The sequence below is a fragment of the Amphiprion ocellaris genome, chromosome 20, assembly GCF_022539595.1.
Source record: "Amphiprion ocellaris isolate individual 3 ecotype Okinawa chromosome 20, ASM2253959v1, whole genome shotgun sequence".
In the NCBI taxonomy this organism is placed as follows: Eukaryota; Metazoa; Chordata; class Actinopteri; family Pomacentridae; genus Amphiprion; species Amphiprion ocellaris.
Window position 1 is genome coordinate 2,329,348 of NC_072785.1, and position 72,089 is coordinate 2,401,436.

A 72,089-nucleotide genomic window follows, 5' to 3' on the forward strand; every position below is an offset into this window, starting at 1 on the left:
AGTTCTGTATGTTAGGTAGGGAGAGGCCAGAAGGTCACCATGAAGAATGCCAGTCTGCTTCTCCAAAGGTGAGGTTTTCCTCACAGTTGACCTTTTATGACCGTGATCAGATTCTAATGGAGGCAGGAGGCATCCTGTTGTCTCCAAGAGAACCCTGAGTGGTCCTTTAGTAGTAAACATTCCATCTACAGATGTTCCATTTGGATGTGAGTTTTGGGTTGGGTGTCTTCTGAAATGCTTTCTTACCAAATTTACAGCTTTGAGAAAGGATCTCTATATGCTGCCTTGGACTGTTCTGCTCCTCAATCCACTACAAGTGACTCAACCCTTTAACCGCTTAAGTGTTGATGTACAGTGTGCTGTATAGGCCATTATCTTTAATTGATTTCTCTTGTTACATCCATCTGATTGAAGATATCAATTATAAAACAATCAGTGGGTGTCTGCAGTGTTTCATTTTTCAGATTAAAAAGATGAAGATCACATAAAAGGTATAAATTGGACTTGCAGCTCAATAACAGCTCATATTCTCCTAAGTACGCTGACCGTACTGTAAACACTGCATAAAGCGTTAGGCAGATTGATTCCATAGCAGTTATATTGGTTTTCTCATTGGACTCTTCTTTTCATGATGGAAATATGTGTTTTTTCAAAGCATATATCAAACAACAGCACACTTCACTCCCACGACAACTCTCTCTCACTTTCCGTCTCTGTTTCTGGTTAACACAACAAGGTGGCATGAAAAGTGATGCAGAGACAAAGAAAAATGTTTTCTTTCTGAAGATTAAAGCCTCTCTTTCCGAAAGAGCTAAGATTGCAGGACAGGAAAGAACTAGATGATTGACTCTCACATAGAACGACTGTCTGATGATTTGCTGGAAGACAAAAATCTCTTGTTTGACAGCAGGTTTTCCGCCTGCTATATTTATTATACTCAGAACCACATCCTGCTAATTTAATATTAAGATATTTTCACTTAGAAAGCTGTGAAAACGTGTTTCCAGATATCTTCTATTTTGCATATTTGTCATACTTAAATGTTTCGGATCACCAAACTGATTTTAAAATTAGACACAGATAACACAAGAAAACACAAAATGGAGTTGTAAATGATGATTTGATTTATTGAAGCACAAGTGTTGTCCAATACCACCTTTCCCTATGTGAAAAGTAATTGCCCCCTTAGCTACCAATCTATGAAATGATTAAATTAATTTGACAACTGTTCAATTCATTGGGTTCAACTTCACCAGCCACAACCACATATGATTACTGCCAGACTTGCTGAATCTAAACATCACTAAATAGAACTGGTCTGGCATTGTGAAGTAGATAAAGGATTTCAAAAAGCAGCAAATGATGCCACGTTCCTAACAGATTGAGGAACAGAACTGCAGCAGTTATTCACATTTATCGGTCTGGAAAGTTACAAATCCATTGCTGAAGCTCTGGGACTCCAGAGAACCACAGTGAGAGACTTTCAACACAAATGGAGAAAACATGGAACTGTGGTGAACCTTCCCAGGAGTGACTGACCAACCGACATTTCTCCAAGAGCGCCTCAAAAAGTTATCCAGGAAGTCACACAAGAACCCAGATGGACATTCAAAGAACTGCAGACCTTACTGGCCTCAGTTAAGGTCCGTCTACATGATTCTACAATAAGGAAGACTCTGGGCGGAAATGGCAAACATTGGAGAGTTACCAGACACAAACCACTACTGACCAAAAAGAACATAAAAATTTGTCCGATATTTGCAAACATAAATATCTAGATGGGCCCCAAGACTTTTGGGAGAACATCAACATGTGGACTGATGAGTAAAAGGTGAAACCAGAAGACATGGGTCCATTACATCTGGTGTAAAACTAATACTGCATTCCACAGGAAGAACATGATACCAGCAGTGAAACATGGTGGTGGTAGTGTGATGGTTGGAGGGCCTGGACGACTTGTCATAACTGATGGAGCCATGAATTCTGCTCTCTATCAGAAAATCCTCCTGGAAAAAATCTACCCATCAGTTCATGTTCTAAAGCTCAACACAAATGGTTTATGCAGCATGTTAATGACCCAAAGTACACAATGAAGTTTACCTCTGAGAAAGAACAAAAATAAGGTGGCTGAGTCAAAGTCTGAACTTGAATCTAATTGAGATGCTGTGGCAAGACCTTAAAAGTGCAGTTTATGCTTGAAAACCATCTAGTGTGGCTGAATTAAAACTATTCTGCAGAGAAGAGTGGGTAAAAAGTCCTCACTGACAGTGTAAAAACTGATCACCAGCTATTGCAAATGTTTAACTGCAGTTGTTGCTACAAAGGGACCAACCAGTTATTAAGTTTATTTCACAGGGGTGATACAGGTTTTCAATGAGTCTTCAACAAATCCTCATCAAAAACTGCATTTTGTATTTTGTGAGTTATCTCTGTCTAATATTAAATACACATAAATGTTAGTTTAATGATCTGGAAGATTTAAATGTGAGGAATATGCAAAAATAGAAGACACCATGAAAGGGTCAAATACTTTTTCACAGCGCTGTATGCATTCTATCCTCCAGTGCATAACTGAAAGACACCTTTTAAAGGCAGCTGGCCAGGAAAAAGCTTTTTAACGTCCTTGAAATGAGAGCCCACACGATGAAAGCGTCACTCTGGTCATCACACAAAGTTAGTTGTGTTAAATGCACTCACTGTGCCTGTCCGTCCCTCTCTCCCCAGAGACTCCATTTTTATGTCCCTTATCTTGTTGTCTGAGGCACTCTTCTTGCTTTTAAATCAATTTCTTCCATGGGGATTAATAAAGTTGAATTGAATTGAATTGAACATGAGCTGAAGCAGATATGAAGATGCGAAGGCAGTGTGGCATCTCCTTTCACATATTGAAATGAAATATAATGTGCTTATCCTAAATGCCTCTGACAGGATTAACCGCAACGATTTAAGGTTTTTCCCGCGGGGAGTTCAGCGCAAAAAACAGCCCTCAACACACACGCACACGCACACACACCCCGCGATTGTGCCGTAATTGCCTTGGTTGGGGCGGTGAAAGCTGGAGAACACACAGCAGTAGCTCACTGATTCAGAAGTGTTATTTATGTTTAGTCGAGTCTGCTGCTAGCTGCAGGCGAAAAACGCTACCGTCTCTGTCAGCACGGCGCGTTGGCTCTCAACGAAAATGTAATAACATGCTCTGTGTTGCTGTTGTTTTTTCCAGACGCCTAACAGTATTTGGGCCGAGGACGAATACTTCCTGGGGCAGTGCTGTCACCCACTGGTGGTAAAAATGAAGTCTGCCAGTTACATGGTTTCCTTTCAGCACCATCCCATTCATGTCTGTCAGCAGGGGTCCTGTGAAGAGGTGACAGGGAAAATTCCAGGCAGAAGCAGTTATAATAATATGCGATGACTTCCAAAATTGTGAGAACACTAGTAAAAATACTTGTGTTTTGCACTATTTTCAAATTTTACTCAACATTCATCATTCAAAATGGTAATAGCCTAACGACTAAAAGTGTCCATGAAATTCATAATGTCTTAGTATTTGTTTGCCCCGCTTTTGCTTTAATGACAGCCGCAGCATGAATCCTCCTCCACAAAGATGCAAAACAAAAGGTGGAGGATGTCTTTGAAGAATGGAGTCCTCTTGATCAGGGTGGAGTTTATTCTCTGCAGGCGTCCAACTCCAGAGTAGCAAACCCCTCCAGACTTGAAGGTTCCCTGTGGCATGTTTCACTGTGGGTTTGATCCACTGTGGTATCATCCTGTCTCTCTTGTTGACCTCCTCATATACTGCTACACCCTCCTGTTACCAGTGCTGGAGACAAACAAAAAATATATAATACTGCTGCATATTTAGAACATAACTTTATTTAGTTACAGTCACAATTTTAATAGAGTAGGTGGTAATCAGAATAAAATTACATTCTTAAAATTATTGGAAAACTTTTTTTAAAGGTCTGTATTGTTCATTCTAGAATTTAAAACTAATTACTAATTTGACACGACCCCCTCATTTTGAACAAAGCGCAGAAGCTCCCATAGCAAATCTGCTATGTGTAATGCTATGTAGTATCCCACCTCTCCCCACATGTAACAATAGGAAGATGGATTTCACACACACACAGCCAGGGCAGAAAAACACTTCTGTCCTTGAAATTCAAGGATCTATTCACATTCATAGAGGGCAGAGGAGACTGTGATTTGTTGTGCAGTGCGACTACTACTTGAAAGGAAAAAAAAGCTGCTTTCAGAATTAGAGTCTGAATCAGTTTTATAAGCCAAGTATGTGAACATATACAAGAAATTTTACTCCAGTGTTTTCTTTTCTCCTTCAAAAGATTTCACTTCACACTTTGGGTCACACTGCACCTATTTATCATTGTACTTTGGGTACAAAAAAAAGCTAAAAAAAAAGGCTTGTTTGTATTTCTCCATACCAATCACAATGGTCTTGGGCGGTGCTAAGCCCAGGATGCAGTGATGGTACCCCAGCAAATAAATGTCAGGAATATTTATGTCAGTGGAAAATGTACACACAGCGTGGCAAGCTGTTGTGTTAAAATATCCAAATTAACAAAACAAGAAAGGCACTCAGAGATCACAGTACTCCTCCAAGGCTGCTCAGTCATTGTATCATTTCAGACAGATGAAATCTTGGAAAGAAAAAAAAGCACAGGCGTGTGTTCTGCATGTGTACGTTATGTATGGATACCGAATCGCGTGACCTAAATATGTAGTGAGTGGTGGGAACTGATGGGACTCGGAAACACCCCCACAATTTAATCAACTGTTCCTTTTATCATTTCTGACGGGTAAGTCCTGATAAGTCCGCAACAGTGGATTTGTAGTAGGATCACAATCATGTGATCGTCAGCAGGCAGCTGATGTAGCGTTCACTTGTTGTCATGGTTACAGTAATGCCATGCCACTTTCTCGCAATGATACAGAAATCTTTAACAAATCCGTGGATCCAGACTATAAGCCGCATCACTGCCAAAATCTAATCACTTGGTCCTTGTGACATTTCTGACCTTCCCTGAAAATTTCATCGAAATCTGTTTGTCTGTTTTTGAGTAATGTTGTTAACATACAGACAAACAGACAAATGTATGCCGATTCTCACATAACGCCGCTGTTCCTTGGCGGAGTAAAAACTAAGTAGACCTACCTGGAACCTGTTTGGAGATTGTTTCCTGTAGCTGAGTGGATTTTGAAAATGGTAACAAGCAAATAGCAGAAGGAGAGGAGAAAGCTGCTTGAAATGGCAGGATTATACCTGAAGTCTACTTCTAGCTTAAAGAAACACCTTGAGGCAAGTTTTTTCTTCAGCTAAAACTGACTTCTTGCTGGTCAAATTGCCCACCTAGTGGGATACTTACACTTATGTACCGACCTGTCCAGCTGACTGCAAATCAGCCTGTTGGCATAACAGCTACCTGGCAAAGTATCTTCATCTCACAGATTTTCACTCTAACGTGATGCTGTGGAAAACATGAGGTCAAGGGGAAATTCTTTATCCTTTTTTCCAGGAAAAACTTCATGCTGCTTTTGTGTTTATGCATACGTATAGGTCACATTTCAACAGCAAATGTTAATATACATTCAGAGTGACTCCTGCATTCAGTCTGCTAAAGGTAACTGTGTTGCATGAAAGCCACATATGTGTGTATTGTTGCATGTAACAATAATGTAAGCGAATGCTGATGGAGACCAAAGTATTTAAAATATATCTCTCACTTTGATCAATCTAATGAAATGTGTTGCAAATTACAATTTATTAAAAGTAACTCTCATAAAATTGTCAGTTAGTGAAATAAATCTCCAGCTTTGATTCATCAGTAACTAGGACCTTCATTCACTGTGAAATGATGCCATGTCTTAGCCCACCCAAAGCGTTTGTCCTTGTTTCTCCTTCTTAGAAGTGGTTTCAAGATGCTCCTCATCCTCAGTGAGCACATCTAGACAACCTTATTTTGAGAGGACTCTTGTTTGGATTCTCATGTTCTTGACTTATCAAATACTTTATCTGACATGAAGCTTCATTTTTATCCTTCAGTGAACAAAGCTTGATGTATTGATCTACTGATGGTGTGCACTTTTGGTCTGCCTGGCTGTGTTTTGAATAAAAATAGTCCAGTTTCCACAAAGTGTTTCAGAATTCCAAGCAATACCCCCTTAGATACGTTAAGTCTAACCATGAATTGATGTTGAGAAAGTGCTTTTTATTCTTTTATTCACCTGCAGTGTTTGAAGGAGAGATACAGCAAGTCCTTCCTTCCTGCTGCAGGCAGGCTGTACAATCAAGCTTCCAGTACTTCAGCTCACCCACTAACTGTGCAATAAAAATGTATATAAGAACACTTTGCAATTTCACTGAATTTTTTTTCTGTAAACATTTATATTTCTTCTATCCATCCATCCATCCATCCATTATCTATACACCGCTTAATCCTCACTAGGGTCATGGGGTGCTGGAGTCTATCCCAGCTGACTCAGGTGAAGGCAGGGGACACCCTAGACAGGTCACCAGTCTGTCACAGGGCCACATACAAAGACAAACAAGCACTCACACATTCACACCTACGGGCAATTTAGAATAATCAATTAACCTCAGCATATTTTTGGACTGTGGGAGGAAGCCGGAGTACCCGGAGAAAACCCACGCATGCACAGGGAGAACATGCAAACTCCATGCAGAAAGATCCCGGGAAAGCCGGGACGTGAACCAGGGATCTTCTTGCTGCAAGGCGAAAGTGCTAACCACTACGCCACTGTGCAGCCCTTATATTTCTTCTAGAAGGAGAAAATGTTTATATCATGATTATATGGTTATGATTATATAGTGTGCTGCTCTTTTTCTTTTCTTGGACTATTTCTTGTATTCGCTGCTGTAACATCGAAAATTTCCCCACTACAGGATCAATAAAGGTTTACTCTATCTATCTATCTATCTATCTATCTATCTATCTATCTATCTATCTATCTATCTATCTATCTATCTATCTATCTATCTATCTATCTATCTATCTGTCTATCTATCTATCTACCTATACACACATCCATATTAGGGCTGTTATTTTAATTTCGATTAATTAATTACAGAAAAAAAAACGCACTAAAACAATAACGCATTTAATCGCACTTTTCTCAGTTCCCTTATCTCTGGCACACCAGTAACACTCATGCACACTCTAGCCCAGTAGGTGGCGGTAATGAACCTAAAGTCTGTTTGCCAGTCGTGAAGAAGATGCACAGGAAGCACTGAGTGATGTCAGCACAACAAAGTTTGGTGAACAGTGATGAAGACGAAACCACATTGAGCTTGTTGCGCGGAAAGTTTTCTTTTAAAAATCATGATGGCAGTTTGTATGTATAAAGAGTGAACAATGCCTGCAAATGTATTTGCTTTTTAAGGAAAGCCTCTGATTGGTTGTTCAAACTATGTAAACACTGCTTCAGTGGAAATATATAACTCAAGGAAATTTGAAATCTGTATAAACGGCTAATGTGGTCACTGCCATAAATTTGCCTGAATTTCAGTGCTGACCAAAAAATAGTGCCAGATTTTGACAGGTTTTCAATTCCTCATATGGTCACATACATGCAGTGATCAGACATCTATCCATTTTCTATACACTGCTTTATCCAGTAGATGGCTGGAGGGGGAGCCTATCCCAGCTAACTTAAAGTGAAAGGCAGGTCTCTGCAGTGATCAACCACCACTTTAAATCCACCAACAGATAAAATAAATAACAGTGATTTATTATTATTATGAATTATTGATTATGTTATTACAATGACACTTGTAGAGGAGTATGATATGTGAGACAGCAGGTCAACAGTCGGTTCTTGATGTTTATGTGCTGTGTTTGTGTGTGCTTTCAGCTTAGAAAGGGCCAAAAGCAAGGGCACATGGGCACAGGACTATTAGGACCACGGTGCAATGGAAGAAGGTGGCCAGCTCTTAGGAATCATGTTTTCTTTTAGATCAAGTGGATAGTTGGGTGGATGTACAATGTTTTCCTGGGATTGTTATGACCCAGCTCAAAATGGCCACAACAAAAGAAGAGGTATACAAAGTATAAAGATGAAAGCTTCTTTTTTATTAACTGAAATCAGGTCAAATTAAAGCCCAAATTGCATGGGGTTATGAAATCAGTAGAGTCAGAGGTGTGGGCATGATGTATGTGTGAATCATGTCCGTGCAAGTGTTGTCAGTGCAAATCAAATCCAGAAAGGGTAAGCTAAAACACCATAACCAAACCAGGACATGTGTTACCTGTGGAGGGAAGCAGAGAGAATGATTACAGTTCAGTCAGTAACCTGGGAACACACTGAGGCCCCACAGGTGCTCCTGTTACTATTAAGCAGCCACTCACAGAACCAATAGAAATGAACTACTGGAGCTGCCTTCAAGATGACCTCAGGGGTCATCACAGGACAGAGATGGCAAAAAATGTATTATGGAAAGAAAGCAAGCCATCAGAGGCATTGGTGATGCTCTAGGTAAATATCTGCTGAGAAACCTTTGGTCCTGTGTTCATGTGGATGTTACTTTCATGAGTCCTACTTACCTAAAAAAAACTGTTGCGGTGTGTGACTGATCAGTATGTGTGTGTGTGTGTGTGTTTGTATATATATATATATATATATATATATATATATGTGTGTGTGTGTGTGTATATTAGCCATGTGTATGTTCATATGCAAATGTCTCATTACACCCCCTCAGAGTAATGATACTGGCAGTGAAAATGGTGGTGAGCCTTCAGCATCATCTCAGAGAGCACTGACATTAACTGCTACAGGCTTCACAGCATCAATTCAGCATATGAATTTCCTTTTTCCACAAACATACCATCAAATACATCTTCAGCAAGATTTCCAGCCTTATTGTTCAACAAACAGGCATATTTTCCACCACTGCCTGCTTTCTGCAGGGTATCCCCAAAGGGACAAAATGGCCCCGACCACAAAGGATGGGGCCGCCGTAATCGACAGACGCCTTGGCTCACATCAAAGCACTCGCTAAGCTGAGATTGCATCTCTCTTCACCCACTGTTTCTGTCCCCAGCCGTCATTCTGGGAGAACGTTTGAGCCACAGCCATGTCTTGATCAGAGAGATGCAGTACATAGTGTGATATGGCTAAACTGCTGACACAAGGCTCTCGGGCAGATGGCACCTTTTGATTCTGGGCCAAAATGTTTCCTCCGTTGGCAAGGAGCTCTGTTTTTTTTTTTGTTTTTTTTTGTTGGGTGGGGTGGGGTGGGGTGGGTGCTATTCATGAAATACCATCAAGTGAAAAAAAGAGAAAACACTCTTTCACTAAAATCGGTTTCAAAGGAAACAGTTGTTATAGTAATAGAATATCACAGCCTCCTGCACTGCATTCTGCAGGAGCTCTAGGACTCGTCTTTAACACGCAAACTCATCTTTAATTCATTCCCTACAGCGGAATAACCTCCACTGTGATCCCAATTTACATTTTAAATGACAATTGTTAAAGCTAACAAATTAGACAACTGTATAATAGTAGGGAATCCCCTGACTGCTGCACACAAAAAGGCAAACAATAGCAGCTCACATAAAGAGAAGAGAACAGTTGCACTGTGTTCCTCGTTATTGTTCACCTTAAGTCACAATGAGCCTAGTTAACAAATGAAATATCCATAAAAACAGACAGTTTACCCAATTTTACAAAGAGTTGTCTCAGATAATGTAAAATGGCTCTGCTGCATGATAGTTGGAATGACACAGTGAGGAATTCTGCCAATGAGATTTGTTACAGTAAAGATATAAATGACATTTTGGAAAAGAAGGCCTTGTAATATGCCTCTGGATGTGGAGTCATGTTGTCCTGGTTTGACTTGGGGTGCTGCCCATGCGTCAGCAGATTGGATTTAGCAACACAAACAAGTCTCAGAGGCAGATCTGTTCTGGAGGCACACATGATGTCACTAATTTAGTTCAACCCCAGCATTTCACAGCATTTAGCCAAGTCATAAAGTAAACAGTAATTACATGTTGCCTACTGCCACTTGGTAAAATGAAAGATCCCCTCCAGACATTTTTAAAGATATTTTGAAAATACTCTGCTGTAAATAATATTTTGTATCTAATATGTTTTTTCCATAAAAGGTTCAATTATATGATCATTTTTTTGAACTGTTAATTTATTTCTTCTGTCCTATTAAAAAATCCAGAATGTATGAATGTGTAAATACAGCAGGTCCTCGGTTTACGACGTACTCGATGTTTTGTGGTTACGTCGCCATCTCCTATAAAATTATTAAGAAAGTCTTGTTCCATCATTCCTGCGGACGGCGTTTGCGACGTTAAAACAAATTTTGTGCTGGAACTAGTTGGCGAGCGGAGTGGACGAATACGTCGTCATGCGGTGCTATACGAGGAAGATGGCTTTGTTTACATTCACGGGTTGTACGTCACATACGTTGCAGTATGTCAATTCCTTCTTACGGTGAAAATTGAGTTATGTCACCCTGTAGGAAGGGAATTCCAACGTAAGTCAAGGACAATAACAAGTACAGGAGACTTGTCATTTTAAAAGATTCATTTTTAATAAGATGTCTCCCATTTTGCTCAAAAACTACTCCTAGTGTGTTTGCAGTGCAGACTTTAGGTTTCTACATCATGTAAGCTGCCTAGTTATCATGTTCTTTCTCAGTAGTATTTTAAAAAAAAACCAAAACAAAACAGTAAAATGACTGGTGATAGTACCTAGAATCCATTGGTAACACTAATGCACACTCCAGCCCAGGAGGTGGCGGTAATGCACCTAAAGTCTGTTTACCAGCCGTGAAGGAGATGCACAGGAAGCACTGAGTGACGTCAGCACACAAGAAGGTTTGGTGAACAGCAATGGAAGACGAGACCACATTGAGCTTGTTGGGCAGAAAGTTTCCTTTTAAAAATCTTCCCGATGGCAGCTTGGATAAAAGCCTGGTTGTGTACAAATTGTACAACAAAGAGTTTTCTTGACACCGAAGCACTTCAAGCCGACGGTATCACCTCAGTGTAAAACATGTTGCTGTTAGCACCAGAGCTAATGCTAGCTACAACAGTCCTGGTACCAGCAAACAGTGTAGCCATCCCATAATAGACCACTTTCCAAGACATTGAAAGTGCTTTAGTTTACAAAAACTCTTAAAATGTTGAATATAATCACTATAACTGCACTTTGAGTTTGCAGTAATCTGTGAATGTAGCAGATAAATATAAATGAAACAAGCATTGTTGTTAAGTTCACATATAAGTCTATTCTTCGATTCAGTCATCAAGCAAAATTTATTTGAATTGAAATATTTTGCTTATTGTGTCAAATATTCTTATTTGACAAAAATGCAATTAATCACAATGAATTCATTAAAAAAAACCTGTAACTAATGAGATTAATTTTTAAATTGCACCCCACTACTAATTTAAAGCAAATATTCCACTTAGGGCTACACTCTTAAAAAAAGAATGTTTGAGCTCAACAACACCAACAAATATTAATGCAACAGTTTCAATAGTCTTTTTGAGTTAGGACAACTTCTAATAAAGTTCTGTTCAACCACCAAATTATATTGATTTTCTGGGAATTAGCGTGTTCCTCTTCAGTCAAAAGTGTTTTTAATTACAACTTAGTGATTGGTGGCATAAACACATGCCAGGTTTGATTACTCATAATTAATTCCACCTACTTTTTCCATGTATTTTCAAAGGATTTTTTGTGTGGTATTTACCTTACTTTGAAGACAACTTTTCAAAATAAAATAATAATAAAAAAGCTACTTCAGTGTGTTTAGGAGGTAGTGGAGGAGAGTTGAAATCCGGACCTCTAGGTGGAGAAAAATGTCAAGGCAATTCATACAGTTACCTAAACTTGAAGTTAGTTTTAAATGAACTAACACGGAAAGTTGAGTTTAAGTTACAGACAAGATTAGGTCAATGTCATTGCCAACATTATTATGTCAACTCAACCCACCAAATTAAGGTTGGAAACTTAAAAGGCTTATCTAAATCAGTAAACTGGAGTTTTTATCTTGCAGCCAGGCATTTAATTAAGTGATGAGAATAGATCCATTGAACTGCTTTTTAGAGTGTACCATGGCATGTGGATGTTTCATAACCTCCCTCCATGCTTTGACTGTGAAAATTGCTGTCTAACATCTGCGTCCACAGGATGTGTTCAAGCCCACATCTGTTTTGGCAGCACTCACAACGCTATGCAATCATCAAATTTTGTGTGTAAAGGGCAAGAAAGTAGACTTTAAGTGTTGGAAAAAACACACTCATGCAGTTATGTGGCCTGTGGTTTGATTAGCTGATCAAAGTAAAGACCTATTTGTTTTGTCAGACATGTGTGAGATGGTATATTCCCCCTCCTGCTGGTGATGACCTACTACTCTCCTACTAACCAGCGTTTACGTGCCTCCTCCTCAGTATGTGCTTCCCTGATTAGAGAACTAGCCTACATAGAGGGACTCCATGTCTTGTCCTCTTCCTTCTGGCGTTTGCAGCAGCAGCTGAGATGTGACCAGTGTACATCATTCGTTGTATTCTTTAGCTCGGATAACCAATCTGGTATTTGTGGTTTTGAGGGTTTAAGTGGTTTAGCTTCAGCTAATTAAGGACAGAGGAGGTATCCAGGTCCAGCAGGCCACTGTGTGGTTGACCTGGGTAGCTTCTCTTTGTTAAGGCTGGCTGGTCTGTTACTCCATTTAATATCATTGTTATTGATATTTGGAGTCACATATATGAAATAATAAAACATTTAGGTAAAAGGTTGGTGAAGCATTGTCCCTCTATGGCATTCATTTTTATTTTAGGAGGAAAAAAATATTGCACCCTACTTTTTGGGAGCTTGGAAGTCTCTAATAATATATCAATCATAACATATGCCCCCCCAAGTTTCAAGTCAACAACAACAACAATTTCAAGAAGTTTTTTTTTTCAGCAAACATTAGCCACAAATGGATTATCAGTCAGTGGGTTAGAGATTAGCTGCAGTGTGTATTTGTGTTTCTGAATGCCTGTTCTTGAGGGGTACTGATTGAATCAGTGTTTCTCTTTTTTTTACAAAGCACAGTCTGTATTATTCTGTATGGAACCTCAGCAAACAGTTGCTGGTGGATATGAAACAGAGGTTTCTGCCACTTAGCTTTAGTGTACCTTTGGATCCTGGTACCTTGCATCTCCCTAGTAGTGAGCTTAACAGACTTGTTGGGGTCACACTGAATGGTGTATAACTCTGACTGTTCTACAACTACTTCCAGAGTGTCTTCAGAAACAAAACAAAAACATCTGGAAGTATTTGTAAGGGGACATGATATTGTCAGATTTTAGAAGTCCGGCCTGCCATTCTGGGTAGTCAGTGATGTTGATACTGTTCAATGTTCTCCACCAGGTTCAGCATGGAACATCTTCATCTGATCCATCATCATCATCTTCATTTTCCTCTTCACCCACAGACTCATTGTCATCAGACAGACCATCTGTTTAGAAAAGAAAGCAGGAAGCATAAATTAGAATAGGTCATATGCCTCTGTTCCACACTGTCACCCTCCTGAAGCTCACTGTCCTCACTGTCACAAGGAATGAGCCTAACTGCTTTATCATGCTTCTTACACCCATAAAATGTCTGTTCATCCATTTCCTGTGAGTAATAGTTGATAGTACAGCAAAAAAAAAAAAAAGATTATGATGAGACCTGTGTATCCTGCACATCTCCATTCCTGAGCATGTTATTGGTCTAAGTGCACAATGTTGCCCTGAGGCAACAAATGAAAAACTACCATTTAAGTATATAAAGACAAAAGATGTCTTTATTCAATCAAATATGCTTCCTCACATATTCATGCACATCACAGATGTTTTTATTCAAAATTATTTAAATTTAAACATGTTAAAAAGTGAAATTTATCTTACCTTCTGCTAGCAGTGTCCTATGATCCCAAAAAGGACTGATCTACTCCCAGATGAAAAGTCAAACCCACACCCACCTCAAATTTCATTGCTCACAGATTTATCATCAGACTTTTAATGCAATGTTTTACTTTTCAAAATTTAAAGTGGCGGTGTGTGGGCCAGAATTGCCTGAGGGTATCACCACACCATAGAGGATTATTTTGATTGTAACCGATTGAGAGAAAAGAATGGCTGAATCGCCTCCAGTGTAGACACACTGTTACCAGAATTATTTCTGCTGTAAAGCTGAATGTTTTAACATGTAGGTCTGTGAGGATTGATTCACCTCCAAGCCAGCTTCAAGTGGTCATTTGTGGAACTGTAGTTTTTGGTACTTCCACGGTGGCTTCATTTTTCAGTCGAAAATGGTGCTCTGACCTGTTTTTATTCAGGAGAACCTCTTGCTGCCTATCAATCCCCAGTACACAGTCATTGCTACAGTAACACCTACCTGAATCCACACACACAGACACACATACAAACATGCCACTACCCCACCTCCACATCACATTTGTGCAGTCAGATGGGTTGATTTGCTCTGTATCTAATCCAGAATTCCTGACATTTACTTCTTGATACTGTTATTATTCTCAGAACTCTCAAACACCTTCTCCCTCTCTGTCTCTCTCTGCCTCTGTCTCTTTAATAAAATAAAGCCAAAACATGACAGTTCTGCTGCCACTCACTGTTATTTTCAGCCAGGTAAAATCAATGTCTAAGAAGGAGTGGCACTCAAAATGAATCATTGTCCAACTTGTATTTAATGAGGCAAAAAAAGTGAGATTCAACTCATTTTGGGAAGAAAAAAGCTGACAATCAAATACAATTTTTAAAAAAATGTTGAGGTTGTTATCTCATGTATAATGCATTTGAAAATAATACAGGATTTTCCATATCCCACATAGTCACTCTGGGAAATTTCTGATTTATCTTGATGAACTGAGCACTTATTTGAGATCTACATAGTAACTTTCATTCTGACAAGAACATATAAACTTAATAAAGTGAACAGATACCAATCCTCGGACAACATTTATGTCTGCGAGCCTGACTCAAAGTCTCTGTGGAGTAGTGTATTCTGGAAATCTTGGCTCCAGCAGGTTCACATAAGTCCGCTCACTAGAACACAGACTGAGAGAGGCCTCTGTTGTGTTGTAGGCAGGCAGTATTCTGTACTTTATAGAGCTGTAGGTTTTTTCCTCCTGCTGCTGCTGAAACCGGTGCTGAGTGGTGAGGCTGGATTTAAACATTAAAGCTGCAGGGCTGAATAACCAAAAGACTGAGTTAACCCTTTCTACCCTGGAGGCCTCTGTACTGGGACCAAGCTATACCTGTTATTAAAACACAAGCTGACACCATTTTTAGAAGGTTTTCAAGCGTGGCACATTCACTGAAGAGTTCTCCTGATACTGCTGGGCCTAAAATGGATGTAGCATCGTTGGGCTTCATTTCAGTTGCATCAGATTTGGTAGAGTTGCAGTTTATTTAGTCCATGTTGAATAACACCATTGTCACTGACTCATTCTTATACACTTCTGGTTAGGCACAAGTGAAAAGGATGCAATGAGGCTTATTGCATTTTCAAATTCACTTGAGTTTTGAGCTCAGTTTTGTTCATTTTGGCCTTGCAGCTGTGGAGCTGTTAGAATCTGAGGATGTTATTTTCAGATGGAAATGTCAATAAATATCCTAGAGCTTAAGGGATTGATAAAATGTTGTTTAGCTTAGAATGCAAACCTTGTACAACCACAATTTCTTTTTTTACATGTTCGAATGGATTACAGACTAGATACAGTTTAGAGAAGCTGGTAGGTGGATTTTTTTTGTAGTTACTGAGCAGAGCCAGGTGAGCCATTTCACCTTGTCTCTAGTCTTTGTACTAAGCTAACTGGCTGCTGGCTACAGTTCTATATTTACTGTAGGGACATGAAAGTTGAATTTCTCGTGAAATCCCCTAATGAGAAACTTTCTTTAAAAAGAGCTGAAATACCTAGATTTTTAACAAACCAAATAATTTTGTACTACTTTTTGGTATGTATGTCTAGTGGCTCTTATAACAACAAACAACAGAGATGAAGATGGAAAAATATATTCCAAATGTGTAATTTCCCAATGATGTGCATCAGATGGCAAAAAAATACAGAGGCTGTGATAGCACCTAGAATCCATTTCTGGTAAAGGCTTTCCATTATCTTATTTCAGAGAGATGGGAAAAAGCATTAGTGCATTCTGCACAGAGACTGAAGTTTTGGCCCTCTTTCTTTTTTTCCACGTCTTCCTGGCACCTATGACAAACAAGCACAGACCGCCCAAAGGCACAAGAGGGCATTAAGACTTTCATTATGCGATTGATTAACCACTGAAAGCAGCATTTGTAGTATATACTTCAGAGTTAATGAGGAGAGTCAGGCAAATTTGGAGGCTTTGAAGTGAGGAACTGAGGCCCAAGTGGTCAGCTTTCACACCCGCTGGCTGATTTAAGCGCATTATCTGCTATGATTGGTCCAACTTGATTCCCCTCATTTCTGCTGTTAGTAAGAGAGTGACAGCTGAAAGCAGAAGCCTGTTGAAGGAGGGGAATCAGAAGAAATGGCACCACAGAAACACAGACGGGATAGAGGATTAATGTAGAATATGTTGCTCTTCTCATGCACTGCATGATCAGCTTGTCTTTAGTCAACGAATGCAGAATTAGGACTGACACTGTGTCAAATCTTGCCAGGGGCGACAGATTGGTGCGCGTCTTATTTCAGCCATTTCTCTAACCAAGGTAGGAACACTCCAGATGAGTATCTTTAAGCTCTACAAATGGTCTTTGTGCTTCTTTTTCTTCTCTTTTCTTTAGGCAAATAAAGGCAAGAATTAACTTTTTCCAATTTGAGTCATCACCATGTTAATATCCTGCCACGACCGCCTTGAGTGTCGTAAAACAACACTTTAGTGATGATTGGAAAATAATTAGGGAGCTAATGGAGGTGACATAACAGTTAATCTTCAGTTAGATTTCATTCATATCTCCCATGGCCACAGAGACAGTAAGCATAAGATAAATAAATGACATTAAGAGCCAACACAGAGGACACGATTACAGAAAGTGGAAGACGTGTAGAAGTGTGTTTGGGCATGCTGACGCCTTCTTGTGCTGAAGATAATTAGATGGGGACCATACGTCACTGTGTTCAGTGCATCACAGGAAATTACACTGCATTTCCAATTTTCCAATGAGTCCTCACCATTATCAGTATTTTGCCCAAGGTTCCGATGAAATACGTATTTCCACTCTAGCAAGGGAATAATTGAGGAAGTCTGGATTTGATGTGGCTGATTGACCCAGTCAGCTCCTGGGTCTTACAGGAACCAAGAACTAATGCCGGTCTCTCTTCATTCAAGCAGCAACCACAGCCACCAGAAGTTTTTAACTCCATGAAATTGCATCAAACTGTGGTTTCCTTTAATGGACAGGGAGTGCTGGATCCAGACTGTTCTGTTCAGGTAAGACCTGATGTTTCTGTGGTAACTGTCCAATGTGTGTCTTAACACAATGGTCTGGTCAAGGAGGTATTAGGCTGATAGATAGACTGAGAGAGAGCTGATTGTTTGATTGCAGATGTATCAGATAATCACACTCAGTTGAGGTGATTGCCACTTTTTATCTTCACACCTTAGCTGCTGAGTAAAACCTTTTTGCTAAAATTAGAATTTCTTGGGTCTGTCGCAATGCCCACTAGCTGCAATATCTGAGAGGGCAGAAGTAGGTATTTCTCAGTGTTCCTTCAGTAAATGCCAATCCAGACTGACCACACACATAAAGAGTTTTATTGTCCTGGTACATTTTGGAACTTAAATTGTTGAAACAAAAATACTCAAGATGCTACACAAGTTATGCTACACAACTGCGAGTTGTAATATCAGAGTAATTCAACCATACCTCCAAGACTACCATTCAAAAGTTTGGGGTCACTTAGAAATGTCCTTATTTTTGAAAGAAAAGCAAATTTTTTCAATGAAGATAACATTAAATGAATGGTAAATCCAGTCTAGACATTGTTAATGTGGTAAATGACTATTCTAGCTGGAAACGGCTGATTTTTAATGGAATATCTCCATAGGGGTACAGAGGAACATTTCCAGCAACCATCACTCCTGTGTTCTAATGCTACATTGTGTTAGCTAATGGTGTTGAAAGGCTCATTGATGATTAGAAAACCCTTGTGCAGTTTTGTTAGCACATGGATAAAAGTGGGAGTTTTCGTGGAGAACATGAAAACTGGGTGACCCCAAACCTTTGAATGGTAGTGTAAGTTCAAACCAGTTCTGAAGAAGAATACTGATACTGAAAACTCCAGCCTGCAAAGTAACAGGGTTGGGTTTTTAGATTTGTGACGTATGAAAGCCAGACTGTTTTTGAGACATTAGCACACTGCATCTTCAAGGTGAATATATTCTGTCATGGAATTTACTGCTGATTTCACTCATGATGTCTGTTCTAACATATAAAAACAACCCTATATAAAGTTGTTTTCAAGGCAAAAAGCTTAATTTTCACCGCAGTGGGTGTTTAAACTTAAAAACCTGAGCCATAAATTATGCTCAACAATATTATTGATCTATCTTTATCTGAGAATGTGTTCAAAAATAGTGTCGTTGTGTTCTTGAACCATGTTCTTGGTACATTCCACTGCTTTTAAAAGAGCACCGGTATCCTCTCACACAGTTTTCTAGAAATGTCCTAACTAATTTCAAAGACCAGGTTTAAGGCATTTTTCATCTGATGGCACCAGTATTACTGGTATCTTTTGGGGCTACAGTACAACCGACTCTCTCTACATTTCAGCCATAAAAGAGTTTTATAACTAAGCTTCATAACCACATATATAACATTAAGGAACAACTTTAATGCAGAAATGCTTTTTTCTTATTTTTAATGAATTGCAGAGCTATTTAGTTGTCAAGTATATACACTGAATTTGATTTAAATATCTTCAATCTACTTAAAGTGTGTTTTGTCTCGGAAAATAGTATTAGATTGGAACTCTTTTAAATAATTCAGCAAAAACCCTTGAGATGAATGTGAGGTTGCTCATTCCAAGCATTGTGCAGGACTTGTTGCAGTTCTTCTGTGATTTTAGGATTTCTCAGTTGTGCTGTGTCTGCATGTAATCCCACACTGACACACATTTCTGGCTAAATGAGTATTGGGAAGGACCCAGTAAGTTACAAGGATGTAGCCAATGGTAAACCCAAATCCCTTGTCCCATTCAAAGCTAAGCACAATGACATGCACAAAGGAAATGAAGGAACCACTCACAGATGCAAAATATGAGAAGAAAGTGCAGATGGTGGGAAGACAGAAGGGAATGTTCATGAGAAAACAGACACCAACAGGTTTTACAACCTTTGGAGGGAAAAAAAAACCTTTTTGTTTTATTGGCAGTGTCATCATGGTAGAGCAGGTGACTCAGTAATTGTTGATCCCTAGCTCATTCTGTATTCTATATGTATTTTGAAGACAGCTCTTCATCCTGGCAGCATTAAGGTTTAACTTTAAAGTGCTTGGTTCTAAACACATTGTACATGTAAGTAAAACAGCCAAAAACACATTAAAACTAGTAATACTGCAGTACTGTGTTCAACTGTTTGTCATCATATTTGTGTTCAGGATTTTTTTTTGGGTGGGTCAGAAACATGGCTCAATGGCACATGGAACCTTACTTTTAATGACCCTTCACCTGACACTATAACATTGTTAAAGCTGGAGTACATTGCAATTTTTGGTTCTCGCCTTTGACAGTGAGTTACTACACATTCTACAGCCTACAGTTTGCTGGATACCAAGAAAAAAAAAATGCAGAAAATATCGAAAAACTAAAAAAGACAAAACTTACTTTCATATACATTACATCCATCCATCCATTCAGCCATCCATCCATTATTTATACACCATTTGTTTTGGTGATTAGAAGGACTATGTAATTTTTCACCAGTTTATAGAGTTGTGGCCACCAGGGGGGCATTGGTTAGAATGCACTCCAAGACAAGGTGTTCCCTGTTGCTCTTTATTGTAACAAAGGTTGCACATATGCTAGGATCTGTATGTGTGGTTCTGAAACAAGAAATAAATACAAAAAAGTAAATTGTGTGCCGTATCACAAGGCTGCCCAATACTCTCTGAATCTACATAATTTTAAACTAAACAAAGGGCATATTCACGTACCTGTAAAGTAGAACAACCAACACACAATTATACACTGCCCAGCCAAAAAAAAAGCTAAAAAACTGCACACTCTATTGTTTCGTTGGATCACGTTTAGCTTTGCGTACGGCACTCATTCACTGTGGCATCATTTTGATAAGCTTCTGCAATGTCACAGCATTTATTTCTGTCCAGAGATGCATTCACTTTCTACCAAGATCTTATATTGATGATGGGAGAGTCGAACTGCTATGCAAAGTCTTCTCCAGAACATCCCAAAGATTCTCAGTGGGGCTGAGGTCTGGACTCTGTGGAGGACAATCCATCTCCTGCTCCCTGATCCACTCATTCTCAATGTGACCCCATGAATCCTGGCATCGTCATCTTGGAACATGTCCATGCCATCAGGGAAGAAAAACTCCATGGATGGAAAGACCTGATCATTCAGTATCTTCAGGTATCAGCTGACCTCATTCTTTGGGAACATAACGTTGCTGAACCTGACCAACCCCAGATCATAACTCTAACCCCCACAGGCTGGTAGGTACTAGCCATGATGAGGGCATCACTTCATCTGCCTCTCTTCTTACCCTGATGCCCCCATCACTTTGGAACAGGGTAAATCTGGACTCATCAGACCACATGACCGACCACAATTGTTCCTCAAAGATTATGGTTCACCACTATCCTTCCAGCTTTTAATAATGTGTTTGTTGCTTGATTCAGGCCAATAATTTGACTTTTCTGAGACAGATTAACATCCTTTTCATGACCACAGGATATGTCTTCCAACATGGTTGTTTAAGAAATGAGAAGCTCCTTCCTGCATCAGCTAGAGTTAAATAAGTTGTTGCAGCTGAAACGTATTGATCACTGCAGTAATTATCCAATGCAAGGCTCTTACCTGTTTGCTTCGTTAAATCCAGGTGGTTACCTTTTCTTGGCCAGGCAGTGTATATATGAACAGTCTTAACAAACACTTTCTTCTGAACCTTCCACAAATATGGAATGAGAGTGCTCCTCTGCAGAGCTGCAGTGCATAGTATGGCCTCTGATTGGATAATGGCTTAATTGTCTATTCAGCTTGCCTGGTCCTGTCGTCCTTCGCCACACCACTTAATCCTCATTAGGGTCGCAGGGTGCTGGAGCCTATCCCAGATGACTTAGGGTAAAGACAAGGGACACCCTAGACAGGTCACCAGTCTGTCACAGGGCTACATACAGAGACAAACAATCACTCTCACATTCACACCTACGGGCAATTTAGAATGATCAGTTAACCTCAGCATGTTTTTGGACTGTGGGAGGAAGCTGTAAAGTATCCGCAGAAAACCCACACATGCACAGGGAGAACATGCAAACTCCATGCACAAAGATCCCGGGCTGGTACACAAACCAGGGATCTTCTAGCTACTAGGTATCATTACTAACCACCAAGCAACTGTGCAGCCCTATACATGGCAATTTTCAAATTATTATTATTTTTTAGAAATCATTTAAAATTAGCTGGGTTATAAATGACATATTTTTTTCCCATTATCTGAAAAAGTCAGAACCTAAGCTTATTAATGCTTTACCCAGATTTCAAGTTGCTTTGGAAACAGTCAAGGTACCACATCCTCACCTGCTAGTACCACAAACTGATCTCTTACTTTCTTTCTGCAAAAACATGTGCAGTCTAACAGTACTTTGTGAATATAGTTTTCAGACACTGAAACTCAAGTTCAAAAACCTCCTCAGAAATCTTGAGACCGTGGCACACACGTCACTCCTAAGCTTTTCTGAATAGAGGACTGGCAGTGTGATCTTCACTGAAAATATACAGAAATCTCTTCAATATACAGTCAGCACTCCAATATAAACACTTGATGTGACATTTCAAATTCCTTTTTCCATCAGTAGTAGTTGTTTTTTTACTACCGTGCTCGCTACAGCTGAGACTGGAGGCATTATACTAACAGGTTTTCCATTTGTCCATCCATCCCACTTTAGTGAATGTGCTACCGCTAGCCTGGAAGGAATATTTCATATTTGGCACAAAGGTTCACATAGATTTGAGGATGAACTGATTTGAATTTGGTGCTCAGAAAGTCACAGATGCTTTAAACATTTCTTTGGCCATAACCCAAACTTTCACACAATTGTCTAACAGGATACAATGATTATGTGATGACAGTTTATACCCAAAAGGTCAAAGGTGAAGTCTGACTGACTGGATGGAGACTTTGGGTTCCTGTCATATATTCCATTTCACGCAGATTTCCTCTTCTCTTCTACCTTTACTGTTTTTAAATCTCACTACAGGAAACAACAACAACTTTCAAGCACCAAATTACACACTGAAAACTTTACATGCTGCTGAATGTTTGGACCATGTAGTAAGGTAGGCCTACTTGGTGCTTACATCAGTGCTTGCACCCAGCAAATGTTTCACCAAAACAATTCCCCATCACTTACATCCATGTAAATGCACATGGATGTAAGCTGCAACTTGACTGACTGATGGAGGCATACGATCATAAAGCTGCAATTCTAGTTTAGCATGGCATTGCCTTCTTTCTATATGAGAGTCAAGCATGTTGACTTGGTTTACAGGTGCATTTACTGCACAAAATCATCGTTCTGGATTAGCGTGTCAGCGAAGAGCCCAACTTCTAAACCATGAAACATTAATGCTGCTAAATTCTGTACAAAGGAAGAGAGTCTTGCCAGCATGAGCACTCACTCACAGGCTCTGGCTTTCCATACACCCACAGCTACACACAGAGAGGCTCTGAACACCCTGAGAAACATTTGGATGTTTAATGTGCAATTGTAGTGAAAATGAAAACCCCCACAAGTGGCTCTCGTCAAACATTTGCCTTTTCGAGAGACAGAGAGATAGTGTCCTCCCTGACACTGCAGCAGGGCAACTTTAATTGAACACACCAATTCAGTCTTTGTCATTACATGATTATATCTTGATGAAGAAAGTTTTCAGAGAAATAACGCCACCTATTCATGTTCTCTGACATTTACATTTATTACAGTGAGCTTGAAGAAGCGCTGAGAGAAGATTATACTGCAGCAGTGATGATTTAGCACACAGTCTTGGCCAGCATTGTCGAGGATGGAAAAGAGATCAGTTTTAAAGGCATGAAGGTCAGTAGATTCACCTCTGTGGAAAATGTTACAATTGTCCTTCGCTAACATTCACACTGACCCATGAAGGGCACAGTGAAAAAAAGGATGTAGGATATTTGCATATAGATTATAGACTGCACTATGTCACAGCTGTACTGCGTAATGTGATCGTCTATCTAATGCTTGATTCATCTGAAAAATTCTCTGATCTGGTGCCATAGCTGTTAATCTGCCAGACTTTCCAAATGTATCAAATTGGCTGCACATTTCTGAATATTGTTTCTATTTTAACACCTCTCTCTGCCTGTCTCTCTCCTCTGATTTCACTCTTGTGCAATAATTGCTGTATTTGGGTCATGCTGTCAGTAAAATGCATCCCTCTGTCATGTAAGGATTTCCTGGGGAACATTACTAGCAAAGAATAAAAGATGATCAGCATACATCAAGGTCTTTATTGATTTGTCCATATAGAGAAGTACTCAGTGTGACAAATGAAGAAATATTACTCTGCAAACTGCAATACTGCCTGAGCAACAGCTGTTTTAGAAGCATGATATAACCATTCAGAGTTTTTATTTTTGACTAAACCGCGTCATAAAAAAAATCCCAGCAGTAACCGCTCAGTAAATCACACAATACAAAGATGTATCCATCATCTTTTGAGCGTTTATGTCACCGGAGAGCCAGATGAGGACCGGAAAACACAAAGTAGCATCCACTTCCACATTCATCACTGAGTCTTCTGGCTGGGATCTGCAGGTGTCATCATGGAGGTCCACTGGAGATTTGCAAATAAAATCTAAATATATAGCAACTGGGCCACAGGAAGAGACCCGAATAACGAATATTGTTGTGTGGCTCCCGGCCCATTCAGGAAAAAGGGAGAGAGCTAATGAGGTAGACTGGTTTCCATTTTAAGGTTGCAGACACAGGAAAGTGTGTTATCTTTACACCCCCTGGTCTTGTCCTCACTCTAAAGCACTACAAGTTGCAGTCAGTGAAGACACAGAGGCACCACCTGTTAAATTTGTCCATGTTCATCTTGCCTTCGATGTCAAATCTCTCAGCTGTGTGTTGTCTTCTTTACTGAGCCTCAGCTCCCGTGGTGCTCTGAAACACACTGCTGCAGCCCACAGGGACAACCTGCCATCCAGTCGGATGATACGCCATTTACAGCACCCAGCTTTATTGGTGATTATCCCTCTGATGTTGGTATTCTTTTATCATCTGCAATAAGTTTTAATAATGCAAAGGATGCCTGCAGAGTGATACTCAGGAAAAGGGCAGAGCTGGTGTGAAAAATCCATAGGCTCCCTCGTATCTCGCGCAGCTATTGTACCGTTTCTCGGCATTAAGAGCGAGAGTTAATAAATCTTTTGCAAAAAGACAATAGACAGTGCTTGCATACTTTATCAGCACACAGGGCTTGTATAGAATGTACTGCTACACAATAAAGTAGTTCACGCTGGCTTCGGATTTTATCATAACACGTGTAGATGTGCTGCTCTGGTTCTGTTAGACTACTTAAAATCCATCAGGGCTGAGAGATTACAAGAGAAGAGTATTTTTTTTCCCCTCCTCATTCATTATAAGAGAGCAGACTCCTCCTCACACTAATGCGGGGGTGTTTAAATAGAGCATTGGTTTACAAAGTAGCATTTTTTAAAGCATTAATCAGGGGGTGTCTCATTATCTTCTGACTAAACTGTCTCCACAGATGATAACCTCATTTAGCTTAAAAAGAAATGACTCCCATGTATATTACTAGTTCATCATTCAGGAGCAATGTTCAGGGGCAAAAGCATGGGTCTGCATTGGTGTGCATAGTGCCACTATTAACTTTAATTTAGCAGTAAAAACGCATTTTAAAGACCTATTGTAACTACATTAGAAAGGGATTTGCATATATGCATAAAACTTATGAGATTATTTAAGAATCCACTGAATACTGATACATTAAGCTGTGTAATCTTACACTACCTAACTATCACTTAATGAGGTCACAGATAAATTGATATGTTGAACTTGGTAGTAATTCAGGCAGCCTCAGCCTTTTCATTAGTTTAGCTATGTGCAACGCTGGTTGGACTGGTGCTCCTCCTCATATCCTTCTCCATCGAACTTCAAGTAGCAGTTTTTTCTTATTCCTGAGAGAACAGGTCTGAAAGTCTACACTTCTGGTAGTGACTCTCAGAGAGGTGGTGTGATGTTTGTGAACATGAAGCTTGCGGGGAACGTGTCCCTACCAGGAACTACACACTCACATTCGCTTCTCTCTTGGTGCAAATTTGTTCTTTCAGTTCTTCTACTTTCATTCTGACTAGAAAGCTGCTTCCCTCGTCAATTATGGGGATTGAAAGCCAGTGAGGCATGTAAGGATGTGCTGTAACCGCAGTTTCCAAAAAACTAACTGGGACTGAATGTATGCGCCCACAATGAATGAAGAATGAGAGCTTAATGAGAAAACCAGAGATGAAGGAGTGAACGTGAGACTGAAATAGGCCACCTCTCCATCATGACTAAACAAGAGACCCATACCTCAGTCACTGGACTTAGATGTGATATAGAGGCCCAAACCAATCTTCACAGTAAGGTGCTAACTAAACCTTTACAAACTCAATGATATCACAGCTGCACTGCTTGAATTTCACTGGAAAGAAGAAAAGCAGAGAGTGCAGTACTCCACCAAACCTGTTCATTCTGCCATATGGCATTGTCAGAAATGCAGCATTCTTTTTATTAATAATCAGAAATCACAGTAACATAGAATGTGGCCATTTAATATATATGTACCCACAAACAAAATGACCTACCTTGCTCTGAGCACAGGTGTGTGTTATGCATGTGTACATTTTATATATATATATATATATATATATATATATATATATATATATATATATATATATATATATATATATATATAATATATATATATATATATATATATATATACACTATATTGCCAAAAGTATTCGCTCACCTGCCTTGACTCGCATATGAACATAAGTGACCTCCCATTCCTAATCCATAGGGTTCAATATGACGTTGGTCCACCCTTTGCAGCTAGAACAGCTTCAACTCTTCTGGGAAGGCTGTCCACAAGGTTTAGGAGTGTGTTTATGGGAATTTTTGACCATTCTTCTAGAAGTGCATTTGTGAGGTCACACACTGATGTTGGACCAGAAGGTCTGGCTCTCAGTCTCTGCTCTAATTCATCCCAAAGGTGTTCTATCACGTTGAGGTCAGGACTCTGTGCAGGCCAGTCAAGTTCATCCACACCAGACTCTGTCATCCATGTCTTTATGGACCTTGCTTTGTGCACTGGTGCACAGTCATGTTGGAAGAGGAAGGGACCAGCTCCAAACTGTTCCCACAAAGTTGGGAGCATGGAATTGTCCAAAATGTCTTGGTATGCTGAAGCATTCAGAGTTCCTTTCACTGGAACTAAGGGTCCAAGCCCAGCTCTTGAAAAACAATCCCACACCATAATCCCCCCTCCACCAAACTTTACACTTGGCACAATGCAGTCCAACAAGTATCGTTCTCCTGGCAACTGCCAAACCCAGACTGGTCCATCAGATTGCCAGATGGAGAAGCGTGATTGGTCACTCCAGAGAAGGTGTCTCCACTGCTCTAGAGTCCAGTGGTGGCTGCTTTACACCACTGCATCCCACGCTTTGCATTGCACTTGGTGATGTATGGCTTGGATGCAGCTGCTGGGCCATGGAAACCCATTCCATGAAGCTCTCTGCTGAAGCACTGTTCTTGAGCTAATCTGAAGGCCACATGAAGTTTGAAGGTCTGTAGCGATTGACTCTGCAGAAAATTGGCCACCTCTTGGCACTATGCTCCTCAGCATCCACTGACCCCGCTCCGTCAGTTTACGTGTCCTACCACTTGGTGGCTGAGTTGCTGTCGTTCCCACACACTTCCACTTTCTTATAATACAGCTGACAGTTGACTGTGGAATATTTAGGAGCCAGGAAATGTCACAACTGGATTTGTTGCACAGGTGGCATCCTATCACAGTTCCATGCTGGAATTCACTGAGCTCCTGAGAGCGACTCATTCTTTCACAAATGTTTGTAAAAGCAGTCTGCAGTCTAGGTGCTTGATTTTATACACCTGTGGCCATGGAAGTGATTGGAACACCTGATTCTGATTATTTGGATGGGTGGGCGAATACTTTTGGCAATATAGTGTGTATATATATATATATATATATATATATATATATATATATATATATTGAATTGCATGACCTAAATATGTAGCAGGCGGCAGGAATTGATGGGCCTCGGAAACACCCCCACAATTTAATCAACTGTTCCTTGTATCATTTCTGATGGATAAGTCCCGATAAGTCTGCAACAGTCAATTTGTAGTAGGATCACAATCATGTGATCATCAGCAGGCAGCTGATGTAGTGTTCACTTGTTGTCATAGTTACAGTGACACCCTGCTGCTATCTCGCAGTGATACAGAAATCTTGAAAAAATCCGTGGATCCAAGCCGCATCACTGCCAAAATCTAATCACTTGGTCCTTGTGTCATTTCTGACCTTCCCTGAAAATTTCACCTGAATCTGTTTTTGAGTAATGGTGCTAACAGACAGACAAACAGACAGACGAACCAGCGCCGATCATCACAAAACTCCGCCGCATTCCTTGGTGGAGAAATAACATAATCTTTGCTATTCAGCAGTTCAAATGGTTACCTTTCAAAACAGCTAAGAACCAAAGAACAATGATTAAAATACCAGCTACAGTTAACAAATTGTAGCATCATGTTAAATTAGGTCTGGCAAAATGAGCAGTATAGCCATGCAGCTGCTAAGTATGACAGCAATTACCTGCAACAAGAGCAAGGAGCATTAAGTGTGAAGAAGAGTTGTACAAGTACAGCAGAATAAAATGTATCCTTATTCAAGAGGAAAGATGAGGTCAGGGCTCCCTCTCTTACTCTTTTCAATGCCACATTGAGCAAACCTCCCTCAGCTCTAAACTACCAGCAATCACCAATTTATGTCAAGCATGTTTGTGTTCAAGCCTATATGATACATACATGTCAACAAATTCAGAATCCGAAGATTCAGTCATTGGCAAGAATTTTTCACCGTGTGCAGTTCAATCAGATCTAATAAATCAAACTTTGGTTTGTTATCATCCTCTTGGTTCTCATTGGGGGAGTTTGCTTGTTTTTTTACGGACCTCCTCCAGCTGGAAATGAAGTCGTATCTGTGAGAAATCACTTTCTAACCAATTGTTCTGCTTGAATTTTTCACACCTCTGTATATTAGACATCGGTGGCAACTTAACAGATATTATTTTCTCTAGCATGTCATTACAAACAATTTTTGAAGGCCTTTAAAAAGTTAATGAAGTCCGGGATTGCAAGGAATATGAATCATAACAAAATGTAGCCACAAAAAAAAAAACAAAAAAACATTGACAATGAGTAAAAGCAACCAGGCAGAAAAATTCTAGCTGGACACGATTTCCCAGCCTCATCTTCTTAAATAGGACAGATGGGACTTTGACCAGTGCCAGCTTCTCTGAATGTAACTGTCAGGACGAGGCGCTGTGCTGGAGATGGGATTCACCACATACAAAATCACAGGCAGCATTCATATCAACTAAGTAGGAGGCAGCACCCACACATACAGCTGATTGGAAGCAGCGGCGCCCCAAGTCTGGGCCGAGGAGAGGCAGTTGGACACGTAACTGTGCAAATCATGACTCACATACTCGCACTGACACAGATAGGCTAGCAGATGTTGGATTAGTGTGATCTCACAGCAAACAGAGAATGACTTCCCACCATGGTCCCAACTGCACATTTTGACATCAGTGTTGTATGAGCTTGGAGAACAGACCAGAATGTTCCCATGCTGGAAGATGCTTCAGTTGAGAAGCTTCGAGCGTTAATTTGCTTCACTGATTGCAAAGCAGAGATGATTTCAAAAACAAAGAAAAAACTAACACATGCTGATTTCTTTCTTTAGACTGGAGACAAATATATAGCACCTTATAATATGAAAGAATGGAGAGGAATACTGTGAATGACGAGGTGAGATAAATAATGTAGATCAGTGATGAAATAAGACAATGTGACTTGATGAAAAATAGCTACTGTGGCCACAAGTGAGAATTAAACCATATTGAATTTGCTTTAAATATGCTCTAATCAATGTTTTTTGCAATTGATCAAGGTACAGCGTGTCTCAGAGGTGATTATAGTGATGAGGCCTCAGAAATGATGAACCTACTCTGCAGTTCTTCTCAGCTCTACAGAACATTGTTTATAACGCTCATCAAATCAGTTTGCAGCCACAGTGGGCTGCTTTCATCTGACAAGTTATGATAAATGAACTTTGTACAAACAAGATTTTTATGGTTTTGGTCAACATACTGAATTTAGTATCAGTCAAAAGGTTGGACACACCTACACAGTCAGAGAATTTGATTTATTCTTTCAGAAAACAATGAAGACTTTAAAACACATTGAGTAGCAGATGCTGAGCACATTTTCCTTCACCCTGTAGTCCAACTCATCCAAAACTCTCTAGGCTGATTTCATCTGATGCAGCACTCCATCACTCTGCTTCTTGGTCAAGCAGCCCTAACACTGCTAAATTGTAAATTTTTTTTTCTAACTAAATTGCACTTTCAATTCCATTTTTTGGTGAAATGGATTTTCTGTCTGATTACATTTGTGATGTATCATGAATACGTTTCTAATTACCCCATCATTCCCATTTGTTTTATTGCTTTATTGTTGCTGCTGTTCAGCTAACTGATCAAATATTTGGTAGGGTTGGACTCACCACCCTGGTAACCAAGAAAATAAACCAAAGCAGGTCATTTTGGTGAATAAACTTAACTAAACTTCTAAGAAGCAATTGTCATTGTGAGAGTCTTGACCAAAGTTAGATATTTTCCTAAGCCTAATAATATAGTTTTAACCAGCCTGTGAAGCCAGTGAAAACCCAAAGTAAACAATGAGTAAAAACTAAAGTCTAAGAATAATGGTCCAACATGAGATGTGACTCCCAGTTTCCTGAAAAGGGTCCTGTTGCTGTCCTTTGCTGCCAACCTCCTCTCCTACATATTTTTGTGACCTTTATGTCACAATCTTACTTTCAGAGAATGTTTCTTTCTAAACAAGAAATGTTGTTTACATGTACAGGAATGCATTTGTGGGAGAGAATTTCACATGTAGATGCATCTGTTCTGTTCAGCTTCTCCAAGTCTCACAAAGACATGACAGCTGGAAGCGAACTATCTCACATTTACACTCAAAGACCAGACTTTCACTGTTTTAATGCCCATTCTTTGTACTTGTTAGTCCAAGAAGTTCTTTCCTTCTTCTTTCTTTGTAGCTGTTGAACCATAAAGGTCTTGTTCACAGAGTCTCCTCCCAGGAGCTGATGCTGAGAAATGTCTGCTGCTTGATCTCTGGGAAGTATTGATGTCAGCTTTAATCTGAGGTGCTGGTAAATGTCTGATAACTCTAATGAACTTCTCCTCCACAGCAGAGGAAACTCCTGGTCTTCCTCTCCTGTTTCGGTTCTCTTGACAGCCAGTTGCATCACAGCGTTTGATGTTTTTTGCAACCAAACTTTTCGAAGTTCTTGAAATTTATTGTACTGACTGACCTGTATGACTTAAAATAATGATTATACGGTTGTTTCTCTTTACTTTGTTGAGTTCTTGTCTTATTATGGATTAGTACAGCAGTTTAATAGGGCCATGTATCAACAGTACCTCCACACAATGGTCTGAAACATGTTAAGAATACAAGAAGTTCCACCAGTTAACTTTTGACAAGGCTCATCTGTGTACTGGAACAATTCCAGGTGATGATCTCATGAAGCTGCTTAAGACACTCAGTAGTCTGCAAAGCTGTCATCTAAGAAAACAGAGCCAGGTTTGAGGAATCTACAATATAGAACAGATTTGGCTTGTTTGCACGTTATTTCCTTGCTTAAATATCCTAGGTTTAGTTCTACAGTTTTAAAAATAATACCCTACTACAAGTTCCTATAGCATGTCCCCTGGATAGTGTTTTCTAGTAAGCATCTATGATGTTAGCACAGTGAGTTCGTAACACGAGTCACACAACATTTCTTATCTAATACAGCCTGCTAACAATGGGTACTGCTAGCCACCACGAGTGTTTAGACATCCTCAAGGCTGAGTTTTATTGCCTATGAATTGTGTTTTTTTCAGCCAAGGTTGTTAAGTCCGTTTTGTTATTCCATTCAAAGCATGACAGGAAATGAGAGTAATCTGTTGTCCGACGTTACCCCTGACCCTGAAACCTCTAAACTTACCACACTGTGCGAAAAATACACTTCTTGAAAACATCAAGTAGGTTTGATAGCCTTGAAAAGACAGCAATATTGCAAGTCTTAGTCATAAGTGTATGGTTAAAATAAATGAATAAAAATGAATAATAATGCCCCTACAGAGGTGCCATTGAAAACACGTGGCCATCATACCAACGGTGCAGGAGATGAGTTCACTTGTAGCTCACATGACTGCATGCCATGCACAAAGGATGTTTTCAGAGAGCACTTAGTCTGGTTGACCTGCTACATAAAAGGTTGTTCATGCTAAATGATGTTCGTGCTAGAGATCACACTCATTGCATCAGAAGAATAGCTCTTGAAAGGACGGATGATATGCTGTTGTTACAATTTCTGTTTCAGGGCTATACGTCTCATCCACTCATGGCACAACATCTTAAGTAAAAGCTCTGAAGAGGCTTTCTACAGAGGCCGGGCCAAATAAATAAAATGATGTTATGTATGTATGCAGTTGTGAACAAATATTTCCATATGCTTGTAAAGACCACGAGTATCATGGCAATCTTGCTAATATTTGGAGAAACGTCCTTTGACCATTTTCACCTTGGCTGCTGTCTACAAACTTTGAGCAAGCTTCTGGTTATATCTTTGCCCACTCCTCTGGAAAGATTTATAGCAGTTCAACTTAATTTATTGACTTTCTGACATATACTTGTTTCTTCATCACAATCCTTAGGTTCTTGATTAAGTTTAAATCAGGATCTTATGGAAGCCAGTCTAAAGCCTTAATTTTAGCCATTGTTTTACCATTTCAGATGTGTGTTTGGGTGTAACTGTCTTGCTAAAACACCCAACTGCATCTAAGGTCTAAACTTCTGGCTGATGATTTTAGGTTTTCCTGTGGAATGCAGAGATAAACCTCCTTCTTAATTATTCCATTTACTTTGTGTAAAGCGATAGTTCCACTCGCATGAAACAGTCGCAGAGCACAATACTACCACCTCCATGCCTGATGATAGGTTTGGGGTTCTTGGGGTTCAAGGCCTCATTTTCTCTCCTCCAAACATATTTCTTGTCATTGTGGCCAATCAGCCAATTTTTTGTTTCATTTGACCACAGAACTTTCCTTCAGAAGGCCTTTTCTTTGTCCATGCGATCAGCAGCAAAATTCAATCAAGCCTGAAGGTGCTGTTTCTGAAGGAAGGACATCCTTCCTGCACAGCAGTCTCTCGGCCCATGGTGATGTGAAACACACTCGACTGTGGACACTGACAGATTTGGTCCCGTAGCTTCTAATTCACTGGAGAAACTGCCTTTTGGTGATTCTTGATTGACTCTTGATTATCTTGACCTATTGTGCAGCAGATGATAGTCTGTGTTTCCTTCCTGACCATAGCAGTGACACAACTGTACTATGTGTTTATACTTAGAAATCTTCAAATTTTGAGATTTGTAGCTGCTTTGAAATGGGACTATGTGACTTTCCTGACTTGTTGAAATCAATGATTTGCATTTTTGAGATCTGTGCTGAGCTCGTCTGACTTTCCCATTAAAGCGTTTATGGCTGAGTCTAATGAGTCGACCAAATGGGCCCTATTTAAATTGGCTCAGAGAATTCAGCAGCTGTAGTCAATCATAATCACTCACGAGAAGTAAAGATGTCATGCCACCAAGAAGTGTTGATTCATGACGCTGTCTACATTATATACATATCTCTCAGATCTGAATACAATAGAGAAACTTTGGGATGTGGTTGAATGGGAGATTGGTGTCGTAGATGTGTAGCTGACATATTGACATCAATAGCGTGATGCTATCATGTCAATATGGACCAAAATCTGTGAGAAATGTTTTCCACACTTTGTTGAAAGTATGAAGAATTAAGGTAGTTCTGAAGGCAAAAAGGGGGTCCAATCTTTTACTTGCAAGGTGTACCTAATAAAGTGGCCAGTGAGTGCGCACACACACATATACACGCATATATATATATATATATATATATACATATATATATATATATATATATATATATATATATATATATATATATATATATATATATATATATATATATATATATATATATATATGTACATGCACTACCAGTCAAAAATTTGGACATACCTTCCCATTCAAAGCTTTGTACTCATTTGTATTATTTTGTACATTATATATTAATACTGAAGATTAACACTTTTTTGTTTACAACATAATTCCATATGTGTTCTTTTATAGGTTTGATGTCTTCAGTATTAATCTACAATGTATAAAATAATTAAACAAAAAAGCATTGAATGAGAATGGGTGTCCAAACTTTTTACTCGTGGTATATGTATATACATTACCATTCAAAAGTTTGGGGTCACCCAGACGGTTTCATGTTTTCCATGAAAACTCACACTTTTATCCATGTGTATAATTACACAAGGGTTTTCTAATCATCAATGAGCCTTTCAACACCATTAGCTAACACAATGTAGCATTAGAACACAGGAGTGATGGTTGCTGGAAATGTTCCTCTGTACCCCTATGGAGATATTCCATTAAAAATCAGCCATTTCCAGCTAGAATAGTCATTTACCACATGAACAATGTCTAGACTATATTTCTGATTCATTTAATGCAATTTTCATTGAAAAAAAAATGTGTTTCTTTCAAAAAGGACATTTCTAAGTGACCCCAAACTTTTCAGTGGTAGTGTATATATATTTTTGGTGGACATTTTGCGTCTTAGTTGACATTTTGTGTCTTTATGATAATTTTGTGAGTGTTTTTTTTTTGTTGTTTTTGTCGCTTTTATTTTGGCTACACTAAAGTCACAACATGAGTACAACTAATGTAACCTACAGAATAATGCATAAACACAGATTTTAGCATTGTGATAAGGATTTTAGAGTGATCAGTTTTCTGCCAAAGTAAATATTTCATTTGGGACAAATCCATCTATCCATCCATTTATCCACCATCTATACGCTGCTTAATCCTCATTAGTCTGCAAACTTAGAGTGAAGGCAGGGGACACCCTGGACAGGTCACCAGTCTATCACAGGGATACATATACAGACAAACAATCACACTAACATTCACACCTACAGACAATTTAGAATCACCAATTAACCTCAGCATGTTTTTGGACTGTGGGAGGAAACTGGAGAACCTGGAGAAAACCCATTCATGCACATGGAGAACATGGAAACTCCATGCAGAAAGATCCCAGGAAGGCCGGGATGCAAACTGGGGATCTTCTAAATGCAAGGTGAAGTCTATCTATTAAACGTTCTCTTGTTGCCATACCAACCGTGGTCTTTATTGTGAACAATCCTTTTTGCTGATTTACTTTGCTGATATACAGCTAGTTCAGGAAAACCCTCATCTGATGTGACTCAAGAGTTATAAAATATAGTATATATATTTTCTTGATGATAAATATGATATTCTGCTAAATAATTCCATGTTGAATTTAATTGGTAGTCTATGGATTAATTTCTCAGATGGAAAGAGGATATAATGAATAATAGATACCCCTTTATTTGCTTTGTGTATTTGTGCAGTTGTTTTGTGTTTGTTTTTGGTAGTTTTGTCTGTTTGTAGTTGTTCTGTGTCTCATTTAATTGCGTTTGTTGTTTTGTGTCTGTTTTTGGTCAATAAGAAAGTAAGATGAGATAATATGTTAGTGTTTTGTGCAAATTTTTGGTTGTTTATGTCTTGTAGTTTTATGTGTAATTAGGATTCTTATTCATCTTTTTGTGGTTGTTTTCTATTTTTTGTGGATCTGTATGGTAGTTTTTCTCTTTGTGGTGGTATGAGTATATATATATATTTTTTGCTTTAGTGTTTGCTATTTGTAGAGGTTTTGGAATATCCGTCCCCATAGATTTTACTAATCTCGGGGTGGAGTCTGTCTGAAGATGTATTTAGACACACTAAGAGACGACAGCATTCGGTGTTTGATGAGGCAGACTCCTTTTACCTTTTTTTAATTCATGATTTGCAGACTGTTAAAGAACTTGTTCACTAAAATTTGGAGTGATTGTTAATGAAAACCAGCAAAGAAACATGGTCTGTTTAGTATATCAGTGATGTTTAGTCTGTGTTGTTTTTCTTTTGTTACTCTGCCAAGGAACGCCGTGGAGTTTTGTGACGATTGGAGTATGTTTGTCTGTGCACAAAATTACTCAAAAACAGAATAATGGATTTGGATGAAATTTTCAAGGAAGGTCAGAAATGACACAGGGACCACCTCATTAGATTTTAGTAGTGATGCTTCTTATGCCATGCCATGATGTGCCACGTCTGTTCAGACCCCTCTGCAGACATCCACTGCAGCCCAAAATCTGAGACAGCACAGCATGTGCCCCTACTTCACATGTGCCAGAAAAGTAAACTGAATGCTTGTTTTGTGCAGTGTATGTACGTCATGATGTCTGCATAGGGTTCCACAATCTTGGCCCTATTTACATATTCACATAACACAACAGAAAAAAGCAGTCCATCTTTGGGCTGTCAGAAGGTCATGTTTTACAGTGCTCTTTTGTGGAAATGTAACATGATGTTCATACATGCCAGATGCTTTTAGAAGCTTGTCAGCATGCTACTGTTAGCATTTAGCTCTGCCTGTGTCTCAGCACAGAAGCACACATAGGCTCATGCTCTGTTTGCAGAAATAATTTTAAGCAGCAAGTTATGGTCAAATCCCAATCTCCACACTCATGAACTCATAGACTTTGCCATGCATTTCTGGTCAGTGTGAGAAGACTCATGCTGTCTCACTGTCATACCATTGAGTATATGAAGGGTCTGATGCGTTTGAGAAACTTGCCTATAGTTCATAGAGAAATCTGTCATGTATTCCTTCCCCCCACAAACTGTATAAGTGTCCAGAGAAAGTGTGTCCCATGCCTTCTTTTCATGTAATTACTCCATCAAGGAAAACGGCGGAGTTATGTGACAATCGCCGTTGGTTTGTCTGTCTGTCCATCTGTTTGTCTGTCTCTTAGCACCATTACTCAAAAATGGACTAATGGATTTAGATGACATTTTCATGGAAGGTCAGAAATGACACAGGGACCAAGTTATTATATTTTGGCAGTGATGCGGCTTGTAGTCTGGATCCACAGATTTGTTAAAGATTTCTGTATCATTGTGAAATAGTGGCCCGGCGTCACTGTAACTATGACAACAAGTGAACACTACATCAGCTGCCTGCTGATGATCACATGATTGTGATCCTACCACAAATCCGATGCTGCGGACTTATCAGGACTTATTTGTCGGAAATGATACAAGGAACCATTGATTAAATTGTGGGGGTGTTTCTGAGTCCCATCAATTCCTGCCACCCGTTACATATTTAGGTCATGTGATTCAGTATCCATACATAATGTACACATGCAGAACACACGTCTGTGCTCAGTGCACGGTCATTTTTTTTTAATTAAAGATTTTATTCATCGGAAATGATACAAAGACTGAGCAGCCTTTGCAGAGTACTGTGCTCTCTGAGTACTTTTCTTGTTTATTTATGTAATTTATTGTGCAAACTGCAGTGACCTGCACATTCTTGACTGGGGGCAAATTGTGCAGCTAAGTGGATATTTATTTATTTATTAATATTTTGCATTGTATGTTTCGTTAAATGCTTGTTGTGAAATTATTTTTTCTCTTTTGATGCACTTTGTCAACCAAGGACAAACTCGAAAAAGAAAAAGCGAGCTGCTGCTTTCCAGCATTCATTATACATGTGCAGTGTAGCTTTAACTGGTTCAGTGGTGTATTTTTGCTGTGTCAAGGAGGAGCTCAGTATTGAAAATATCATTACAATTCCATGCTTTGTTCTGTGTTTGATTCATTAAGTTTGGAATGCATTCAAGCTTTTTCTTCATTATTTTTGGTTATATTTAACCGAGGGAGAAGAGTCTCTTTCATCCTCTCAGAAATAGCATCCTAGTTTTGGTTACTACCTGCTGCAGTTTACTCTGAGTGTTGTGTATGTCAGCATCGCATGATGACATTGAAATATCAAGTATTTGCTCTGTAATCTAATCTGTTGTCTAGGTTATGCAAACAGTGATGAGAACAGACATCCAAATTATCCCTGTCCCCAGTCAATCCATCACTCAAATGCTTCATGCTAGCATTTGAGGGAACATTAAAACGGATAATAATCAGAGCTTTAATTCGTGATGTGGTGGCCCTGGGCAAATTCAGGCATTAAACCTCTGTGGTCTCTTATTTTCTCTCTTTCTCTCATTAACAACGTTGGAATTAGCAGTAGTTGAACTTCTCAGGTCTTCTATTTGTGTAAAACATTTAACTATTATGAAATACAGTTAAAAATTAAGGCCCTGCATGGAAAATTTGACTTGATTGAATGTCATGCTTCATCAATAAAATGTCCTTAGATTTAATGGAAGATTTTCTAAGCTTCAGCTCATTTGCACTGTTCTATATGCTGCTGGATTGTTTGACGTACAGTAATGCATTATAGTTTACTCAGAGTCTATTTTTTAACCATAATTATCTCAGAGTTTCTTGAAGGAGAAATATAAATGTCATATAGGAATAGGTTACAAGAGCCTCTGTGTTCTACTGTGTAACCTTTTGTGTTTAATTCCAGTGTTTAGGAGAATGTTAATTGTACATGGAGATTTTTTTATTTGATTTTTTCACCCCCGAAACACACATCTTGCTTCTTCATTCCTGAAAAGTGTCTGCAGGTTTCTCTTTAAGGCTGTAAACACCCCAAACAAGCTTCAGGGTATCCTGGAAGAACTGTAGCCTGATACTCTACAGGGGGAGCTTTGTTAATAATTGTAGGCTATATGAGTCAAAATGCTAACACAGTTTCGTGTTTCACTTTAACACCATTTGAAATATACAGAGATTTTGTGCCCCAGGCAGTTGCCTTCTTTGCCTAATGGTAAAGTTCACCCCTTCAGGGCAAACAGTGTTATCCAAAAAAAAAAAAAAAACAACTGCCTTTCAACAAATAAAAAGCTGTCAGTTTCGTTATTATACCCCCCCACCCTCCCACCCAGATTCATAGCATTAAAGAATAAAGCACAATACACTAAAAGTAGATTGCACAAGCAGATTGGGTTTTACAGGCTCATACTTGGAGCCATTTAGTTGAGAAACTGTATACTGGTCCACTTTGCAGTGATTTATAGCTGTACACAGCCTCCCAAGGCCCACCATGCTCACTTGTTATGGAAAGGATAGTCCCTCCGGTCCTGTAAGTTTCTCAGTCTGCCGATCATTACCCGCCACTAATCCTGGCAATCTCTGTTGATTTGATTCACCAAGAACAGGTAGGTGAAGATAATGTGTCTGCTAACTATGAATTTATGTCTGCTTCACATCTCCAATCATCTACATCTCCTGTATCTCATCTTCTACTCCCACTCTTTACTTTCCTGTCTCTCTCAGTAACAACTCACGCTATAGGCTCACCTTGCGGGTTGCCAGGCGGGTAATGAATTTTTCATATCCAGTGGATGGTACTACAGTAGAGTGCTGAAATCCTGACAGTGGAGCTTGTGTGGGTGGGCATGTCAGTCCATGGAGATAGAAGCATCGATTAATGGAAGTAGGAAGTGTGAACAATTACAGCTTGGGTAGTGCAGACAGGGCAGCAGTGAACTCTGAGCACCTCAGAATGAGGAAGAGTGAAGGATCGGGGGATTCAAGCCGCGATCCCAGGTATCAGCCAGGAGAAATTACAGCCAGCCTCTGGATTGTTAGCTGCTGCTCTTAATGATAAGAATATATCTCAGCTACGATACTCCTACTCACAAATAAATGAAAGCAATGCATATTGAAAGGCAGTGTTCGAACATGTAATGCATATGCAGCAGCTATAGGCTTATCTCAGGTGCTCCACTATTATTTCTTCCTCTGGAGACATAGCAAGAATGGCAACAAATTAATCTTCTGTACTTGAAAGCCATAGATGGATTGCAGGAAAAGATGTTTTAACAAAACTTCTTTTAACTTCACTTTGTTTTTCTTGTGTCGGCATCAGTCGGCTGCATTAAAAGATAAAACCGCATGTGTGGGGGCCATGATTGTGAAACTGTCTGGCTCATTCTTCTACTCTTTCCTCTCGTCGAGCTCAGAGAAATGCAAGGGCTTAAGTGTCTGTGGAATAGAAAACCTTGAAGATCACATTTTAGCTGCTCCTATATCTTCTCTGTTTGGCTGCTATTGTATAGAGGTGGTGAGAAAAGCGATGAGGCTCAGTGAGCAAAAGCGTACTACAGAAACTAGCATTTGAATATGTAGAACGGATTATTTGGTGATACCGTGGGAATGCTAGCAAACGCTGCAGCATTGTTTGACTGTTTTCTGAACATCAGGTTTTAAAGTAATTCCAGAAGGAAAGTTGAACTGATGTCCAGGATTTTAACTGCAAGTCTTTCCTGGAGAGAATACTTTATGCACACGTTGGGCTGTTGATTAAATTTGGAATGAATGAAATTTACATTTTTGCCCATTAATCTGCATTTAGTAATGTATAATGGCAAAGATGAATAATTTATGCAACTTATTAGTTGAACCCTGTATTAAATACTTTGTAGAAGCCCTTGTGGCACCAGTTGTGGCTTTGTGACTTCCTGGGTGAGTCTTTAAAGGCTTTGCACGCCGGGATTTGGGGAGTTTATCCCCATCTTCCCGACAGATCCAGACAAGCCTTGTCAGATTGGAAGCATCTGAACTGGCATCTTCACGTCTCTCAGTAGAAAAAATCCAAGCGGGCTGTTGTGTGTTGCTTAGGAGCATTTTATCCAGTCCAGCCCCATAAAAGCCTGACTGATGGAGTGCTGCTGAGATGTTAGGTTCTCCCAACTTTAGGAATAGTCCTAGTGGTTCCAAACCTCTTCTGTTGCAGAATTATTGAGCCACTGTGCTCCAGGGAACACTCTAAGCTTCAGAAAGGGTTTTCTACTTTTGTCCTGATGTATGTCTCATCATCATAATAGACAAAGTTTACATAAAGTTCTTTGAATTTCCTGGTGTGGATTCTGTTCTGATACTTAGTGCATTGTGTGGGACCCTGTTTACACAGGATGCTGCTTCAGTTTGCCACAGGTGGACTGAAATTAAGTTCCAGACACCTCTCGGGGGTAATGCAAACAGGATGAAACTGAGCACAAGATTTCCATTTTTGATTTGTAATGAATTTGCCTAGAAAATTCTATAATATTTTTTCCCCATTTAAGCTGTACAAAAGGGAGTTGGAATGCTCCCTGAAGGGACAGCAGTGAGTTGAAATAGTATTGCTTTTAACAGCCCTACAAACGTTTGTGTACAACATGCATTCTGCAGCTTTATACATCACACAGTGCACATACATTATGAGCTTAATATAGTTTCAGAAATGCTTGAGCCAACATTTTGAACATGTTTGATCACAGTGCAAGTTCTAAAAATAAGCAGTTACTAGTAACGTGCATCTCACAGAGTTGAAAATGAAATGATATACTATTTTTTTCAAAGGTAAATGGTCTGCACTTATATAATAGCATCTTTCAGTCTGGTTCTACAAAGCATTGCCTGCTGTGTTTTTCTTTCAGACACACACACATTCAAGCACCAGTGTCTGCAGAGCTACCATGTGGAGCAGTTTGCTTCAGTTTCCACCAAGTAACTCCAGGACAGCCAATATGTCCTCACACCTAAATGGAAGGATAGGTTGACTGCCAGTGACTCCCAAAACAACATATAACTGTTTGCAAATGAAGTAGCACAAAGGGTGACAAACTCTGCATTCAGATAAGGTGGTTGTGCCAGTGGCATATGTTGATCACAGGACTTTCCCCCAGGAGATTAGAGTGGGATTTGTATCCTGTGTTGGACTATAATGTGTAGTTGTATATATATATATATATATATATATATATATATATATATATATATATATATATATATATATATATATTTTTTTTTTTTGTTTTCAGTCACTGTTTTTTTTTTTTTTTTAAAAACTAAACTACTTGGTTGGGATTACAAAATATCAAAGTTGGGGTTCAAATACATCCTGCATCTGCAACAACCTGAGTGATGAGTCCTGTCCAATCTAAAAGGAGAGACAGCAATAACAACACAACCTGTGTGAGAAGTTTGGGGATTTTACATGCACTTATTCACATGACCCTCTTAACCAATCCACCAGTAATGCCATATTGCTGGTGAGGCCATGTCGGGAGTTAGTGTCCTTACCGTAACTCTTTTGGAAGAGAATGTCTTAACTAACTTACACATCATCTACAAAACCAGCTCAACCAACAGTGGTATTTATTCTCTGTTTCTGTGCACTTGTGCATGTGACAATTCAAATCCAAGCACGTATAGCTATCATCTCTGAAACATCAATGAAATAATAAAGAAAATCCATTTACTCGTCATCTCTTAACTCCAGTAAAACCCACATCACTGCATTCCATCCTACTAACTGAGCCTCGAATCAACCAAATAAACTGTTGTCCTGTGACCTGATTGTTCAGCGGCATACCGCAAAACTGCAATATTCAGATTATGAGACCTTTCAATCTTAACCGCCTCTTTTCTCACCTACCTCTAGACTGTCAGCTGTCAAAAGAAAAGCCAAGATGTCAAATGATATAATATATATATAAAAAAAAACCCTGTTAAAAGTAAAAATGAATGAATATATATGAGGTAGTGCATGCCTGGATGTTTATTCTACCTGGAGAGGAAATCACTTTATGATGTCTGCTCACTCTTATTGAATGTGGAAAAGATGGCAGCGTTTCACATCAAAAAACAGATAAAATTTCAATGACTTGTGCAGATCAGTTATGAAGAGATGTGCACATGTCAGTTAAAATACATTATATATCTTGGGGGAAATAGAAACAAGCTGTGAACAAACTAACATATCATTTAGGTGGTAATGCCAAACTGATTAGCAAACAGTTGCTGATTTTCACAATTCAGCAGCAAAATAGAAGCATTGCCATTTGGAGACTTGTTTCTGAAGGTAAGCCCAACATGATTTCTCTTTCCAGCTCTATTTTTGCTGAAATACTTGGATCTTTAGCTGCTAAATGCTTCACTGTATTCACCAGTTTGTCTCAGTGTCAGTCTGCTGTTTGGTTCTGGCCAGGTGGTACAGTACTGTGACTGGACAGTCATTTTATAGCACAGTAAAACCAGTGGGAGCTGCAGATTTGGGTGATGATTCTTTGTGGGTTCATCACTGCGAGCAACTCCTTTCACATTGTCACATTGTTGTAAGTGGCAATTTGGCGAGTCGACCCTGCTGACGTGTGCATCTCAGATATACAGCCAGGGAAGAATCCTCCCGAGGTCTAAATGCCACTCCTGCCAGAGTATTTTACACTTCCAACACCTGAATAGCCTTGCAGGACAAGGTTATTATGGGATGGAGTTGAGTTTGGCTTGAAAGGGAGAATGACAGAAAAGCAGTGATCTTTCAAGGACAATGTCAGGAAACTGATTGGACCGATAAACGCAAGCAGAGCTATCATTGGTCAGATACTGTGACGTCAGTGAATGAAATGAAAGACGGCTCATTCATGATGAAGTGAGCTTTGCCTGGAAAGTGGATGAGAGCGGGCAGCAGCAGCAGCAGGGGGTGGTGTCAAAAGACTGCAGTCAAGATGGACCAGCAGCCTTTAATCTGTACACGAAGTTGCAGAAACTCACCAATTTATTCCAATCTTATCAGACACATACAGCAGTTTGTACACAGTTTCTGGGAGCTTTAATTATGACATACTGTACAGACAGTCTGTGATCTCTGTTCATGGCTCAACCTCTACTTCACACAAGGTCTCATGTAAACCTGTTTGTATGTAAATCAGCTGAGTAGATCTGTCCCTTTAAAACTGCACAAATAAATTGAAAACACTGATAAATACGCAACAACAGCCAAAAGAAACAGGAGACAAAAATGTTCAATATTGACTGGCCAGGTGATCAGACTGTTAGTGTTTAAACATACAATGGTGCAGGTACTGAGATTCACTCACAGGGCAATAGACAAACGACAGACCAGAGTATCGTAAATAGTTTTATTACAAAAAGTCTAACTAGAACAACAAATATGTAGGTGCTGTGGAACTGAGAGGCAGAGCCACTAAGAAACTAGAGAACCACCCACTGGAACGACAGGCAGAACTCCATACAAGACTACGGTCTCAGAATCAGCAAAACTGAATAACTAACCCGAAACAAGTACTGCAAGGTCTATTAGAGTGACGCGCTGAACTACATACAAAACTATGGTCGCAGAATCAAGAAGACTGAATAACTAACCTGAACCAAGTACTGCAAGGTCAGGAGAGCTAACAAAGTAACACTAGAGACTAGAGTTGTACCGAATGCCAAAATGGCGACACTAACGCTAGACAAAAAGGAACTCCTAAAAGTACAGAATACAAGAACTAGACTGAGATTCGAACACGGCGGGGAGAAGACAGGAAAAATCAGATACGTACTATGAAAGCAAGAATCACAAAAAATGCCCAAAATGGCAAGCCACGTAACTAGAAATATTCTACACCAATTAACAATAGACCCTGACACTAGGATCAGATATCGAGTGGGGAACTTAACTGGCTACAGAATATCGGTGGTAGGGAGGAGTGACAAGGCGGATAGAGGTGGTGTCCAGTCGGCGTGATGGTGGAGATGAGACAGGTGCCGGGATAAGTGGAGCGTGAATTTCCAGAAAAGGTCCAGACAGAACACAAGGAGCTGACGGAGGGTTACGGGGACAGAAGTGCAGACAAGCGGGGATCCAGGACTGAGGCACAAGAACACAATGATTAGTACAGGCGTATTTCTAGGAGCTGGACAGAACAACGATCAAACGTTAACTCAGAATGTTCAACGGTCAGCAATGAACGATGAACTACGTCTGGTTTTAATGGGAGAGGAGAGCAGATGCAGGTGATCATTCCCATCTGCTCGTGATCAGCTTGGATTACCGATAGGCAGCACCTGTCTCGTATCGCCACACACCATGCCAACACCCATCTAGAGACAGACAGGAAGGAAGGAGGAAGGGAGAACCTGCCACTATCTGGTGTCAGAGGTGGAAGGCATAACAAAACATCTATACATGGTACTTTAAGAATCTTTATATCCTTTACCAGAAGTTTTGGTGTTGCTAAATACTTTAAATCTAATCAGTCCAATGTTAATATACAGTAGACTACAACAGTGATACATTGTAGGTGCAGTTTATGATCTGGAGTGGGTTCAGCCTCTGTGACTGATAAATAAACAGAACAAATCTTCAAAATCAGACAAATAAAATGTAAATCTCTCCAATTCAGAATCAAGTATCAAACACCCTAGTGCTGAGTCAACATTTAAACCAATCAGCTGTTAGATGAGGTGAGAACCAGCTGTTTCCCATCATGCCCTGATGCAGTGCAGTCACTGTAGAGCACCTGCCTCCATCTGATGGGTTATCATTGCATGCATCATTGTGACATCAGAGCAAGTCTGACAGAAATCTAACTGACATGCATTGCGCTACGATCCAGACCACGTAATGGAGAACTCGATCTACCAGTCCAAGCTGGACAATACACTCTAAAAGTAGTGCAAGAATATAAGTATCTGGGGATCATTATAGATTGTAAACTTACATTTAAATCCCAAGTTAAAAAAGTTACAAATAAACTAAAATTCATTATGGCAACGTTTAGGCAAATTCAAAGTAATCTAACGGCAGAGGCTGCCAAGACATATTTCTATTCGATGATTCTTTCGCATGTAAGATACTGCTTGACAAGCTGGAGTCGAACAAATAAAACAATTTTACAGTCGGTAGAAAAAATCTATAAACAGTCTCTCAAGGTGTTGGATAAAAAGCATAACTCCTATCATCACTGTCATATTCTCTCTAAGTATAAATTCTTTAGTTGGGAGAATATTATAAAATTCTATGACATAGTATTTGTCTATAAAATAATTAATAATCTAGCGCCGCCTCCTCTGCGGCAATTTATCCATCTAAAAACAGGTAGAGCAACACGTTCTCAAAGCAGAGGAGACTGTAACATCCCCTATAGAGACTCCAGTATTGGTAAGTTGAGCCTCTCTGTGAGGCCAGCTGAAACATGGAACACTGTTCCATCAAACATTAGGAACTTATCAACTCTCAAATCCTTCAGTACAGCTCTCAAACTCTGGCTCCTGGACAATCAAACCTGCAGCCATAGCGAAGACATGTAGTGTATTAATCTAATGTTACTAATACCTATGTGTTTTTTTTTTTTGATTATATCTTATCTTTGCTATCTGCATGTAAGTTTTTCTATTCTATCTATTGTCTACACTGTCTTTGCTTTTTAACCTTTTAACTTTTCTGTTGTGTGGCCTTGTCCTGTGTCATTTTAACATCTACCTGCCCTGGGACTACAGATGAAAATTAGCCCTCGAGGCTAAATCTGGCATATTTACATGTGGACGTTTCTTGACTCATGTTGATTAATATGCACTGTCCCATCTTAAATAAATAAATAAAATAAGAGTGTGATCAGTTCTGCAAAGGTCTGGCTCACCTCAAACAAACCCAGAGATCTAAGACAGTAGATGAAAGTGCAGCAGGTCAATAGCAGGAATTCCTGGTAGAAGAAGAAGTGAGAGGAAGGGGATCTTCCTTATTAACCTCTTACCACAGCCTCATTAGTCAAAGCCCCAATCACAAACAAAAATCACTACAAATACACAACAGAAAAGCACCAATAGGGATTAAAAAAGAATTGCTACTAGAAATAGAATCGAATCCGCACATTCTCCTACTATACGTCTGTCAGGTCCAAAAGGAGCAGCTGTGGCACGACAAAGGTAGAGAAACAGATCAGAGTCGCCCTCATTTCACTGCTCTGGCAATATACAGCCGATATAAAAGCTAATCAGTGCCGTGCTTGTCAAACAGGACTAAGCAGCTGTTGTTTTACAGAGCGAGCACAGGACAGAAATGCTGATGATGCTGCATGTTCTTAGACCCAGTGCTGCAACACTAATACCTGTCTCACAATGAGACACACATGGGGCTAATCAGCTGTTTACAACACACAGCAGACAGGTTGATTAGTGTACAAGAAGCCTACAATCCACAGATGAGTGACAAATGAGGGGGAAAAAACCAACATTTCTCCACAACAGCCTCAAAGCATTTTTTTTGAGAGATTCCACAAGTGTCTGGAAGTGTCTTTCCCATTTCTTCTTCTAGCGTTTTGATGATGAAAATGGAGTGACATGCAATACCAAAAATCTGAGCGGAGTAACATAATATGGACTGACAGGTAACTTATTGACTGGGAGGTTTCAGTGACTGTCAGCCTACATTAGATAGACGGACGGATGGATGATGGATGGATGGATGGATGGATGATGGATGATGGATGATGGATGGATGGATGGAGGGATGGATGGATGGATGGACGGACAGACAGCCAGCCAGATAGATAGATAGATAGATAGATAGATAGATAGATAGATAGATAGACAGATAGATAGACAGACAGACAGACAGACAGATAGTGAGACAGCGAGACAGACAGATGGATGGATGGATGGATGGATGGAAGAACAGATGGATGGACGGACAGATGGACAGCCAGCCAGATAGATAGATGGATAGATAGACAGATGAGAAATTCAAGTATTCAGCAGCTTACATACAACAAAAAGGTTGTATAAAGATTAACATTAATCTTAAAGATTAATATGTACCCTAAAATACATGCTCTACAATACTATAAACAAAGAAAACTTCTAATTTACAATCTATACAGATACTAAAAGTGAACCCAAAGTCAATAGCCAGTATTTACACATTTCAAGGCACAATGATTTAAAGTGATTCAGACAGATAGTAGAAGAAAACAGCTGTAGTAAATGACGTAAGGTGCATAGACATTCTACGATCACATTGGATCAGTCCTACTGTGATCATGACTGAGATCCCCCTGACTACTGGATGATGAGTTGTACAGTCTGGGACAAAGGAGTTCCTGAGTCTGTTGGTGGATCAGGTCAGAGACAACAACCTGGAGCTGAACACACTCCTCTGCTTGATCACAGTCCTGTGCAGAGGATGCTGGGTGTTGTCCTGATGGAGAGAAACTTCTCCAGGGTCCTTCTGTCTGCTGCTGAAATCAAAGAGTCCAGCTCTGTGCCCACCACTGAGCCAGCTCTCCTCACCAGTCTGTCCAGTCATGCAGCGTCCCTCTTTTTAATGCTCCCTCCCCAACGAACTGCAGCATAAAAAAGAACACTAGACACGACAGACTGGTAAAACATCAGCAGCAGTTTCTTACAGATGTTAAAGGACCCCAGTCTCCTCAGGAAGCACAGACGAATATCAACACTACGTGGACCCATGAGGGGAAATGGAATTCTGGAGACTAATGACACTTTTCCTGCACCTTGTTGTTCGTAAAATCTTTCCGAGTGCACAAAGACTTCACAGAGAAATACTGGATCATGAGTATTATTAGTAAAGACTTCAGTTGGACCTGTCATGTCATTAATGGCAATGAACAGGTGAAAATGGGACAAAGAAGGTGTCTTGTACTGTAGTGTGATTGGTTATTAAGGAGCTGCCAGTTGAAGTTGTGCAGTCGTGGTGCTCCTTCATTTCAGCTCCCTTCAAATAATTGAAAATCTTCTCATCACTTACCACAGTCAGCATATGTATTTAAGAGTAGCTTAGCATTCATTTCACACTGAAATCACATCAACTTCCACCAAATTCCATGGCCGGTCTGCTTTACTTTCACACCTCAAAAAGACAATAACTGAGTCCAACTGACAGCTCAAATGGACCGAACAAAACAGGAAAACTCACCACGTTTCCCTTGGAGGCACCAAATTCTGCCTTATTACCAGCGACGTGAAAACATGCTGAAATTAGGTGTTTAGCTGGGTTGAGATTTGGTGACTGAGAAGGTTATAGCATATGATTCACTTAATTACATTCAGTGACCCTTTCTCTTTCCACCTCAATTTAATGCCGAGGTCAGACAGCCCAGCTTAGACCTATTATACATGTCACAGAGCATGATCAGATGGTAATTGTTAAATTGTTTCTTGCAGTTCACCTGCAGATCTGTGGAAGCTTTTATGTTGATACAATTATCTATTAATTATTCCCCCATCTGTACATACACACACTATATAAATAAATTGTGTCAGTCTGTGTACACTGTCTAAAACACCATTTACATCTTGCAGTTCAACAGGCTTAAGATAAATGTACTCAAACAAAGGTCCACATGCACCAAAGAATATGTATGAGAGGCTACACAGTTCATGCCATCTTTTCTATTTCATGTGAAGGCTGAAAAATGGAAATCGACATATTGGTATTTCCATGGAATTCTTCCCAAAATCTGTTTCTGTTTCCTTAGAAAAAAAATCATTGCAAACATGTTTGTTCTTGTGTCTCAGTGTGCTCCATGTTTTTGGATTTTGAAAAATGTGTTGATTTAACCCCTTGCCACCTGAATTTATTTACAATTAAATAAATTTTGCTTTCCAGCTGATGCTAAAATAAGTGGAGATTGCTAATTTGTCTATTACACATAGAAGAGATATATATTAATAGTAACAGATATATAATAATTAGGTCCCACTCTGACCAGTCGTACGAGAAACCAGTGCTTGCAAAAGGTTTTGAGGTACGTATTGACTACGCACAAACCGGCATTGGGGAATGGATGCAGTCTGAATGAAAGTGGTATGATGTGAATTCGTGACAATAGGCGTCAAGGGGTTAAACAAAGATGGATTCCCAAACCTCCGTTCTACTTCTGTTTTGACTTAAATACAATGGTGGGGGAAATATTAAGACTCTTTCATTGAATCTATAAAAAAAATCACAAAATACTTTAGTGCAATAAATAAAAGCCTTGTGTACAAAATTGTAGTTAAAACGAGCAAAATATATCCAAAGCACCTCGTGTAACTGACTGCAGATTCTCACTGACATTAGATTGTTAATAATGATGTATCAGTGTACCATTTTGCATTTGTAGGCCCGGCCTAATTTATATACAGATCAGTCAGCTGTACCCACCTGGCGGCTCAGACTCTTCAAATGCATCATCAGAAAAGTCTGAGAAGGAAAAAAAAGAGGTGAGAAATCTTTGTGTCGATTTTTTAGGCATTTCCCCAATCTCTGTTTTATAGCCAAAAATACATGTGTAGGTTGGTTCCGAAGCTATTGCTCTGGGTACAAGCAATCAGTGAGAGTGGGGGTCTTCTCTCAGACCGTTTATCAATTCACAAAGGTGTCACACAGGGTTCAATAAATATTTGATCCAATGGTCTTTAACATTTACATAAATATTACAACCTATGCTGTAACCAATTTGCACATCCATCTGTACGCAGATGACACCATTGTGTATACATCTAGTTCCTCCTTCCACACTGCCACGTCTGCACTTCAGATTAGCTTCAGTAACATTCAATACGCTTTCCCCGATCTTCCTCTTACACTAAACATATGCAAAACTAAATATATGGTCTTCAACAGAAACCCCCTGCAAACTGAATATCCAATCAAGCTCCTCTCACTGAACAGTTCTGAGATTCAATTTGTGTCCTGCTACAAGTATCTGGGAATGTGGCTTGACATATCAATACTCGCACTCTATCTACCACTCTGCCATCCGCTTTGCTACCAGAGCTCCTTACAACACCCACCACTCTCTTCACTCCGGCAAACAATTACACTGGTTTCTGTACATCTACAACACACTCATTGGTAAAACGCCAGCATATCTGCGTTCATTACTTAACATTTATAACTCCACCCGTACTCTTCATTCTGCCAGTCTCATTAACCTCCACATTCCTAAAGTCCACACTCTCGGGTGATCCTCATTCCAGTTTTTGCCGCTAATGACTGGAACTCTCTGCAACAATCCCTAAAATTCACCTCATATGTATCGCTCTCGTTGTTTAAAAGGTCAGAGTAACATTTCAGGACCACTGCACCTGATTTTAGCCTTTCCATTTTACAAGTCATTGTGTGATTTGTTTTGTAATATTGTGTGATTTGCTGTACATGTAATCCATTTTTCTTGTTTTCGTGCCGCCTCTTGGCCAGGTCGTTATTGAAAATGAGAATCAGTTGTCAACTAACTTACCTGGTTAAATAAAGGTTAAATAAAAATACATACCTGATGGAGGTCATTGATGCAGCATCTATGTGGTTCTACTCGGCTAATACTTGTATTTAGTTTTGGTCAAATTCATGTGAAAACCTTTTTTAGAAAGCTGCAAAGAGCTTGCGCTTGGTGCCCTGATAGATGCTGTTCACACACTGTTTTGTGCGACTCCTCGTTTCTCCAGATCTCTACAAAGGAGGTGGAGAGTGTAAAGTTAACATGACCCATAGAGCTACAATCGCTAAATGCACCATAACAAAGCTCCAGGTTGTTAAATCTCCGAAATCACATGCCAAAATGGCTGCAGATGATGGATATTCCATCTCTGCCACTGCAGCAGTAATGACCTCTTTAAAAGGTCTGCCCTGAAGGTGGTCAGACATAAACTGGTGATGTGCTGCACAACAGAGAATGACATGGGTCTGTGCAATTTAAATTCACATGAAAGATGTTGATCTTTTAAGAAGGGTTGTTTTATTTAATGTATTACACCATAACCCCAGGAAAAGGTCGTTTTAGATTTTGTTCTTTGCAGTTCACAGTTTAAAAAATGAAACTGTAATTCTGGTGAGAAATCCCAGGAATCGTCAGACTAATTTGGTGTCCTTTGAGAAAAGGAATAACGAAAGAGAACCTTGAAGCCTTGTTATGACAAAACTGAGTGTCTTATTTTATTATTTTAACAAGCAAAGCAGGCATGTGAACTGTTCTATTTGTCTGTCAGCAAGATTATGCAAAAACTACTGAGGCAAATTTCATGAAACTTGTTCTTTTTGCAGTAGTTTACTCAGAATCAGAATCATTTTATGGATATTAGAAATTCTCTGATTCAGACTGTCCTTTACTTACCACACAAACTCCTCTTCTTTTGGAACTACCTCAACTGCATCTTGTAATAATAGCTGTCAACTGAGGTACAAGGAGGTCTATGTGGGTGTGACTGAGTTGAAAGCATAGAGTATATATAAAAGATGGACACAACCACCATCACATCACTCACCGGTTTGTGGGCTACTGTTCTGAAAAGTCTCACATTTGGCTATCAGCTTGTTGGTATTTTAGAACCAGATATGAGGAGCAAGGATAAGATCTGACTGAGGTCTGAAAAACACTGATACAGTAGCATCCTGTCAATCGCAAGTCAGCCCTGCCCAAAAACATACCTTGCTTTATTGATTATAGTAAAAATGGAACCATAACTTACAAAATAAGCATCTTTCTGCTCTCAAAAAATCTTCAAACTGGCTGTTAAAACCATAAACTCTTTGGAAAAATGTTTTTCTGGTAGTGGATGAAGGACAATGTATTGTAAATATCTCATAGATTTCCATACAGTCTGACAACCACAGTAGTCGCCTCCTGCTGGCTATAAGAAAGAATGCAGACCCACCTCCTAAATACAGTCTATGGCTGAAAAAGACCAATCATAAGAGCAGAAACCATAAGTATAAAATCGCATTGATATATTGACATATATTACTTGCAGCTTTAGAGTATAGTCTCATTTGAACCCACTAACATCAAATAGTTGACAGAGCAGACAGAACACCAGTTTAAGGAAATAGTTAAGTTTAAATTCACCACATTAACAAATGTGCATTGCAAGTTTTGTATCATGCCCAAACCAGTTCCATGTTCATGAGAAGAAAACAGTAATACTCATCATTAAAATGTGTTTTCACCAGCATGTGGTGCAGAATTAGTCTCCCTCTGTGAAGGATGACCAGCACATGGTACCAACATGCACAGATGGTGCACTCAGCCTGAAAGGGGATATTCAAAAAGGACATTAGAAAACTGTCAGGAATTTATTGAATTCATTTCACTGATTCACACTTGAAATGTCAAGTAAATACTGACTCAGACGCAGAGGTTTACAGTGGATACATACGCAGGGATTGGCGTCCTGAATTCGTACGCAATGATGTAATGTCCAGCCTCAACCTGGTGAACCTCCTGGTGCACAGGAAACTGAACATCTCTCCACAGCATGATTTGCTCTGTGAGCTGAGCAATGATAATTGTAAATACTTAATGTTCCAGGTAGACACATAATCAGATAATTACCACATTTCGTGTGTCTTGTATTGAAGGAACCATTAATGAAAATGTCCACTTTTGAAGGCCGGATACTTTTTGCAGATCCGTGCTCGATATGCAAGTAACTCAAACTGAGAAAAGATTACCAGGGTCAATATATAGCTGAGGGACTTTTGAAGTCCATGGGATATATCTTGCATGCAATTTTATTAAAAAACTAATGTTTTTTTTTATGTACATTATGATCATGTCTTTACAAATTCCATAAGTATTTATTATGGAAACAACCACTTTTTAATAAAAAAAATGACTGATCACTAAAATGTCAACTAAATAACTATCCAAATTTAATAGCATCCACCTTTTAATTAGCTAATCAATAATAAAATGAGCTGATTCAAAAATTGTTTTGATTGTGTTCTTTTTATTAAGTTGAGATAATCATGACAGATATTTCTTTTTTGGCAAAATATCAAATTTTATATGGAAAATAACAAATTGTGTCTGTGTCAGAGAAATCACTTCCAACTAAGTTCCCCATTACAAAAACACCTCTCCAGGAAGTGTGTTAATTCCAGATCACATGACCTGCTCCACATGATGTCATTTCCTCCTGAAGAAAAGACTGGCCAGACTCCAAGGCTTTCTGAATTATTTAATATAAAGTAGTCAACAGGTTTACTACAATATCTTTAAAAATAACTTTCAATTTCAATTTTACTAAATTGTATATATAATATTTGGAAGAATCTTTCTGTAAAAATGCCATGTGGTGTTTGGTTATAGGCGGCCATGTTGACTTTAGGTCTGAAAACAACAAAAATGTCAACAATGATACCTGTCAACTATGTTACAAAAAGTCCCGCAATTATATATTGACCCACCAGCTTTGACACCACTCCATGAGTGGCAGTTTTCATCAGGAGCACTTCATTGACTTCAAAGTGCCAAGTTAATAATGACCAAATCAAACAGAAGTCCTATAAAAATAACTGTGCTCTATGTCACTTCCCAAACACTTCAAATTGCATGTATGCATGTATTTGTCCAGTGCAAACATTAAAGCTGTTATGTCCGTCACTACACGTCCTTGCACACGCTCACTTGTTCCTTTGTTGCTTCAAATTGATTCAAGGTCAGGCCCCTCATCTCCTTCAGACACATGATCCTCAAAAATACCATTAAAATGTAAAGGCTGTGTTGTGATTTCCCTTGGTAGTGTCAGGGTTTTGTCTAAATTAGTGGTGAGATGACATTTACACTCTACTTCCTATATCAGTTCACCACAGCTGAGCAGGGATGTGTTAGCTACATAACTTTCTGTTGACTGTTAAAACTTAACTCTTTACTTTTTTCTTAACCTGGAGGTACTAAGTTCAAATTAAACTGAAAAAAATCCTTTTATGTCCAAGCTGAAACTAAATGATGTTTAGAATGTGCACTTTTAAAATATGCAGCAATTAAGATGCAAAGTGAGCTGTTATAGTGCTTATATGAGTTAGTATGTGTGAAGTGTAGTATATTTTGCCCATTATTTCATTTTAATCCTCATTTTAGACATCAAAGTTTACCATCTTTCACAGAGGCCAAGAGAATAAATATCATGGGAAGGTCTGGAAATCAGAATATGACACGTGATATCAGAATCAAATATTCCTTTTGAGAATATGATGTTTTCAATATGATCTTACATCTATTATACACTTACAGATCACACTGTACATTGGCAAAATATGGAAAAATAAAACAGGAATCTTACATAAAACATGTTAAATATGATAGCACATCAGCACAAGGTTTCAGTGATGCACACTCCAGCCCAGTAGGTGGAGTAGGTGGCAAAGAAGACATACAGGACACACTGAGTGATGTCAGCGCACAGTTGAAAGTTTGGTGAACAGTGAAGGAAGACGAGACCACATACAGCTTGTTGGTCAAAAAGTTTTCTTTTAAAAATCTTCCCGATGGCAGCTTGGATAAAAGCATGATTGTGTGCAAATTGTACAACAAAAAGTTTTCTTATCACCGCTGCACTTCAAGCTGACGGTATCACTTCAACATAAAACATGTTGCTGTTAGCACGGACACCAGAGCTAAAGCTACGTGTCCACAGGGCTGTTTTTTCTCGCATGGAAATGCATCTGAATATCGCCAGCTTGGTGGGCGTGTCACTAGTGGGCCAGTAGGTGGTCACATGACAGCCCTTCAGCCCTTCAGTCCAGTAGAAACGTAGGACCAACATGGCAGCTCCGTTGCAGACTCTCTCTTTTATAACGAAAACTGTTTATCAAAAAGTATTTCTGAAAGCATTTGAGGTGAGAAATAAGCTGCTGAATCTGTCCTCATTTTAGTTCAACGACGGCTAGTTTAGATGTTTAATGAAAGTTTCACGATGTGTTGGACCTCCGCTCACCGTGTCACATTTGCATAAATTAAACTACTTTATGCAAATGAGCTCCGGGAAAATGCCCCATATTTTAGCTACAAAGTCCTGTTACCAGCAAACAGTGTAGCCATCCCATAATAGACCACTTTTCAAGACATTGAAAGTGCTTGAGTTTACAAAAAGTCTCAAATTGTTGACTATAATCGCAATAATTGCACTTTGAGTTCGTAGTAATCTGTGACGGTAGCAGACAGATGAAAAATGCACAGATAAATATGAATGAAACAAACATTTTTTGTTGTTTAAGTTTACGTATGTCTATTTATCGATTCGGTCGTCAACCAAAATTTTTTGAATTGAAAAACTTTGCTTATTGTGTCAAATATTGCTATGTGACAAAAATGTGATTATTTACAAAGCCTCAAATTAATTTGATCAATTTTTTAATCGCTTCCCACCACTAATCATTACACTTAGTGTTGTTAAAAAGCAATAAAAAGAAGACAAATAATTGCGGTGTTTCCAAAAATGAGAACTAAGTTAAGCTCATAAAAGTTAACTATTCTAACCTTGGCTCCAACCTAGTTTCCACACTGAGCAGTCTGGGTATGAGCAATTTCCCTCATCTTCAGAAGGACTAGCGGAAGTTTGCCGAGGGAGCACACGTGTGTCAAAACAGTGCATGAAAAACCTCTTATCAGCGATGTACAAAAGGCGGCTTCTGAAGCGATGCTGCTGGTGGTGCACTTCTCGGGTCTCTACTGTTTTCCTTTTTCCCCCAGCGGAGAGTGGCGTCTGTCTCGCGGCTGTCTCTCTCCTCTGTCAGGAAGCATGCGTTGGGTGGAGTGACGCCCAAGGCTTGTTTACTGACGCCCCATGGGAGGAGGAGGAGGCCGAGATGTGAAAAAAGAGGCGGCCGAGCTGTTAGAAGGGCTAAGGAGGGATCACACCCAATATGTGACTGTGTGTATATTAGAAAAACCCAGGGGACGAGTGCAGAGTCAGCGCCGCAGCCTTGTAAAGTCTCCAGGTCTTGCTCTTGCATCGTGATGTCTGCTTGTTGGAACATGCCAGTGTAATGCAACCCCCTGGTGAAGCTTAAGTGGAGGCTCCTGAGGGAATGACAAAAGGTTTACAGTGAGTGAGTTGCAGTGAAAACAGCTCGCCGGCTGCACGACTTCATCATCCATTAATGACATAGTTGCTGTTGACCTCCATCAGAATCGCTTAACATGAAAAGATCACCTTTCTGTCCAGCTGTAAAATCTGTTTAGCTCTGAAAAGCAGCCACTAAAGCAGGAGTCAGAGGACGGCAGAGAGGAGAAAGGGTAAAATTAAGTCACTCAGTGGTCATTCATTCTTTCCTTATTTATGAACCTCCCAAGCAAGACATACTTTTTTTTTTTCATTTGGCCACAAATATGTTCGAGCTGTACTGCACAAGGAAAATGCATTCACCCTGTAATATGAATCACTTATTGTACAAAAATGATAGAGTGGGAGAGTAGAATGTTTTGATTTGTTTTTTCCAAAGCCCTGTAAAAACTGCACACTGATGTATTCTTCTTCAAAGATTTCAAATCCTTTGTGGGGATGTTTGAAAGGAAGAGTGGCACTGCATTATAACAATACCATCTGATATAGAAAACAACCATGGCAGGCAAACTGAAAACATGAGGTACATGCTGGGAAATCTGTAACATTTTATATTTATTTTGCCATTGTGTACGTTGTAAAACCAAATGTATGTCGCTTCTATCAGTCAAAAGCTTTCATGCCTCCTATTTTAAATTGCTGTGTTGCAGTTTTATTCTGAGGAACCTTTTGATTTAACAGCTAACCTTGTGTGTGTGATGAAAATATTTAACTTTTATTACAGCCCTTTTTCCACGGTGAACTTATGACGCCATGGAAACATAACAACCAAAGGACAGCTTAATGCTTTGAATGTATGACACCCACTTTCAGCTGTGTGGATGGAATGATGGAAAGGCACTTAAAATGTGCAGCTCTAGTGGTGTGGGAACTCCTGGTTTGGCTCCTTTTTAAGCATTTAATCAAACCGACAAACAGTACTCTCTGGTGCCTGTTGTTAAAAACATACCTAAATATTAAACTTGGTTCCATTAGCTGGACTTCTAGTTAATTGTTCCAGAAATGGCATAAATATTGTCACGTTACTTCCTAATTTTCTCTACTAAAGAGAACACAGCCATAAATTTGTGAATAGAGTCATTACTTATAAGATAAGATGGACTTTTTTGATCCCACAGTGGAGAAAGTTCACCATTACAGCAGCTCAAAAAGACAGGGGTAAAAAGGCAGTAAAAGAATATATTGGTTCAAAAATTGCAGAGAACAATATATACACAAAATTTTCTGGAGCACTGTACAGAAAAGGATGAGGTCGTAACAGATTATATTGCAGATAAGTCAGTGGAATGTGTTGTAAAAAGAAAAAAGAAAAGAAGTGCAGCAGTAAATGAGGTAGACCAGTGAAGTTTATAATGCGGTATTGTACAGTCTGACTGATGTAGGGATGAAGGTTCTGCAAAAATGCTCCTTGTTACACTTAGGCTCTAACAGTCTGTCACTGAAGGCACTGCTTAAGGAGTTCACAGTCTGATGCAGAGGGTGCAGACAGTTTGGCCAGGGCCCTCCTCCCCTCCACCACCTCAATGGAGCCCAGGGGGTAGCGCCAGACTGAGCTGGCTCTTTTTATTAGTCTATTGAGTCTTTTCTTATCCTGATCAGAGCACCCCCCCCCTCCAGCACACCACTGCATAGAAGACCACCGATGTCACCACAGTGTTGTAGCAGGTACCGAGGGTCCTCAGTTTACGAAGTCCTCGACTTACAGTGTTTCATCGTTACGTCGGAACTGGTCACGTGGAACAAGCTGGCAAGTGGAATGGATGAACCAAAAACCTAGAATTGTGCTTCAAAAGTAACCGCCATTCCCAGCTCTCTCTCGCTCGATACACACACCAGCATGGACCAACACACACACTACTGCTGACTCTCAGCCAATCAGAGGTGAGCTACCTAAACATGGCACGTTCACTGACATTAGGTAAATCTGGAACTGAACAATAAACACTGAAACCTTAACACCAACAATAATATCAGTCCATTACAATATTCTGTTATCTTCTTGTAAAATGACTCATACATGCATGAAAGTCATTAGTATTCATGACTTTTCTAGAGAACTGATCAATATTGTGATGTATGTAATGGCTTTGTTTACATTTTTGTCGAAGGTCTGACTCTGGTGAAAATCGACTTACCTGGATCCGTAGGAACAGAACTCCAACGTAAGTCGAGAAGCCCCTGTACTCAGTAGTGGCCTGCACACGCCAACAGATGCAAGCCTCCTGAGCAGGTATAAACGACACTGACCTTTCTTATAAAGAGAGTCAGCATTACCTGTCCATTCCAGTTTGTTACTCCGCCAAGGAATGCGTTGGAGTGTGTCCATTGGCATTGGTTTGTCTGTTTGTCTGTCTGTTTGTTCGCAACATTACTCAAAAACAGACTGATGGATTAGAATGAAATTTTCAGGGAAGGTCAGAAATGACACAAGGACCAAGTGATTAGATTTTGACAGTGATGCGGCTTATAGTCTGAATCCATGAATTTGTTAAAGATTTCTGTCATTGCGAGATAACGGCACTGTGTCACTGTAGCTATGACAACAAGTGAACACTACATCAGCTGCCTGCCGACAATCACGATTGTGATCCTACTACAAATCCACCACTGCAGACCACAAATTTTTTAAAGATTTCATCTGTGAAATCATACGATGAGCAGCCTTGACGGAGTACTGCGCTCTCTGAGTGCTTTTCTTGTTCTTTAGGTGAACACCCAGGTGTCTTATGATGGCAAAGATGGAAATCTGGACATTAGATGAAAGAACTGGTAACATTACATTCATTACCATTAATCAGTTTTTTATTTGAGTGAACTTCATTTTTTATATTTCTCAATCACTGAAAGCAATACTGTGAGTCTACAGCCATGCCAGCAAGTTGTTAAGGTTGTACTGACAAAATGCTAACATCAACATGCTAATTTGCTAATGCTACAGGCACAATAGATTCTTTCAGATATGAACCCCTTTCCATTAATGTGATGGCAATATAACTTGTTCAGCTCATGGCTGAATAAACACCTGGTCATTTTAAGGTAAAACTCACACCAGTAATTTGACTTGTTCTGAATGAACGCAGTCACGTAGGCAAATGTGAGGCTGATGTCCAACAACAACTGGAAACAGCAGAAGGGTATACTATGAAGTGAAATTAGTGGGTTCGCAAGGTATGTTGAGCTTGAGGTCAGAATTTTCAGTATCATGAAGGAAGTTCTCTTTTAACATGCTGGATCACCATGGTAACTGATGCTGTGGAGCTAACCTGGTCCGGAGCAGGTTATCTTCAGAGTTTTGGATTTAAATTGACAGTCAGAAGCATTTTCCTTTAAACAAAGCATTTCCTGATGATTCTTGGAATGATACAGATTCTCAGCTGAGGGAATATGTTTCATTTGCAAACCTGTTAGGATGTAAGTTACTAATACCACTGAATGAAGCTGTGCAGTTACAATATCACAGACCGTGTGCAGCTTGTTGCTAAGGGAACCCATCAAGTCTTCAGCTCTAGATGCAGAAATTGTATAAATATGTTTTTATGTTTGATCCTAATCTGCTGTCAAATCTGTTTACACTGCTGGTACCGCAGCTAAGACAATGGAGTTTAGAAAAGAGATTTTTCTGTTGATGTTCATTACAAAGAATATTCAATCTTCAGGCATTCATATTACTTGGATTTGGCCACAAATTAAAGTGATATCCTGTATTATGGGACAGTGTCAGACATAAATGCACTTCGACACAATACCATGTTTAAATATATGAAGTTTAAAGTTTAACAGCTCTAATGTTCAGCTGTCTGTTATCGATAATCAGCTGCATTGATCAGTAAAATGAATATATTAACACGTTTAACAGCTTTCTACCAGCATTCTTTTCTTGCATCATTTGCATTAGCAGCACTTTTTAACATCAGAATTGTTTATATTCCTCGTAGCTCTACATTAAAACAAACTATTGACTGAAGCAGCTGAACACTATCGATTCATACTCTGCAGAAGAAGAGTCATATGACATGTTCAGTACCTACTTTTATGTGCACAGAGTTTGAATCAGAAAGCCTGAGTTGACAAAGTTGATAAGCACCTTTGTGAAACTGGTTATTTCTGACTGGGGCTATAGTTTTTGTTGAGCTGACTTACACCAAGAAAACCTGGTTATGTCAGCCTTGATTCATAGTACAGCCGTCAGGTTTACTGCAAAGAGGGGTTGTTTGGAATCTCAGTAAAGGCTGTAAATTCACTGGTGACAGCAATTGTGATAACCAAGTAGTTTAACAGGATTGTAATGATCATAATTAAATCACTAATCAAAATTCAATTAGTCAATATTAATAGGGAAAATTATTTATCACAATTATTCTTCCATTTTGTGGGCAAATTATTTTTTTGCACTTTCACCTTTAAATAAACAGATCTCTGCTTTCAATTAAATTTTATCCTGCATTTCTGCTCATGTTCAGCTCTTGAGATCATAATAATGTCCTTCCTCATTCACAGAGCATCTATAAGAAGCAGCAATAAATACAACTGAATATCAACACAGCCGCTTTCAGCTTCTCATTGTGCAATATGGTGATGCATTATTGAGCTGAATATGAATATCTAGTTGACACTGGACAAGGAAACTGAAACAGGGAAGTAATGTTAGAGAGGACTTCCATGCACTTATCATGTTGAGGTCTGTTGTGTTTTGTTAGCTGGCTGAATAGATAGTTGTGTTACTTTGCAACACAGACAGAAGTCTCTGCACTCTTTGCAAATGATTTGTTTTTGCTTACATCACTTGGTCTAAATCCGAAGCACTTTGGAACAACAGATGATGATCTGTTTTGAGTGACTAGCTGTTCACCTTCTGTTCCACACATTTGAATTTCATTGTGCCTGTCTGCTTTCTCTTGTGAATTACTCTAATATTATTCTCAACCGCAGCCACAACATTGAGGAAATTTTTGCACAGTCTGCCGCTACAGGGGTTATATGCACAACGGCATGACGGCTCACCAAAAATGAACCCAGAACATCTTGATAGGTGCCTTATGGCTGGCTTTTAGTTCAGGAAACACTTGATTTGATATGCAGTGAAGCTTTCTATGAGCAGGGCATGCATTTTAAAGCTCAGTCTGGCAGTTTATCATGTTCATTTAACTATAGGAAGCCAAACTGTAGTCAAGATGAATATTCGATGAAGTGTGCAGCCCTAATTGTATCCAGACCTCAAGGATCATATATCATACATAACTTACTGTGCCCCCAAGTGTCTTGTGCAACAACATGCTACAAACATGCTGATGTTTGGCAAATATGGTGATTACCAAGTTCAGCATTTTAGGTAACCATATAAATATGGGGAACATCAGTCATTTTGCAGCTGTATGTGGTGATAAAGCAAAGTATTGGCTTTTTAAACTAGAAAAGCACTCAGAGAGCGCAGTACTCCACCAAGGCTCTCCATTCCCCCATATGGAATTGTCAGAAATGCAGCATTTTTTTTGTAGAAATGCAAAATTTTTTTAATAGTTATTAATGATAAGAAATCAGAAATATGTTAGGAATGGATACCAAATTCCGTGAACCCCCCCCCCCCGATGGTTAAGTCCGGATAAGTCCACAGCGGTCAATTTGTAGTAGGATTGCAACCATGTGCTCATCAGCACGCAGCTGACGTAGTGTTCACTTGTTGTCATAGTTACAATGATGCCGTGCTGCTATCTCACAATGATACAGAAATCTTCAACAAATCCATGGATCCAGACTATAAGCTGCATCACTGCCAACATCTAATCACTTGGTCCTTGTGTCATTTCTGACCTTCTCCAAAAATTTCATCCAAATCCATCGATCCGTTTTTGAGTAATGTTGCTAAGAGACAGACAGACAAGCAGACAAACGCGGATCGTCACATAACTCTGCCATGTTCCTTGGCAGAGCAATGATGGTAGGAGGAAGTCGGAGCTTCATCCAGTTATTATACTTCACCTGATGGAGACATTAATGTCTGAACCCAACTTTATGGCAATCCTTTCAGTAATGTTCACTCTCAAATTACTACCAGGAAAAATCAGCAATTCACCAAAGTCATTAGGAATCATCCTCTGGGGACCAATAACAGAATCTGTACATGATTTGACAATCAGTCATGTTCATTCTGTCTGGGCCAAAGTGCTGGACCAACTAAAAACCACTGCAGCAGACTCTGATATTACCATAGTGCAGTTCAACACACCTTTTGTTATGGATTTGGGGAAAATATCAAATTGCAATTTTTCAATATAATTAAAACTTAAATTTATTATTTATGGTGTAATGAGTATAATACAGCATGTGATGGATCATTGCCAAAAGACACCATAAACATAACAACTGTTCTATATTCTAATGCAAGGATGTGAACTTAAAAACAGCTTCAAACATGAAGCAGTTATCATTTGGCACTATTGTGTTTATATATTCTTTTCATATGTGTAAATATCGGTATATACCTATATATTTATAATTATTATTACTATTATTTTTTTCTCTTCTTCTTTCTATAGTTATTATTATTATAGTTATAGAATTATAGTTACTCTTCTCTTTCCTTATTCCTAGGGGGACACCAACAGTTGAATTCAATCATTGTATGTTGTGTATGTACATAGCCATTAAAGCTGATTCTGATGTATTCATTTTATTTTTTAAAGGACATAACAAATAGAACAATTATCACATAAGCTCTGACTGTGTTAAGTTTAAAAAAAGGTAACGATAGTAAAAAAAAAAATAATTCCAACAAGACAATAATAGGACCTTTCTGTAAATAATGTCTGACATTGAAACAGATAATTCTTTTATTCAGGAGCACCACATTCTGCAATCAACTTAAAGTAATAATATGAAAACCTTTACCCTGGTTCATATATATTCTAAATTGCAAGCTTGCCAATTTGTTTATTGCAGTGTTTCAAAGTGAGATTTGAAATCTAATAATTGTCCAGCCCCTCTACAGGGAATCTGCCAGAAATAGACTGCTGAGATGCCATAGGCCTCGCTGTATGTCTGTGTTGAAGCCAGAGACTGATTTAGCTGCTGGTAAACAAGAAACCAGGGCAGGTAAATGAGCCCAGCAGGACCTCTCATCACAGTAGGATGAGTCACCCACTTACTGAATTTGACTGTTTATTTTACAAACAAAGCAATTCAAATATCTAACTCAGCACCCTGTTGAACATGTAGTCACTCTCACTTGCCATTGGTGGATTATTAACACCTAAATCAGCTGCTGGCTTTGATCGGATCCTCCAGCTTCTCAGATAGTTTACTTTGGCACACATCTAGCTTGTAATGGCAGCTTTCTGTTAAAGATCTTAAGCCTCAAGTTCAATCCAAGTTAACACTGGTGACATCAGTAGGGTCATTTTTTCTCCCCAAGCTTCTCTGGAGTCTCAGATGACAGCATGCAATTATCACAGGCTGAATAGTGCTCATTAAGTAAAGTCATCTTTAAAAATAAGTGTGTGCCCCTTTAAGTAAAGAACCCAAATACTTCATCCAGTTGTGTAAATTACCGTGTCAGAGCCTGGATGCTCCATTAAGTACGGTCCACTTGACTCGGGTGAACTCCTAACTACTGGTTAATAAACCTCTTTTGTGCTGGCTCACTCTTTACCCCCGTCTACCCTCACTCAAGCCAAACACACAACAGCTTTTTAAGGAAGAGTTAAAAATATTTATTAGCAAGCCATTAATAATACACTGCAATTTAATGTGCATCCAAGGACATGCGCTAAGTCACTATTAGAGATTTAAAGCTGAAATAAATCTACAACAAACGGCGAGAGCCATGCAACAGCCACCACCAGGCCTGCTAAACTTCTATGTGCATGATTCATTCAGGGTCAGTTATAAGGCCAACATCCCGGTGGCGCTGCAGAGTGCGGGCCGGGCACTACTTATGGTGGCAACTTTCCACGTTTGCTATTTATCATCGACGACACAGGCGAGATCTCTGCCAAATGCTGTACCGTCCATTTGCAAAGTAGCATGTAAATATAATTAAATGATGACATAACCGAATTATGTAAGCGCCTCTAATGGAGTCTGTAACCTTCTTTAGTTCTCCACACAGACATTGTTGTGTCGGAGCGCTTTAGAAGAAGTGGTCCACAACTCAAGAGCAGACTTAATAGGGAGGGAGTGGGAATAAAAGTTACATTACGGGGATCTGTGACCTTACCGGACTTAATTTAATAGTTGGTCTTAAAGGAAATAAAAGCTGACTGTGTGAATAAGCTGATTTTTCACGCTGGGCCACACAAAGTGGGTATGACAGTGGTGGGACCCTTGCACAGAGACCAGGAGACTGAGAGTAACACGGAACAAATAAAACCACGAGTCACATTAGTGGGAGAAAGATGGGGTGCTGAGAGGGGAACACAAGTAAACAAGATTATGAAAGAGACCCTCAGGCGAATGAATATCATTGAGAGGTGTATCACTGCAAACAAAGATGAATCAACTCCCTCTGGGGTGAAAAACTTGTCCCACAACAACAACAAAAAAACACAAAAAATACAAAAAAAAAATCTCCATGCTTCCTTTTTTTATTCTGGGGGAAAAAGCCATCGTATTATCTGCAGGTTTTCTTCAGCTTCTAAGGTGGGGATTCAGATTTCTCATGAAACAGTTGCTCTTTGAATGTATATTTTACCACATGCTCCCCTGGGTGTTCCATACTAAAACCCAGCACGGCACCCTCCACCAGCTTTAATCTTTACTCCGCCATTCTTAATAGAGTGATTATTAGCACAGGGATTAATCGGCTCATTTAAATCTCATGCCGGCCCCTTGTGATTTACTTCTAAAGGCAACTTCCAAATGCGCAAAGGAGAGGGGAAAGAGTGGGAGGGGGGTAAGGAAAAGTAGTGTTTCCCCCATTTACTCCCCTCTTGATGTGTGTCTGCCTCCTAAGAGCTAACAAGGAGCGCAGAACGCTTTAACCACTTTATCTCCTGACTGGAAAGCTTCATTAGGATGACCTGGCGAGGTGAGGACAAGAAAGGGGGAGAGAAGGATTGGCAGAGCAGGCGAGGGAAAAAGGGCAATTAGTAAAGCAGCTAGGATGTTTCTCTGGTAAAACGCTCACAAACAACCCAGTGGCTCTGCAGCGCTACAGCTATACTCTTCCTGTCCTTCTCCACTTACAGATATTCCTGCTGTATTTATGCTGTGGTTTGGTTGTGCTGTGTGTTGTGGCAGTTTTATGAGGCAATTTTTCTCAGGATGAGTGGGTGTGAGGGTGGGTGGGATGGCAGTGGGAGGGGAGCGCTGTGTCCACTGGAGATACATACACCATGTAAACACAGTGCCCTTGAATCTGGCCTTGGACCTCCATTGCATTTCATCCCTCTCACTTCACTGTCAAGAGATCAAATAACAGCAAACTAATTCCAAAAGTGGAATAGATGCAAGTCCACAGTTTTGTTCTTTACACAGGCAGGAGGAGAGAGGCAGTGCCTCCAAATGAGCTGCTTCTTATTCTCCTGTTTTTTACTATGCTGAATGGACTGCAGTGATTTTTATCTTTATTTTCATATTTGAATACAAAATTATTATTTTTTTGTGTGTGTGTGTGTGTGGGGGGGCTGCACAGTGGGTCAGTGGTTCACACTTTGCCCTTCCAGCTAGAAAATCCCCAGTTCGCGTTCCTGGGATCTCTGTGTATGGAGTTAGCATGTTCTCCCTGTGCATGTGTGGGTGTCTCCGGGTATTTCTACACCTCCAACAGACCATGTTGTATACTAGGAAGTTTACTGGGTCAATATATAATTGCGTGACTTTTGTAACATAGTTGACAGGTATCATTGTTGACATTTTTGCTGGTTTCAGGTCTAAAATCAACATGGCTGCCGATAACCAAACACCACATGGCATTTTAGAGAAAGATTCTTCTAAATATTATATATACAATTGAATAAAATTGAAATTGAAAGTAATTTATAAAGATTTTGTAGCAAACCTGTTGACACGCAATAAATCCACACTTGACTCACACACTACATTATATTAAATAACTCAGAAAGCCTTGGAGTCTGGCCAGTCTTTTCTTCAGGAGGAAATGACATCATGTGTAGCAGGTCATGTGATCTGGAATTAACACACTTCCTTGAGAGGTGTTTTTGTAATGGGAAACTTAGTTGGAAATGATTTTTGAGACACAGATATAATTTGTTATTTTTCATTTAAAATTTGATATATTGCCAAAAAATAAATATCTGTCATGATTTTCTCAAATTAATAAAAAGAACGCAATCAAAACTATTTCTGAATCAGCTCATTTTATTATTGTTTAGCTGATTAGAAGGTGGTTGGTATTAAATTTGGACGGTTATTTAGTTGACATTTTAGTGATATCCAGTCATTTTTTATTAATAAATGATTGTTTCCATAACAAATAATTCTGGAATTTGTAACGACATGAACAAAATGAACATAAAAAACATAAAAAACATATTTTTTCTACTTTTAATAAAATTGCATGCAAGGTATATCCCATGGACTTCAAAAATCCCTCAATTGTACATTGACCCTACTGGCACCGAAATGCAGGAACACAACACAGCAAGGTTAGTTTATTGTCTTTGACAGGGGTAGGGAGGCTAGAAGAGATTGTCCTAGCAGGAAAAGGCCCAATCCAGGTAAACTTCCAAGTATGTTAGCTGGATGAGTAGCCAGGACTGGCTAGCAGAAGCACTGGGTGTGATGAGGAACGTGGCGAGGGACTGGATTGACCCAATGTTACTGAGGCAGCTGAGCTTGGATGTCTGCAGCTCATGGTAGATTCCCTGGTGTGTGAATTCAGCAGAGGTCTGGCAGGTTGGTGACTTGGAGTTAGAACTTGCAGCACAGGCAGAGCAGGATTAAACCCTGCAAAGGAGCAGACAGAGAAGCTTTAACTTGGAGCAGAGTTGATACTACTGCATGAACAGGCAGAACGATCTGATGGAGAACACAGAGGTGAACCTGAGTTTGCATTCTGCAGGTGGTTGATTGGATGGTGAGCCTTAGGTATGCCTGCAAAGAGAAAGTAGGTTGACCATGCCTAGAAACACACACACACACACACACACACACACACACACACACACACACACACACACACACACACACACACACACACACACACACACACACACACACACTCAGAGAGTGCAGTACTCTGCCAAGGCTGTTCAGAAATGCAGCATTGATGATCAAAAATCATGGCAACATAGAATGTGGTTAGTATAGAGGTACCCACAAACAAAATGACCTTACGCTGAGCACAGTTATTATGCATGTGTATGTAATGTACGGTTACCAAATCGCGTGACCTAAATATGTAATATGAGTAACAATTTAATCACTTGTTCCTTGTATCATTTCTGACGGATAACTCCTGATAAGTCCGCACCAGCCGATTTGTAATGGGATCGCAATCATGTGCTCATGAGCAGGCAGCTGACATAGTGTTCACTTGTCATTAGTTACAGTGACGCTGTGCTGTAATCAGTGATACAGAAATCTTGGATCCAGACTTTAAGCCGCATCACTGCCAAAATCTAATCACTTGTGTCATTTCTGACCTTCCCTGAAAATTTCAAATTAAGTTGTTCTTCTGTTTTCGAGTAATGTTGCTAACAGACAGACAGACAGACAGACAGACAAACCAATGCTGATAGCCACATAACTGCGCCGTGTTCCTTGGAAGAGTAACAAAAGGTGATAAAAGGCCAGAATACTGCCGGGACCATGACAATTCAGCAGTCAGTCACAGAGCTAACGCAGACAGACAGAGAGACAGACAGACAGACAGACAGACAGACAGACAGACAGACAGACAGAGAGACAGACAGACAGACAGACAGACAGACAGACAGACAGACAGACAGACAGACAGACAGAGAGACAGACAGACAGAGAGACAGACAGACAGACAGAGAGACAGACAAACAGACAGAGAGACAGAGAGGCAGACAGACAGACAGACAGACAGAGAGACAGACAGACAGACAGACAGACAGACAGACAGACAGACAGAGAGGCAGACAGACAGAGAGACAGACAGAGAGACAGACAGAGAGGCAGACAGACAGACAGACAGAGAGGCAGACAGAGAGACAGACAGAGAGGCAGACAGACAGAGAGACAGACAGACAGACAGACAGACAGACATCACACCTAGAGCCAGTTTAGTGCTAGCTATAGCACAGCTGTGCCGTCTTTAACAAATGCATACTGATGTGAATAATGCAGGGTTTGAGAATGTCCATACTTGAATCACTGTGTGCTGCACGCTGTTCTAACTGTAAAAATTCAGTGAGCAAAATACCAAGGTTGTAGATTTTTTTTGGTTTTAAATAATAAGTGTTTAGAGGTTAAGTAAGCTGAACAGCACCACACTGTAAAATACTTAATTACAGGTATAATTTCTAGACTCAAGTATATAAGAATTAGCAACAAAATGTACTTAATGTAGCAAATGTGTTTTATTGCCCTGTTTCTCAAAAAGTACGCTCCTATGGAAACTAAACTGCATTCTTGTATTTTCTCCCAGGTTATATTTGTTTCGATGTATCACAAATGCATGATTGAGCATATCACTGTCATTCCTTTTACAGCCAACCAATCATAAACTAGATGAGCTCATCACTCTGGTAACCTAGAAAATGGAGGTAGAGCAAATGTGAGAAATGGTTGTGCTTTCACCTAAACTGTGATATTTTCTGAAACCTAACTAAGTGGTTTTAGTACCTAAGCTTAACAAAATAGTGATTACTAATGAAGTTTAATGGTAATGGTACCATATGGGAGGTGAACTCCTGTCTCCAGGTTTAACATCCTGTTGCTGACTTATCCTGCATCCTCCTCTTCAACTTCTTGAAGCAGAGTTTGTGGCTCTTTCAAACTGGCGGCCTTTCCTTCTAGGTCACAGTCATACCTTTCAGTGAGAAATGCATAAATTAAAGCATTGTTTAGTTATGTAGGAGTAGGACAGGGTTGTATTGCAGCTGGTTGGGTAGATTCATTTTATACAGGTTACTGTAGGGTAGCTCCACCTGTAATAAAAGATTTATTCATGTGCCCTTGTCTTTGTAACTCTACTTATCTATTAACTATAATGGAATGAAAAGAACAGCATTAAATGGTTCAGTAAAAGAATGGCGATGCAGTCGTTCAAACTGCTCGTGGGTGTGAATGTTTGTCTTGTGTAACTGGAACATGCTCCACTTCGCCGATGTCATTGTACAGGATGCTATATAATAGAAGATGGATGGATGAATGGATGGATGGGGGATCAATACCACACAAATTTGTCATTTGAAAACCTTGACCTGTAATGCTGTTACTTCTACCGGTTGTTTCAGCGTGGGGATGTAATGTCTTAGGTTGGTCCAACTGCTGCCCAGCTTTTCCACTCAACAAATCCTATCAGATGAACAACAGGAATACACTGTCTGCCTTAATTTGTCACAATTACAATGAATGACTGTGTCTTACAGGTTTGACAGCAGAAAAACTGATTTGTGTTTGCTGCAGCAGCCCTCATGTTATCTTTCTGACACTGGGTGCCGTCATGGTTGGATATTATGTATTCAGACCAGCTAGACAATACATGGACAGAAAACATGAAGGGAAGGCCGGAAACATTGAGATTTTATTCAAAGAGGTGGAAAAATAATTGCACATTCTCTGCAGACATATATTGATGTGTGCAAGTGCAGAATATTCACACATCCATCAGCACAATAGTGCAGCCTTTAGAGAGAGAAAGAAACTAGGAGATTTTCTATCTGTATTCACAAATGTGCATTCATTGCTGTTAGGTCTAAATTGCCCCACATAGGATGATTATTTTCTGATCAAAGCAACATCTCTTTTAAGCGCTTCCAAATGACACGCAAATTATGCATATTACAATGATTTGTGTCATTATTGCTATGGTTTGGTTAACTTAATTTTCACCACTGCCATGTGAACACAATGTCATTAATATCACCCTTAAAAATGACATTCCTTGTCTTTACTCCACCAAGGAACACGGCGGCGTTATGTGACGATTGGCGTCGGTTTGTCTGTTCACAACATTACTGAAAAACAGAGTAATCAATGTAGATGAAATTTCCGGGGAAGGTCAGAAATGAGACAAGAACCAAGTGATTAGGTTTTGTCAGTGATGCAGCTTATAGTCTGGATCCACAGATTTGTTGAAGATTTCTGTATCATTGCAAGATAGCGGCACGGCATCACTGTAACCATGACAACAAGTGAACACTACATCAGCTGCGTGCTGACGATCACATGATTGCGATCCTACTACACATCAACTGCTGCAGACCACGAATTCTTTAATTTTTATCCATTGGAAATCATACAACGACTGGGCAGCCTTGGCGGAGTACTGAGCTTTCTGAATGGTTTTCTTGTTTTAGTTCTGCTTTGGTCTCCACCAGTTCATAAGGGAAATTTACTGTTGTGTTATTTTTTTGTTTTGTTTTGTTATTTTATTGCTGTGCAGTGGTACACTCTTTTTATCTACTAGTCACAATGTATGATGAACCATTAGCTCAGAGATTTTTTTCAAAGCAATTAAGATTAGACCTGGGACAGCAAAATATCTGTGTGGATCACCACAATGAGCAAGTACTTAATATTACAGATAACCATTTGGTCTATTGTTAATATTAAATTATTGATTATAGCCTCTTTAAAGCATACAGGCCAGAACAAGAAGAAAAGGGGGGGAACTAATAAATTATGCACATGATTCAATAATTCTTGTTTCTGTAAGAACTTGGTTTTACTATGGTTTCCTTCGGATCTTGGACTGAGATATGAGGTTTCGGCTGTTAAGCACAGCAACGTTTTACTTTGCAATCCCTTAGAAATATATTTTACAGGATATTTGACTGTTTTTCTGTAAAAACTTCATTCAGTCCATAATAAAACAACTCAGTTTCAGAGAGAGATATTAAATGTATTAAATCATGAACATGAATTAGTAATTTGTGAGCACAAATTATTAATTCCAGAGTACAAATTGAGTAATTCGTGTGCGCACTTTAATTTTTCCCCTCCATTACACCTTTAGGAATCTTGAATAAAGTGCCCTGAACAAAAAGTAAATTAGAACATCTTTGTTTCCTTGGGAAATTCCATCTTACGAGCGCCGTATGGTGAGATTGCTTTGTCTATTACTCACTTAAGATTAAGGTTAGGACAAGATCATGTGCTCAAAGTAAATGAATGGTGACTTGAGGGATGTTATCATTGCTGTCTTCTGTCAAAACACATTCTGTGTTGACCCTCCCATCCACCCAGATCTCACTCTCAGAGGTTTTGCACTTCTTGTTTTTTTTGTTTACTTTTGACACTCATTCACATTACAAACAAGATGTCTCAGAAGAAGATACCTGGGATAATACTAAGTACTTCTAATTTAAAAATTGCATCAGAATGCAGTACTGACTAAGCAGCTTAAGTCAGTAGCAGCTGAAATGTAATCCCTGTGGTAATTATTTCAGAGAAAACAACCAAATGATTGCTTCATTAAGACGTGTTTTACTTTGCATCATTTGTGAAGTATGGTACTCTCTTGAAGATAGGATTTGCGGTGCATTACCAAAAGATTCATGATGTTTTTTTGTTTTTTTTTAAAGCAATGGCTCTCACACACAGCTGAAAGGACTGACAAGTAATG